The 69,077-nt window shown below is 35.8% G+C and overlaps 9 protein-coding genes across 14 annotated transcripts in view; 4 read left to right on the forward strand and 5 right to left on the reverse strand.

Annotated features, from left to right (window-relative positions):
- Window positions 1-977: 977 nt before the first annotated feature.
- On the reverse strand, window positions 978-3,659 carry LOC110429077 (uncharacterized). The gene is made up of 6 exons (XM_021444965.2): window positions 3,389-3,659; window positions 3,264-3,304; window positions 2,979-3,142; window positions 2,484-2,583; window positions 2,177-2,346; window positions 978-1,864 (listed from the first exon to the last, which is right to left on the reverse strand). The coding sequence occupies exons 1-6, from the start codon at window positions 3,430-3,432 to the stop codon at window positions 1,346-1,348; spliced, it is 1,038 nt and encodes a 345-aa protein (XP_021300640.1). The 5' UTR covers window positions 3,433-3,659; the 3' UTR covers window positions 978-1,345.
- Window positions 3,660-10,390: 6,731 nt separating this feature from the next.
- On the forward strand, window positions 10,391-20,374 carry LOC110409311 (flocculation protein (DUF1296)). 4 transcript variants are annotated; one of them, XM_089782478.1, is made up of 12 exons: window positions 10,391-10,926; window positions 12,257-12,300; window positions 12,873-12,978; window positions 13,389-13,518; window positions 13,642-14,036; window positions 14,122-14,307; window positions 15,168-15,558; window positions 15,738-16,020; window positions 16,295-16,456; window positions 18,028-18,528; window positions 19,475-19,757; window positions 19,855-20,374. In XM_089782478.1, the coding sequence occupies exons 1-12, from the start codon at window positions 10,761-10,763 to the stop codon at window positions 19,968-19,970; spliced, it is 2,763 nt and encodes a 920-aa protein (XP_089638604.1). In that variant the 5' UTR covers window positions 10,391-10,760; the 3' UTR covers window positions 19,971-20,374. The 4 variants fall into 4 exon arrangements, with proteins under 4 accessions (XP_089638604.1, XP_021274291.1, XP_021274289.1 ...); XM_021418616.2 differs by having other exon boundaries at window positions 10,392-10,926; window positions 16,295-16,420; window positions 19,475-20,374; XM_021418614.2 differs by having other exon boundaries at window positions 10,393-10,926; window positions 19,475-20,374.
- Window positions 20,375-22,997: 2,623 nt separating this feature from the next.
- On the forward strand, window positions 22,998-25,615 carry LOC110408947 (ARM repeat superfamily protein). The gene is made up of 2 exons (XM_021418109.2): window positions 22,998-23,482; window positions 24,424-25,615. Exons 1-2 carry the CDS (start codon window positions 23,145-23,147, stop codon window positions 25,247-25,249), a joined length of 1,164 nt encoding a protein of 387 aa, XP_021273784.1. The 5' UTR covers window positions 22,998-23,144; the 3' UTR covers window positions 25,250-25,615.
- Window positions 25,616-27,715: 2,100 nt separating this feature from the next.
- LOC110409845 (uncharacterized) lies at window positions 27,716-29,915 on the forward strand. Its single transcript, XM_021419328.2, has one exon. It carries the CDS (start codon window positions 28,024-28,026, stop codon window positions 29,731-29,733), a length of 1,710 nt encoding a protein of 569 aa, XP_021275003.1. The 5' UTR covers window positions 27,716-28,023; the 3' UTR covers window positions 29,734-29,915.
- Window positions 29,916-30,836: 921 nt separating this feature from the next.
- RNEE/G (RNAse E/G-like protein) lies at window positions 30,837-39,150 on the reverse strand. Its single transcript, XM_021419114.2, has 14 exons — window positions 38,901-39,150; window positions 37,902-38,005; window positions 37,269-37,450; window positions 36,444-36,696; window positions 35,251-36,356; window positions 34,823-35,140; window positions 34,649-34,690; window positions 34,230-34,354; window positions 33,434-33,581; window positions 32,774-32,846; window positions 32,352-32,464; window positions 32,026-32,145; window positions 31,736-31,891; window positions 30,837-31,260 (listed from the first exon to the last, which is right to left on the reverse strand). Exons 1-14 carry the CDS (start codon window positions 39,026-39,028, stop codon window positions 31,081-31,083), a joined length of 3,048 nt encoding a protein of 1,015 aa, XP_021274789.1. The 5' UTR covers window positions 39,029-39,150; the 3' UTR covers window positions 30,837-31,080.
- A 1,790-nt stretch (window positions 39,151-40,940) lies between these two features.
- Window positions 40,941-43,165, reverse strand: XERICO (RING/U-box superfamily protein). The gene is made up of 3 exons (XM_021417936.2): window positions 43,027-43,165; window positions 42,174-42,239; window positions 40,941-41,814 (listed from the first exon to the last, which is right to left on the reverse strand). The coding sequence occupies exon 3, from the start codon at window positions 41,767-41,769 to the stop codon at window positions 41,314-41,316; it is 456 nt and encodes a 151-aa protein (XP_021273611.1). The 5' UTR covers window positions 41,770-41,814; window positions 42,174-42,239; window positions 43,027-43,165; the 3' UTR covers window positions 40,941-41,313.
- Window positions 43,166-50,815: 7,650 nt separating this feature from the next.
- Window positions 50,816-54,394, forward strand: LOC110429237 (Rrp15p protein). The gene is made up of 8 exons (XM_021445170.2): window positions 50,816-51,313; window positions 51,416-51,517; window positions 51,605-51,686; window positions 51,785-51,804; window positions 51,941-52,001; window positions 52,870-52,949; window positions 53,210-53,317; window positions 53,465-54,394. The coding sequence occupies exons 1-8, from the start codon at window positions 50,936-50,938 to the stop codon at window positions 53,525-53,527; spliced, it is 894 nt and encodes a 297-aa protein (XP_021300845.1). The 5' UTR covers window positions 50,816-50,935; the 3' UTR covers window positions 53,528-54,394.
- Window positions 54,395-54,514: 120 nt separating this feature from the next.
- LOC110429235 (zinc finger protein CONSTANS-LIKE 9-like) lies at window positions 54,515-60,247 on the reverse strand. 3 transcript variants are annotated; one of them, XM_021445169.2, is made up of 6 exons: window positions 60,024-60,247; window positions 58,433-59,158; window positions 57,260-57,484; window positions 56,101-56,405; window positions 55,312-55,443; window positions 54,515-55,158 (listed from the first exon to the last, which is right to left on the reverse strand). In XM_021445169.2, exons 2-5 carry the CDS (start codon window positions 59,015-59,017, stop codon window positions 55,314-55,316), a joined length of 1,245 nt encoding a protein of 414 aa, XP_021300844.1. In that variant the 5' UTR covers window positions 59,018-59,158; window positions 60,024-60,247; the 3' UTR covers window positions 54,515-55,158; window positions 55,312-55,313. The 3 variants fall into 3 exon arrangements, with proteins under 3 accessions (XP_021300844.1, XP_021300842.1, XP_021300841.1); XM_021445167.2 differs by having other exon boundaries at window positions 55,265-55,443; window positions 60,024-60,246; XM_021445166.2 differs by having other exon boundaries at window positions 54,515-55,443; window positions 60,024-60,246.
- Window positions 60,248-63,850: 3,603 nt separating this feature from the next.
- Window positions 63,851-69,077, reverse strand: part of LOC110409074 (uncharacterized) — a 10,154-nt gene continuing 4,927 nt past the window's right edge. Inside the window, exons 6-16 of the mRNA XM_021418307.2 lie at window positions 69,060-69,077; window positions 68,910-68,944; window positions 68,702-68,789; window positions 68,460-68,603; window positions 67,328-67,519; window positions 67,161-67,240; window positions 67,001-67,073; window positions 66,800-66,901; window positions 66,382-66,487; window positions 65,412-65,499; window positions 63,851-64,734 (exon numbers count right to left, since the gene is read on the reverse strand). The exon at window positions 69,060-69,077 is cut by the window's right edge and continues 72 nt beyond it. Of these exons, the coding sequence (XP_021273982.1) occupies window positions 64,548-64,734; window positions 65,412-65,499; window positions 66,382-66,487; window positions 66,800-66,901; window positions 67,001-67,073; window positions 67,161-67,240; window positions 67,328-67,519; window positions 68,460-68,603; window positions 68,702-68,789; window positions 68,910-68,944; window positions 69,060-69,077 (1,113 nt within the window). The 3' untranslated portion in view covers window positions 63,851-64,547. The remainder of the gene's footprint in view (window positions 64,735-65,411; window positions 65,500-66,381; window positions 66,488-66,799; window positions 66,902-67,000; window positions 67,074-67,160; window positions 67,241-67,327; window positions 67,520-68,459; window positions 68,604-68,701; window positions 68,790-68,909; window positions 68,945-69,059) is intronic.

Below are 69,077 nucleotides of genomic sequence, written 5' to 3' on the forward strand. Positions count from 1 at the left end.
AAAAAAAAAGGACAAAACCTAAAATTATACACTTTGTAAACTCATATTTGGGAAGATTCAAAAAGATATACAATTTCATCAGTATGATAACAAGTTGATTACAGTTTAATGAAACCATATGCTTTGACAGGGAATTATTGTACAATTTTTATGTAGTGCACTGCACAGCGTTTCCCTACCTTCATTTAACCTCCCTCACCCACAACTGTATCATGCTTTAAAGAAAATGCAAATTCTAACAATAAACAAAATCACGATAACATTTGTCTGATTAAGATTAACATGCTTTAATCTAACAACCATTTGACTTCCTTTCTCATCCCAATGGCACTACCCTCGGTTAACTTGAGATAAAAACTCTGAGCACCACATCTTAGATAACACTTTTCCAAGAAATTGAAGCCTTGTTCGGGCCACATAATTTCAACTAGGCATCAAGGCCATACACAACTTGGTCAATCTTATATCCTCACTTATCATAAAAATAAAAAAACCATCAAATCTGCAAGAACAACATATCCTTGCAACAAAGCCAGAGTGGCAAAGCACATTTACCACCTCAGGTTAGCACAAGCAAACTGCATATGGCCACAACCATTCTGTTTCACCTCGCCCTGCTTTACAATTTATGGTTTAAAAAATTGTTGGAGCTGCTCAACAAACATTGCCAAACTCTTGACCTACACCATGCAAGTATCTTCCTCTAAAATTTTCAGATACACGATGGTTAAGCATCCACAAGATATATACCCACACTATTAAGAGCTATCCCCCTAATTGATATCTACAAGCATTTCAAGCCTCTTATGCTGATATGCTGTATAGTTCAACAGTACACTAGAAACTTAAATGCGTAGTTCTCTTACCTGTGTAGCTACAGAACCACATAACTGCATCTGCTACCTGTGAAAGTTACCTAGGCCTTCAGATTTGCATATCAAGAAAAACTAGAGAGTTAAAAAGCAACAAGCTCTCTGTGTCAACAACAATCTAGTGTGTAATTACTAATTACCTAAATGTTACATCCAAACCTCATAACTGGTTCTAACTAAGTTCGAAACAAAATAGAAGTCTTTAACTACAATAAACTGACAATAATAAACTTAAAGCACAAGATAGCAGCTCAACTAAAACTCTTTGCTCTTTTGATGAGAAGCTCTAGATTGATGCTGATCTAACTTGGGTTCTCTAAGCAATAGAGAGATGACGGGCAAATCTAATAGTTCCTCTGATCTTCTAGATAGTGCCCACTTGCAAAAGTGCACAGTGCCTAGCGAACCTGTGATGAGATATGCTGAAATATTGAAAACCTGGGGCAACTTCTATGGAAGATCTTAATCTCGTTCTACCGTGCATAAGGATGATAGCGACTACTGCCTCCATACCCCGTTCTACTACCATACATTCCACCTGGTCCACCAAAACCAGCACCCGGTCCTGAATCATAACTACCACTTGAGCCTGAACCACCATAACTTCCATAGCCTCCACCTCCACGTCCATATGCACCTAAACCACTCCCACTAAGCCCACCAGCATAGGAACCGAATCGGCTAGAATAACCAAATGATGACTCTCCGCGATAACCAGAAAAAGCACCAGCACCACCACCAAACCCCGCATAACTACCACCAAAATCAGCACCACCACCACCATATCCACCATAATCACCAAATCTACTGCCAAAACCTCCAAAAGACCTATAAGGAGCAGGACCAAAACCACCACCACCACCACCAAAACCACCATAATCACCAAATCCACCATAACCATCATTGTACGAACGTGGCCTAGATTCACTACCATATGCAGGTCCAGGTGCTGGGTTTGAGGCTTTCTTTGGTTCAGCTTTCTTGATTTCAACCTACAACAAAGAAGTAGGTTAACCTAGGTTTCTTTCACCAGTAAATTAACTTGACAGCCTGCCTTGAGAAGAAAAAAGTCATGATAATAACAATAAACCTGCAATGAGCTCAGCTAAATTGAAAGTTGAAAAATATTTAACTCTGAAAGCCAACAGAAATGCATGAGCATTTAACTCGAGAGAATAACAATAACAGTTACTTCCATCATCAGAGGAGTTTGACATGATACTTTGCACTGTTTCTGTACAAACATTATATACATATCTGTTTACATCAGATTGTATTGGGAACCATTGAACAAAAGCACTCACCTGAGTACCCTCCATATCTATCATGTTTCCATTGGCCAGCATATTGTCAACAACTTTTTCACTGTCAAACACGATAAACCCAAAACCCCGAGAGCGTTTGGTTGCATGGTCACGTATTATCTCATGTTCCACCACTTTTCCATACTTCGAGAAGAAATTCTTAAACTCATCTAAGGTTCAAACAGCAATATAAAAGAAAAATAATAAATAACAATATCCTCAAGTTAAAAGCATTAACAAGGACAATTAGCACAATAATATAACACTTGATGTTACAAACTATGTATATATATATCAAAGACCAGACCTTCAGTAACTGATGTTGGAATCCCACCAACAAATATTTTCTTTGTCTTGAAGTCATTTGACTGTGAAGAACCTTTTGGAATGGTTCTTTTAATCTCAACCTGTGCCAAAAAATCAATCCATAATGCAAAATTGTAAACACTTAATGTTCACAGCGAGATCAATCCAACTTTTCTATGAAATACAAAAATCATATTAGAGCTAAAATCCACCCCAACAATAACATGATGTTCTCTCGTTAAGGATCACATCACAAACACAAGATAAATTTCTTCTTTTTCCCCCATTAACTGCCACAATAACACTGAGAAGCTAGCTCTCCACAACTCAAATGCAATGACGTAACCAACTTTAAGAAAACCAGAAACCCAGTTTTAAAATTTATCCGACCCCAACAATGTTGAAAGTTGAGATTATTTAAAATTGTAATCAATAGCAGATCTTCAAATATAACAATAATAATACAAACATAAAAGAGGTTGAAGCTTAGGCTTACTTGTTTGCCATTAATAACATGATCTTCTTGCATAACAGTGTCCACGACAGAAGGATCCGCGAAGGTAATAAACCCGAAACCACGGGGCCGACCCGTATGCCGATCTTTCATTATCACAAAATCTGTTATCTCCCCATACTTTTCAAAGTACTTAGTAAATGTATCTAAAAAACCCCACCAATATACCCATAATCCCCCAAAAAAATTGTAAAAAAGTCAGTAATTTGAAGAATACCCATCAAAGGAAACATATAGAAACCTCAAAGAGATGGAAAAAAAAATCACCTAGAGTTGTGTCCTTAGCTAAGCCTCCAATAAAGATTTTCCTGCCCATTAAAAAAACCCCCAATTAAATATCGAGAATGTTTGCAAATAGAAACAGAGGGCAAAAGGGCATGAATTTGTATTACCCTGGGCTAGCGCCATCGTTGTCACTGCCCTTTCTGGAACCCATGAAAGCTAGGGTTATGAGATCTATGGAGATCAGAGAGACAGAGCGAGGCAGCGAGCGTGGGGGGGCTAGGGTTTGGAGACAAGCTGGACTGTGGGTACGGAGCCAGAAATAGATAGAAGTGGAAAATCAGATAAAAACTTGTAAAGTTTTCCTTTCGATAAAAGGGGTAAAGAAAACGAAGTTTCTGGATGCCTTGATTTCCTTTCCTTCAACGTGGGGAGGATTGAGGAGAGGCGAACCCTTTTAAAGGGAGGAAAATATCTAATAACGAGATTACCAATTTTTTGGTGGTAATTTAGAGATTATACAGATAAATTGTTTGGGTCAATGAGAACAAGCTCAGCCCGGCCCAATCCAATCAACTTTTGTTTTTAAGACAAAGCAATAATTTGTAATTTTTATTTTGTTCTTTGAATTGCTTAAGCTCATGTTGAAATATCAAAGTTCAAATTAATATTTTCTTCCACATATATAAGCTATACTACAACATTTTGTTTCCAAAAAAAAAGGCTATACAACGTTTATAGAATAAGTTTTATCAGAATTTAAGAGCTTGTTTGATTTATTTGTTTAGTATAAAAACTATTATGAAGTTTTTATGAAAAATAATAACTTTTAAAATTAAACTAAAATTGTTTGGTAAGTTGTTTAGTAAAATAAATTATATAAATTTTAATTTTAATTATTTACTATAAAAAGTGTTCATGGCATCTTCAACGCACCTCATAAATCAAAGTAGAACAAGTTGTATATACGATTTTTTATGTTAAACTAAAATAAATTCATATAGAAACGAAACATTTTTCAAGCTTTGTATAGTAGTAATAGTATTAAATTTTTATTAATTTAGCAAATAATTAGACCATGATACTTTCTTATTTTCTCTAAATCTTTGTAAGAGTAAAAAAATTTCAAATTTTACCATTCTATTATTGGTTCTTTTGTATTTTTTTTTTAATAGACTTTGTAAAGAGAGACAGAAGAGAGTTTTTAAAAATGATGATTTGTAAAAGAAGGGGGAGGAAAGAAAATAGATTAAGAGAGAGTGATGGATATTTCTTGAAAAGTAAATGTATTTTTAAAAGAAGATAAGAGAAAGCATCTTTTCTTTAAGGTTGTTTTTTTAATTTTGTTCTTTAAAAAAATTATTTTTTTAAGAATTTCTCAAAATCTTATTTGATTTGACTTTTGCTTTAAAGAGGTAAATAAATTGAAAAAAAAGTCGAGCCAAACAAACGTTAAAATAAACACTAATATACTAATATATTGATTTTATAATATTTCAATCTATCTATAATAATATACTAGAATAAGACTTGTGCTATGTAGTGGGTGTATAAAATTTAATAAAAATGCATAATGACACTAAGGCATTGTAAATAATATACTCTTGTATCAGATAATGTTCAATAAGCTCTTAAATTTTATAAAAAAATTTAAATAAGTTTTTATTATTTTTTTACGTTCAATCAAATCCTTATATTTGTATTTTATATCAAAGAAACTATTATGATTAATGATTAATTAATTGTCATTTATTAAAATACTTCTTATCATTTTATATTCACATAACACTGACATAACGTTAATATGAAGAGTAAAAAATATCACATAATCATATTATCATGTTAAATTAGTATATCACATCATCATCAATTGTGATATATCAACGTGTCATATCATTATTAAAAATTATATATTAATATGTCACGTCAATACCATGCGATATAGAATAATAAATAACTTTTTAATTAAATTAATAATTAATTATAAAAATTTATTTAATTTAAAATAAAAATACAAAAACTTATTTGATTCAAAATAAAAGTGAAAAGGCTTGATTAAGTGCAATAAAAATATAAATGCTTATTTGAATTTTTTTGAATAATTTAAGGGTTTTTTTAGATATTATACCTTTAATAAACAGTTGTATAAAAAATTGAATGAAAAATTGAAGCTAGTGAGTGATAATCTTTAATATCTTAATTGTTGTAAATTGTTTAAAGAAAAAAAATCAGGTTATTTGTTTATAAGGAAGTTATTATTTAATCTACAAAAATAAAGTCATTTGTAATAATTTAGAGAAATAAGATCTGTTTTATTTTTAACATCATGATTTTTCCATATTCAATAATAAATTCCTAAATTTGTTTATATTGAGAGGAACAAAGAAACTGAAACAATGAAGGACATGAAAATGTACAAAAGTACTACTTGTTACAAAATAAATAGAAATTTTATACAATATATAACAATTTTATCGATTGACTAATGAGCATAGTATTATCCAAAAAAATAGGATAACATTGTAGCAATTGTAAGTTCTTTGTTAAAGTAGCTAAAACCTGTCTATCAATAAATATATGTCAGATAGCACGAAATGTATAAAACAATTGTCACCTTCATATGAAAACAAAATAGAAGACATTTACATCAATAATTAATAAATTGAAAAATAACGAGAAAAACATGGATATATCGAACAATCATCAGTATTTCTTATCATGACATAAGTGCATAGATCATAAACAAAATAAAAATAAACTATTTGTAGCTGAATAAATAACAAATAAAGAAATGAAGAATGCATAGCTTTGATTTGAATAAGAAGAACAAACCAATAATTAATAAAACGATAAAATCATGAAGAATAAAATGCTAAAAAAAAGGTAAGCAAAAAAATGGCAAATAATATTGAAATAATTCTACGATGCATAAAATTAACAAAAAAAAAGGGATAAATTCAACAATCATCAACATTTCTCATCATGATATAAGCACACACATTGTGAATGCAATAAATAGGAAATATTTATATTTTGACAAATAAGCAGTGAAGAAAGGAATAATGGATAATAATTTACTATTCATTTTGGTAAGAAAAGTAATGAGGAAACACACAAAAATGTTTTTAATTAAACAAATTTATTGATGACATAACATAAGATAGCCTAACGTCAAATAATATAAATAAACAATCATATAAAAGATATAACATGACATAAGATGCTGTACGTCCAAATTACACAACAGTAAAAAGCAGAAAAAAATAGAGAAGGAAAAGAAAATTAATAGATTTAATGCATGAAAAAACAAAAAACAACACATCATTAACTAAATAATTAGATAATGGCAAACTCACAATGGCAAGATATCTAATGCTATAATTACTAACAACTAAAGAGATCAGCCGACACATTATACCTCTATCTCGGTTACCTTGAAATCCTCTTAAAGAACAAATTACAGAGCATAAATAGCATTTTGCAAAATAATCGCAATAAGAAGCATTAGAGAGATAGGGGCATCTCTTTGCTAAAGCGTCTTCCTCTTAAAAGACTTAATAAGAATTTTCACAAATGTTACCAAATGTCATTATAATGTTTGAAAAGGAAACATTTCCTTTAAAAGTATAAAAGACTTAAACTCTTAAGGAATTTTACATTGTCATGGCCCTATACAAGGTTGGCTCATGATAATAAGTGTCGCATTCTCAAAGCCTTTTGAAGGTTAAAATCATTGTACTTTAGATTGATTTTGAGGTTCAAAAATGATTTAAGGTTCTTAAAGTCTTTGTCGCATTTCCATTCTAAGTCATAACAAATGTCATACACCCATAAAATATAATTCTACAAAAATGTAAGGTTAAAACATATGAATTTCATAAAACTAAATACACATGTCAGAAATGTTTAAAACTATAATTGTCCACACTTTAAATTTTCAATGGAATTTAAAAAGATATATAATTCAAACAAGATTTAAAATAAAACTTTTAAAAATCTACGAAATCAAAACTTCAAGATTATGAAACGTTATTCTTTGAAATTCTGGCATGTTATATTAAAAAAATATCAATCTTGTAAAGCACTTGAGTGCCATTACATTGAATGAATAAATCATTTGTTAATGTTAAAGGATACTTATTTTTTATAGTCACCTTGTTCAATTGTCAATAACCGATGCACAATCTCTTATTGTCATCCTTCTTTTTTACAAACAATACTGGTATTTCCCATAAAGATATACTAAGTGCTTGTTTGGCTTAATTTTTTTCTAGCTTTCTACTTCTTAAAAGTAGAAGTTAGATCAAACAGAAATTTTGAAAGGTTCTTAAAAAAACTGTTTTTTCTTATTCTTTAAAAAAACTCGAGAGATGAGTTTTCTTTTTTTTTAAAAAAAAACATAATAAAATTTTTATATTTGTTTAAAAATATCCTTATCTGTTAAGGATAATTTCAACATTACCCTATCAAAAAAAGAAATATCTTTAATAATTTCAACTAAAATTAAAGCTTATGAAAAGGAGTTTATAAAAGTAAATTTATCAAATAATTTTAGTTTAATTTTAAAAGTTATTATTTTTCTTAAGTGCTTTATAATAGCTTTTAAGTTAAAAAAAATCAAACTAAATAGAGTCTAAATCTAATAAAACCCTTATCAAAAAGCTCTTGTAACCTCTTTGAACTCTTTCAATTCCACAAGAGTCAGACTATAAGAAGCCTTAGAAATAAAAATCTCTTCAATCATCAACTCTATCTTAATATCTATCACTGTATTTAAGTATCTTTTACAGCCACTTCGAACTAATCATTGAGCTTGTAAAGCAAAAATAACTCACAAAGGAATACATACACCACTAACACAAAAATAAAAAGTTGTTTCCCCATGAATTTCTACTCAACCATTTTCTCTAGACAATTAACTTTAGCAAAAATGAGAAGATAATGAATCCATTCGCAAAATTACATTAAAATCCTACATATGTTAAATATGTAAGTCTGCAAACAAATCTTTATTCTCAATTCATCCTACACGCATCTTACAAATCTGATTTAAAACAATTTCACCAATAATTGAAATGTCCACACATAATTCATAATCCAAAAACATACAAAGCAAAAATATATTTTTTAACCAAAGTGAATGAAACAAAAGTATGAGAAACACCTGTACCAAATAAAACATGTGCATCAATAGAGGCAAGTCAACTTATGCACGAACCTATATAATGGCACCAATAATTATGTTACCATATTTTATTTTATCATTATATAATAGGGTTTCATATGGTTGGGCTCGAATTTAGGAAAAAATTGATTAAATTGTCATATTTTTTGGTTTTCAAAGACTAAACTGACTTGAATCAAATTTCAAATTTAGATAAGTTTAATTTCTCAAAATTTATGATTTAAATGTTTTAATTTTTAAAAATGATTTCTATTTCATTTAATTAAATTTATAATATAATTATTTATCTATATTACATGAAAAAGAAAAAAGCAATGTAAAGATTAATAGAAAATAATTCGATTTGGTTTTAATAATTTTAAATTTTTATTTTATGAATCGAAAACCAATATATGTAATAAAAACTTGATCCAAACATAATTGAGTATTTAGTCACTTTTCCATTTTATTTTATGAATTGATTTTTTTGAATTTTTTTACTTCACATTTTTTAATGGTGTTAAACTCATAATTAAAGACCAAAAAGGTTAATGAACCCTATGATTTACAGAAATCATTGTGATTAACTTTTGCCATGTGTGTGATAATTATGATGAAAATGGGGCACACAATCACTATTAAGTCATTAAGCAAAGGACAAACTTTGGTCAACAACAAATGTCTAATACTCTCATTTAACTAATCATCTACGAGTAGTTTTTAAAAATCAATCTCAAAAGGTTTGGCATTATTACATCATTTCCACGTATTATAACAAAATCTACCTACAATAATTATATCTCTTCATTATTATTATTATTATTATGCGACTAAAAGAGGAAATCTCAAATCTCAATGCCATTTACTTTGCAAAGCAAGAATGTTCGGGTAGTTGCTTCTTTTAAATTTTTCCCAAATCTTTGCCCCATCATCACATGAAACATTTTGTCTAAAGGGCAAGTGCCTACTCTATTTAAGGAAATAGAGTTTGAATACTCATTTTTAAAATTTTTTAATAATTTATTGAAAATTTTCTCTTATAAAATAATTAATCGATTGTATTTAGAAAAATCTATGCATATATGTTGTCGAAAGATTTAATTTTGTGATTACGTTTTAAAAAAATATATATAAACTCATACAAATCAAGTGATCAAATAAGTTGCATTGCATATACATTGTCACAAAATTTAATGTTGTTCACACATTATGTGGGTAAATGATGGATAATAATATTAATAATAAACAATGTGGAAAGAAACACGAAGTATTCAATATGTTTGTTGTTGTTTTTATTCAAAATAGTAAGTACCAATATAAGAAAGAACAAATAGAATATTAAAACATTTTTTGAATTAATAAAAGTAGATTACATACCACTAAAATTTTTCCAAATAGTCTTAAATCCATTCCACAACTTAAAACCCTTGATTGAGTTCCAAAGAAGACGCCAAACAGAAACTTACACCTTTTTATAATTATCAATTATTCATTTGCAATAATAAATCGTACGTATTCATAATTAATAATACGGATTTGACATAAACTTTTAATGAATCTTAACACAATTTATAAGATTATATAGTATAATCATAAAAAAAAATTGTAATAATTCATAACATAATTTTCATTGGTACGCGTCTTTAAATTTTTTTTATAAAAAAATATAAATAAATAATTATTATGTTGAAATTGTAAAATGGGGAATTGAGAAGAAAAGTCATGGAGTTAGTGGATTTTGGAATGGAAAAAATGAAAACCCAAAACAGTAAGAAGGTGTACAGAGGAAGATGTGAAGCCAGGAATTGGACCACATGGCTTCTAGTCAGGTAAATAAAATGACCCACTCTAGCATCCCAATGAAAGTACGCTACGCTCTCCTCAACATGCAACAACAAAAAATAAAAAATAAAAATAAAAAAAAACTTACCAACATTAAACAAATAAAATAAAATAAAAATAAATTAAATAAAGCATACACTCCATAGGCAGCCTTCAGTTGCTCCCCTCCTACTCTCTCTCTTCTCAGATTTGGATCAATTCTAAAGAAAGACCCATAAAAGAATATTCTCAATATTTTTGTATTAAATTCTGATTTCCTTGTTTCTCTGTTGCTTTTTCTTGAGTTGCTTCTCTCTTCACTCTCCATTTCTCTCTCTTTGTCTGTCTGTATACACTCAAAATACATACATACAAATATATATATATAAAATATAAGTATTTTAATAAAAAAAAGTAGCTATACTAAATAATATAGAAATAGTTACCAGTGTTATACAAAGGGAAAGGAAACGAAAGGGAAGGAGACAGAGCTTTGTTTGAAGGGGGAGTGGGCAGAAAAAGGAAAAATCGATTTATTTATTTTTTTTTTGAAGAAGATGAGCGGTGGGGGGTTTAGGGTTTCATCAATCCCAAACAGCGTGAGGAAAACGATCCAAAATATAAAAGAGATCACGGGCAATCATAGTGAAGATGAGATTTATGCAATGCTTAAAGAATGTTCTATGGATCCCAATGAAACCGCTCAGAGGCTCCTCCTTCAGGGTACTCTTTCTCTTTCACTTCCCCTTTGAACTCCCTTTCTTTCTAAATTTTCCATTTTTTTGGGATTTTTTAATGGGGCAGCTTTTTTTTTTTTGGGTGTTTGCTAAAATGGGTTTGATCTTCTTTTCTTTTTGGGTTTTTGATGTTTTTTTGTGATCTGTGGTTTTTCGAGTTTATCTTCGATCTTAATATCATTTTTGGTGATTTGGGTGTTGATGTCGGGGACTGTAGTAGGTTATTTTTTAGTATTTATTTATTCTTTTGGGTGTGATGAGTTTGCACTGTTCATAAGATTAATTAGATTTTGATTTGATTTGTATGTTCGTTTTGTTTTTTTTTTCTCATTTTTTTATTCCTTTATACACTTGGAAATATCAAGCTTTGATTTTGATTTTTTCTTTTCAAATTACGTGATTGTTGGTTTTTGGATTTCTTTTCTGAGAGTTTGTTAAGGATTTAATGTGTTTGTGTGATCGTTACAAGTAAATGACTTAGCTCCAGAAATGGGGTTTTTGTTAAATTGATTGTTAAATGGTCACGTTTGCAGCAAATTTTATCTCTCTAGGCTCATTTTTTAGTTATTTGCGCTTTCGGTTCATATTTTAGGACATTATTAATCTTTTAGTTGTTTTATGAAGCTATCATTTTCTGTTCTTAGTGCAGAAAAGATTTCCAGTTTCAATATTCTAACTTTCTTGTACTTCCTTCACATTATCTTATTCTTAGGCATTTAGCTACTAAATATGGTGTTTACTGTTGTAATACTAATTCACATTCTAGCAAATTGTGAATTGGTATGCCTGCTTAACGAAGTTTTTCATTAGCATTCAATGCCACATCTAGTGCTTTGAGGAAGTTTAATGTGATGGTAGGCATCTGTGAAAGGCTGTGGCTTATTGACCCTGAGGAATTTATTGTTTTAGTTGTTGGTTTAACCACTGTATCAAGACTTGTTAGTTAGTTTTTCCAATGTTTTTGTTATTGTTGGACGATTATTTTGTCTGTTTTTGTTCCAAACTTATTCATATGTTGATGTTTGTTGTCGCTTCAATTTGGTATCAAGTTGAGCATTGATAGCATATTATGCCCTTTTATGTGCTGTAAGCTTATCAGTTTTCTCTATTTCATATCAGTTATGGCATGATTTTGAGCAAACAACTGTCAGATATATGTGGTTTTCAGCCTAGTTAATATCTACATGACTGCTTAATCCTGATATATTACCATTTTAATTGGTTCCAATCTTTGTAAAAGCTTTACAATCATGTGTTTAGTAGGGTTTCATTTTATTTTGCTTTCAAATAGATGATGAATTTTTATGTTCCCTCAGATCCTTTTCGTGAGGTCAAAAGAAAACGTGACAGGAAAAAAGAGGTAAGAGATTCTACTGCAAACTTTGCAGGTGTTTACTCTTTTTTTTTTCCTGAATTTCTGCAAGTTTTGCATTTTTCTATTTTGGCAATGTTGAACCCTCTTATTATCAATAATTGGTTAAGAAACGTTGCAATGGTATTATATGATGAGTAAGCAAGCTTATATTTGAGTAGGTGATGGAGGGTAAGAGGCTTAGATAACTAGCACCTACTTTTGTTTTACCAATAGCCAATTGCTTTTCCTTAAGGTTGCTCTGGCAGCTGGAGAGTTTGGGGTGTGAAGTGGTGGGGATGTATAGGGTTGGTTGATAACAGGAGGACAAAAGGACGAGGAGGGAGTACAAAAGTTACCATGGCCTATGATGTGAAAAAAGTTTGAGGTGCTATAATTTTATTTATTTACATGCTTGTTTGTTTGTTGTGAGATGAGGGTCTTGGGAGCAGAGATCACTTGGAAGTAGTTTGTTATATTTCACATAGAGAGTATGATAAAGAGTTTGTTTTCCTTTTTGATTGCTTCTGATTCAGATTTATCCTTTTCGGTTAATGTGTGTTTATTACTCATTGTTGCAGAGTTTGAACAACAAAGAGTCTGCAGAGCCTCGGTGGAGATCTGGTTCACAGGGAAGGGGAAGTAGGGCTGGCCGGGGGAACTTCTCTCCTCGTTACACAGCACCTGGTAAACAGAAATTTTGGAACAAAAATTTGTTAAGATTTTTGTTCTGTAAATACTGTCAGGCTTCTGAAATAATGAGTTGATTGTGCTGCATGAACTTGTGTTTGTTTTAGCCATGTACTAATTTAGTGCCAGATCAATGAACAAGTTGCCAATTTTTGTTTTGAACATGTTTTCTTATCCCCGTCCCTTGCATCTTGTTGAGTTTTGTATCAGATGAAGTTTCTATTACTAGCTTGTGCGGTGCTGATATGGTGGTTGTTGACTTGCTGTTGTCATTATATCTTTGCAATTCTCTAAGTTTGATATATGAAATGGCCATGATAGCAGTGCCTGATTTTAGTATTAATTTTTCTCTTGCATCATTGTCAGAAATTGTGCTTACTGTAATTGTCGCTTGTTTATCTTGGCAGAGGCTGGTGGCGCCAAGAGTTCTGGTTCTGGGAGAGATAATGGAACCAATCAAGTTGGAGAGAAAGGCAGTGGTCAATCCTTGTCAACCTCTCAGGAGACAAAACTTAAAGAATCTACTCTGGTAGCCAGGTGGCTACAATTTACAGATCTGCTATTGTTTTTAATTTTCAATTTTTTGTTAGTGTCTACTGATGAAAATATGGCTTAAATTCAGTCAGTTTGTTGATTGCATTTTTATATTATGTTTTATAGCCCTGTACCTGTGATGGCCAATGGTCCTACTGGTGTAGTGGCTGAAACCTCCTCTGCGCCTTCAAGAAATGCTGCAAAACAACTTGAAGCAAATTCTTCTTTCGGCAACAATGAGTTCGGGACTGCACCATCCCCTGTTGATGCAATAAACAAACCCACCATTGCATTTGGAAGTGGGGACATAAGCGGGCGGCCTACAGCAAGCTCTAGTGACTGCTCCATGTTGACTACTCCAGTGTCTTCATCAGCAATCTGCTTCTCGTCTTCAGACCCTGTACTAGTTCCATCTTGTGATTCTCGGCTCCCTGGCACTTTGGGCACAATCAAACGCGAAGTGGGAAGCCACCGGGCTTCCACTGAACCAAATGTCCCTACTGAAAGCAAATTAGCTTCTGGTCAGGATTTTGAAAAATTTGATCAGTTTTGGAGAACTTTTATTCTGTGTACTAATCAATCTGATTAGTTTTTTTTGACTTATAGCAGCTACGGAGATGAGTAGCTCTTTCATGCAAGGAAAGATGCCAGGCAAATCCTCAGGAGTAGTGAAAAATCTGCTGAGTGAGACTTCCCAACCGTCATCGACATCAACCTATGGTGGTTCTTCCGGGAGTCGGCCTTCATCCAACTATAATGCGCGCTCACAACAAATAGCTGGCCCTCAGAAAGGTATTGGAATAATATTCGATTCATCAATGCTATTTCTAAACTTTTTATGTATTGGTCATAGTTGATGAGGCTTGATATGGGTTTCTCTATGATTTTATGAAACTTAATCAGATAGAAACAGAGAAACATTGTGGAGTTTGTGCTATAATCCTTTCTCCCAATACATAGATAATGAGAGAAAGAAGATACTGATGTGCTTATGAGCTTTTACTGGATTCTACGTAGATGCTTAGGTTGTCTAGTTCTAACCTAGGTATGAAGGTCTATTGGTTTTGCCCTTGATGTGTTCCTTTGAAGACTGCCTCTAGACTTTGGAGAGGCATTTATGTAACCTTATATATACTAGGAAGATTAACTTCAATGTTGGGGCAAGTTTGCTTGACAACTAATGTTTTTCAGACTCAATATATTACCCCTTATTATAGTTGAAATCTATAGCTATCTTTGGTTTGTGGATGTTGGTAATCTTTTTCCTTTAAGCAAGACAGAATTCAGTAGTATGTTTGTCGTGAGTTTTGAATGAAAATAATCATTATAACTCAGAAGGATTGGTGAAGAGTCTTAAGTAAACAAAAAGTAGCCCCCTTAAATACCTGTGTAATTGTGAGAAAGGATAAAAAGGACAGTTTTTTAAGCTTAAGATGTAGGATCTTTAAAACAAGTTTGCTTGATTTTTGTTCTTTTCATGTTGCTTGCTAATGGTTGGATGACTTTTAAAGAAAATATTTGCTATTGGAACAGTTTTTGGCTGATACTGACAAATGCTTGGATCACTTAATATAATGTTCTTACCTAAAGATAGTTGAAAGGCTTGCTAAAGGTATGCAAATAAGTATTAATTCCCTCTATGTCATCAACAGTTGGTTCTAATAAGGAGTGGAAACCTAAGCCAATCAGCTCTAATGTTGGGCAAGGTTCTGGAACAGCTGGTGCATCTGAAGTTCCAACTATTTCAGTTGAAGCCAATGCTCAGTCACAGCCTGTTTCAAGTATTCTGGATTCAGAAGAAGCAACTTCAAAATTACAGAAGAAGCTGGAGGAGTTACATCTGCCACAACAGCAACATGTTATAATTCCAAACCATATCCATGTCCCTGAATCCGAAAGATCCAAGCTGAGTTTTGGAAGTTTTGATGCTAGTTTTGGAGTAACATCGAGCTATGTTGGTGTTCAGGAGAGCGATAAGAGTTCTACACCCTTGTCTGAAACTTCACAGGACGTTGATGAAACTGCAGAGGAACAGGCTTCAAGGTGTGTTATAATAAGATCACAGTGGAGTAGATTTTGACCTCTCTTCTAATCAATGTTGACTTTTTTTTTCTACAATAAGCAATGCTAACTTTTCTAGGGATCATAATCTTGCTATTATTTGGTGTGCTTTGTATGCTTGGCTTTTGTTTTTATTTACTTGTTGTGTTACTGATTCCCAGCAATCAAAATGCATTGGCAACTGCTGAAGAAGGAGATTACACTGATCATCCACCATCGCCTGCACATGCACCTGAAAATATGTCTGGTGAGGGTGATGTCTCTAGTTCCGTTCCAGAGTATAATGAAAACAAGCAGGAGAATGCATTGCTCTCTGGAGGGCAACAATACTCTGTGGTCCATACATCTCCTAACTACAGTTTTGGTATTGTGCCTCCAATATTATCACCATTTGAAAACTCTGAATCTCAAGCACGTGAAGTTTCTCGCCTTCCAAGCTTTGTTGTAAGCATCCAACCCCTGCTTTTCTTTAATAAATGCTTCTCTATTGATATGTCTATATCCTATTCAAACTTAATTTCTTTTAGCATAGTTTATATGTAAAATTAGTGGAAAAATTTATATGTTAAATAGTTTATGTTATAGTCTCAGTTTGAGTTTGGCTTTTGGTCATTGGGCTGATTGCTATATTCTAAAGTAGTGTTTCAATAAAGTCAATTTCAGTTGTGCCAGGTGTTGGCTCTAAAACTACTTCTGTTATTAAATGCTTTATGTTTAGGTTCAACAACCATTTGATCCAGCAACTTATTATGCCCAATTCTACCGTTCAAGTGTTGATAATGATGGTCGTGTTTCTCCCTTTCCTTCTCCTGGAATTGCCACAAAATACAATGGAAATGTTGCGGTACTGCCTCCACAGACTTCTCAGTCTCCTCAAGAGGTTTGCAGAGATTAGGCACCTCACATAATATTTTAGATTGAAAACTGACTATTTTATTAAAATATCTAGTTGTTGAATAAGTTATTGAATTTGTTATCATTTGAATGAGTGTATTGCTTCCTTTTCTAATCTACTAATTTATTTGAGCTATGCAAATCATATTATATAATATACCAAAGTTGCTGTTGTTGGCACTGTTCTTGTAACAGTGTCAACAAAGCTTATTTTACTTTGCTTTAGGCCTTTGGCTGTTTCAAATTGGGCATCTAGGTCTGTTGCCATAAACCTCCTAGGATACTTCTTGAAGCCAATGTTTTTAATGGATACAATTAGAGTTAGACTTTTTAAAGGGATAATTCAGGGGAAAAGACTCGGTAAAAGGATGAAACAACTGAACAAACCCCTGATTTTGTGTTGGGAAAAGTAGGATTGAGTGACAATAGCAACTAGAAGGGAATATAATGAGCAGAAATTGACCTTTTCCTTATTGTCGATTTTTATACTGAGTTTTATGGCTTATTTCCATGTACTTGATTATATTATATATTGTATGAGAAGAAATCAAATATATATAAATTTATTTTTCTTAAATCAAAATTAAAAATGCATCCAGATGCAGAAATTAAATACAAAGCTATTTATTCCAGTACACATTCATCTGTACTAATATCCATTAATCACTCACATTTAACCACATAAGCTAGGAGATTGCCTGCAGAATCTTGTGGGGGGAATAAAAGTTAAAATTGGTAACCTTGACCAAGAACAAACCCTTTCTTTACAATGATTCTCTTAGATTCTCAATTGGTAGAAAATACATGATTAATTATCTACCCCTTATTTTATATATATTTCAATTTTTAGAATTGATAAAAGTCTAAATTGTTTTCCATCAGACTGTCAGAGCAACATGTGGGGTAATACTGCTAGTGTTACTCTAATGTTGGAGAACATATTATATGGTCTAATTAACCGCTGCTTGAATTTTTAACCATTTTGCTGGCTGGACAAGGATTAAGCATGTCTGCTCACCATAGTGAGACCATAGATTGGCTGTTTTTCTTTCTCACGTTAAGTTTTTGATTTAAAACAGGTTCATTTCATTCAGACAAATTTTTCTTGAACTTTGTTCTATTGCTTGAACTTTTAGTTGCTGCAATTATTGGTATGGTGAAGTAGGTACTAAACTTTTGAACATTCTAGAGTGATGAATCTGTGCTCTCCTACTTGGCTACTAGATTTATAAGCATCACATGTATGGATGTTTGTTATTGATGAGGTAGGTGGTTTGTGTGTAGCAACAATAACCTGGTAATTCTTTGGAGCTTCCTCAGCAGAGCTGAAGTGGGACTTAGTGAAACCCATTTTGGTGTCCAGGAATGATTGTCAGCTGGGACAGTGGACTAGTTGTATACTTCATCCTGCTTTGTAGCATTACATGCGTTGCATGCTAACACTGATTTATCATCTGCTTTTTTCCACTGGACACATCCAAACTCAACACATGCATATTGCATATATATTAAATTAAGTACTGTTGGAATTTGGAGCTTATTTGCATCTGTTGACAGGGTGGAAACTCTTTGGTACTGACTACGGCAAGTCCAACTCCACTAGTGACTCAAGCTGCTGGGCTGATGCAAAGTTCTATAGCTGTGACTCAGCAACCAGTCCCTGTCTACCGCTCACCAGCTGGGGTGCATTTACCACATTATCCTCCAAACTACATTCAGTATGCACCCTTTTACTCCCCTTTCTATGTTCCTTCTCCTGCCATCCACCAATTTATAAACAATGGCGCATTTCCTCAACAACCTCAAGCTGGTACTGTTTACCCTTCTGCGCCAGCAGCGCCTACTACAGGAGTCAAATTTTCGCTTCCTCAATTTAAACCTGGAAGTAATACAGCAAATTCTACTCATATTGGAATGCCAAGTGCTTATGGGCCATATGGCTCTTCCCCAGCGGGTTATAATCCCAGTTCTACTGCAACAACTGGGAACTCAACCACAAATGAGGATCTTGGTGCATCTCAGTTCAAGGAAAGCAATGTCTACATCACCGGGCAGCAGGTTGGCAACATATCCCCATTTCTGTCTTTTACTACAATTGATTTATCATTTTATGTCTTACAAAAGTATTTATAACATAAGATGAGAATGTAAGAAACAATAATTTCGATAGCGGCTTGTAGGTTCATGTCCCAATTTCATCTAGTGTTTGGGGTTTCTTTTTCCTTTTTTATATACAGAATCTAGTTTTCTTTTTGTAGTAATAGTTATATGTATCTTAAAAATCTTTTCTATTATGCAAGTATTTACAGGCAAACTAGCCATAGATTGTGTGATGGCCTTTGTGGTAGTGTTGGGATTTTTTTTCTTTGGGGGGGGTGTTTGCAGCGGAGGGGTGCATTAGGTTTTTGCAACAGGGAAATTTGGGTGCTGGGGTGGTGTTTGAATCATGTATATGACATTGGATGATTTTTCTACTCTTTTTCCATCTCCTTACATTTCAGTTTTCAGAAGCCTGCAAAGGTCAATGTACTTCTCGTTTTTTCTATTTGTTCCAGTAGAGGGTCTCTGTGGCGAAGTTGATACTTAATTTTTGCTTCTTTATGACAATAAATCTATATTCTTGTTGGATCCAGGACACTGCTGCACTGATGCACTAAATTTGTGTTAACTTAATGCCTAATGATGATGGTCATGTTCCCAGCAGTTGATTTGATTGTTTGTTATTCTTCTACATAGTGCAGTTACCTGCTTCTTTCTATTCTAAGCATTCAGATATGTTGTTTGTTGCTCGTTAACAGTTCATATTGATATAGATGTTTAATTTTATCCATTTTAAATCTGAAGAAGCTTGCTGTCTGTTGTGATGTGAATAAACATAGGTTTGGGAAATAATGTCATTGGGCATTTACCATTCTTGACTAGTTTAGTAGTTTCTTTGTTTTGGTTTTTTTAATATTTTGTTTTCCTTCTAGGATGATTGTTTCACGTATTTGCATTCCTGCAGAGTGAAGGTTCTGCTGTATGGATTGGCCCTCCTGGTCGAGACATGTCCAGCCTGCCGGCAAGTTCATTCTATAACCTTCCCCCTCAGGGTCAGAATGTAACTTTTGCTCCAACACAGGTTGCTCCTGGCTCCTTTGCTGGTATCTATCATCCACAAGCAGTAACGGCAGCAGCTGTTCATCCTCTTCTACAACAGGCTCAGACTATGGCTGGAGCTGTTGATATGGTGGGACCTGCTGCCAGTGTTTATCAGCAGCCTCAACATGCACAGATGAACTGGCCTAGTAACTATTAAAGCAGGGATAAATGTTTTCGTTTTTGTAAACCAACCAAACAAGACATTCAATGTCCAATCTGGGGTATTTTTGGGAACTCCAACAGGTTTGAATGGAGAGGAGCACCAAGAAGATACAACATTGGCCAGAGTTGAGAGTGTAAATCTGTTTGAGGAGGCTGGGAAAAAATTGCCAAAAGGATCTTCTGTTTGCTTGGGTTGAGGGCATAAAGGATGCAGTTCGCCTGTAACTGATATTTGACCATTTAAAGTTAGTGAAGGTAGGCATGTGCAGGTCTTTCTCTTGCTATATGATGTTAGCAATTTTCCATTTCATAGTTTTAAGCTTATGCCCCTCATTTTTTCTTTTGAAGTTTTTGAACTCTTAGATCTGCTATCTTGAGTGCTGAGGATCTTTTCCATTCTTTTTCTATTTATTTGAGGTTTTTTTAGGAGTATTGGAAGGTAAGATTTAGGTTGGTGGAAAATTCTTTCCAATTCCTTTCTTCTTATCTTTCCTCTGTCTTACCTGTAAAGTGAATTTTGATAGCAGGAAAAGGATGTACTGAACTGTTGTAATTGGTATAAGCAATTAAGCAAAGGCGAACAGTTTCAATTGTTTCTGTTTCTCGCTTGAGACTTGACTAATTTGTCGTAAATGCTTTTCTTGGCTAGTGGGGTTGGGGTCATCTCTTCTCGTGGCTTGTACAATTCCAAACATATTTGCTGTCAAAATGTTACCCTTGGAGAGGGAGGGAATGTTCTTTAATCTCTTGCTTCCGTTGTACACAATGCTAAGTGCTAACTATAACCTGGTGGCTACTCATGATAATGATTATTTTATTTACATCCTGCTGTTTTTGTAGTACCCCGTTCCTTTTCTCGTCTTTTTTGAATTGATAATGTTTAAAACATTCGTCATACTCGATAAGCATTGGATAATAGATTAAACCATATCAGGACATTCTTCCTGCCATTTATGAGCAGCACCATTTTCTTCTCGCCTCTATGTATAAGCTGTATGGCCTGTAAATGCGAACATGAACGAAGTCGAACCTGGTCTTTACAAACGAATATAACCTGGCAAGGGGCTGTCATTTATTATCATTATTGATTTGAGGAAATGAATTTATAGACGAATGAAACCATATCCAATTAGCCATAGCTGGCAAGTTACAGTTTTCTTCTGTTGTGGGGTGATGCTACAAAGCAGATTTGCTCTTCTCCTAAGCTGGCGGCATATCTCAAGCATCTTGAAATATGCAACACAAGCTAAACAACAAAAGAATGGCCGGTCACGGACTCTCCATAGTGATTCTTCATAGATGGTATCTTTCCACTGTCAAAACCTTTTAACTTCTAGCCGGCAAATGTTCATATAGACCTGTAAAGAAATGAAATTTATATTCTTCTTGTTCTTATCGCTGCTTCAGAGATTAAAGGCTGTGTCTAAGTGGTTGTGTTACAAGCTATGCTTCAGCAAAAACTTGCAATTTGTCACTGGAATTATCGCTGGTATGCTTAAAAAGTTCCTGAATGTCCATAAACTTGCCCCTTTCTCTAGCCGTGCGCGGCCTAAACCCGTGGCGCAACCTCGGGAAGAGCCAGAGGAGGGTCGCCAGACCTCCTCGGTTCTGAAGATTGTCCAAGCTGGTGGAATTGTCGAGCGCTACTACATGGCAATGCCTGCAGTTAATATCATAAACAAGTACCCTTCTTCCATATTAGCTAGGCCAGAAGTTTTCAGGAGGCCATGGGATTCATTGGTCCGGTCGGATGAGATCCTCACTCCCGGTGAAAAGTTCTATGTGGTTCCCCGTCGAACTGTAAGAAAGCTTCGGAGAAGGATCAAAAAACCTAATGCAGAAGTTTCTGTCAGCTCTTTTGTGTCACAGTCTTCCATTGATGTCTCTAAGGGTGGTTTCACAAGCAAGTCCTTTCTCCAACGAAGTGAAGTTAGTGATTCACGTATGGTAAGTGGTTCCTTCAGTACCAGCAGAAAGAAAAATGGGACAAAGAAGCATGTACGTTTTGTAGGCATTGATACCAAGCAGACGGCTGCTTTGCCTGCCTCTAAAAAGAGCAAGGATGAAGGCATTGCCAAGAGTTCCAAGAAGAAATCCAATGAGGAGTACCATGGAGGGAAACTGAAGGCAAAACATGGTGTCCTATGGCAGCCAAGTCTTACAGCAATTAGTGAACGCCATGGGCCTGGTGAACCATATGATTATTCTGCTTCTAACAATAATATTTTATGAGCTATACATATTTATATTATCCCACACCAAAAAAATCCGTCTGTTGTTTTGTTTCAAGGGTATTTGGAGACTTTGAAGAATCTTGTTTTGGGGTGATTAATTTGATGATTAACCTAACCAAGGCCACCTTGTTTCTATGTCTTTGGCAGCATATGCTACTTTTATTCTTGATCTGTTCGAAGCAGCACATGATTCCTTGTTTATTATTGCTTCATTTGATTTATATCTTATATCTTATATGCTAGTCTTTTATTTTTCTCCCAAAAATAGATATATTTTTGGGTTAAATATAAAAGATATTCTAAACTAAGGAAAATTGGGGATTAGATTTTAAATCGTTTATAAGCCTATTTTCACTATAAGGTGGGGTAATTGTTACGGATTTGTACTTTTAGATATATTTATTAGGTAGAGAAACGATTTTATTACATTAACTCACTTTGAACTTGATATTTAATGACCCGATGAAGAAGAGTTAGATGTACTTTTATATCAATAGTAAAAAAGACTATATATTAGATAAATGAAACCCTCAACTTATAATAAGCTGAATTTGAGATAATTATTAAGCTAAAAACAAATGATTATTTTATTTTGCTAGTAATAGACAGAACAGAAAAGAAACCAAAAAGTTGACGAAAGGGGATTGTAATCACTCTTTTTTAAAAAAAATTAAATTAATTTTATTTTTGGGTCAATCAAGCATTAGGCAGAAAAATACAGTAATTTCCATTAATTGTTTTAGTGTTAGAAAAAAAAAGAAAAAAGACAAGATATTTTCGTATTTCCCTTTTTCTTTCCTTTAAAGGAAATAAAATTAAAATAAAACTTAAAAATCTCGTCTCCTAACTTTCTAACCCTTTCTCCCAAGTTAAGTAATGAAGTAATTATGATAAAGAAAAATAATCATACTTTAGCAGTAATAATTAAGACTTGAGTATATATGTTTTATCTTTTGATTTTTTGTATTTGGAGTTTTGCTTTTGTCTTTGTTGGGTTCTTCGGACAAAGAGACCCAAAAACGCAATCCAAAGATAAAAAGGGCAGGAAACCGAGACACCAAACCCTCTCTATACAGAACATCAGCTGCAGCTTCACAGCTTTGAGAAAGAACCCAAAAAGGAGGAAGGAAAAAAAAAATGGGTCATGACCAAGAGGAGGAGGAGACACCACCAGCAACCCCAACGACAACGGCCAGCACCGACAGCAAAGACCAAGAAGAAGAAACTTGGAACCACCAGAAACAAACGCTCATACTAGAGCTTTCGGAGAAGCTCATAAATGGAGATCTTCAGGCCAAGATTGAAGCTGCTAGAGATATAAGAAGAGTTGTCAGAAAATCATCTGTTAAGACACGTTCTAAGTTTGCTGCTGCTGGTGTTATTCAGCCTCTTGTTTTCATGCTTTTGTCTCCTAATCTTGATGCACGGGAAGCTTCTCTTCTTGCTCTCCTCAATCTTGCTGTTAGAAATGAAAGGTCTGTACTTTTCATCTGCTTTTGTGTTTTTTGAACATAGATCCATGTTGGGTTTATTTTAAAGTTTCAGTTCTTTTATGGGTTATCGTTTCTTTTTAGAATTTCTTGGTTGAGTTGTTTTTGTTTGGTTGCTGGAAAAATAGGGGAGGAAGGGGTTAGAGGGAAAACAGGATAAAAGTTAATCAGATGGGGTGGGCTGGGATTGTTTAGTTCTTTGAGTAAATTATCAACTCAATGAACTCAATTGGTTTCTATCGAGGTGGGAAATTTTCCATTGCCTTTTATTTGGGCGTTAAACGTTGAGAATATTGGACTATGGGGTGTTGTTTTGATGATTGTTTTCGGTTTTATGGAACTTGGTTTGATTTTTTTTTGGATTCTATTGTATCTCTATTTGGTCTTTGTCCGAACAAAGTAGTTAATTAAGTGGTTGATTTAGGTGTAGCTTAGCTCTTTGTATTTCTGATTGTTTTGATTCGAATGTCAAATGAATATTTTGGGTGAGAAGCTCTACTAAAGGTGGTTTCTTGATGCAATTTGAATCACTTTGTCTTCAGATGTGTAAATTTAGCATAAATGCATACCCCATCTGATGTATCTGAATGCTGTATTCTTCCAAGTTAATAGTCTGCAAAAACTCAAATATATGTTGGACAGACATTCTAGCTTCAGCAACGTGATTCCATTTGCTGTCCCCATGTTAATTAGTCTGTCTAGTCCAAGAAAGTTTATTTCAATTATGTGATGGATGGTTCACAATGATTAGAAATGTCATTTATAATTTTTTTGCTTGAATCATTTTCTTTCATGTAGTTACGCAATTCTGTACTTGTTACTCTCATCACCATCCTCTTATTTATTGGTTAATTAAAATATTAATGTACAATTTTGAATATGTAGTTAATATTTATCCATTTGTTATCTTTATTTTGTGTTATCAGAAACAAGGTCAATATAGTGACAGCAGGGGCTGTCCCTCCTCTTGTAGAGCTTCTCAAATTGCAAAACAGTGGTTTGCGAGAATTGGCCACAGCAGCAATATTAACACTCTCAGCTGCTGCACCTAACAAGCCCACAATTGCAGCCTCTGGGGCTGCACCCCTGCTGGTTCAAATCCTTAGCTCTGGAAGTGTTCAAGGAAAAGTTGATGCTGTTACTGCCTTACACAACCTGTCGACCTGCAAAGAGAATTCCATTCCTATTCTTGATGCTAAGGCAGTTTCCCCACTTATCAACCTCCTCAAAGAATGCAAGAAATATTCCAAGTTTGCTGAAAAAGCAACAGCCCTTCTTGAAATCCTTTCTAAATCTGAAGAAGGGCGAGTTGCAATCACTAATTCAGATGGTGGGATTTTAACCTTGGTAGAGACTGTTGAAGATGGCTCTCTTTTCAGCACACAGCATGCTGTTGGAGCTTTACTTTCTTTGTGCCAGAGCTGCCGAGAAAAATATAGGGAACTCATTCTTAAAGAAGGTGCAATCCCAGGGCTTCTGCGACTGACTGTAGAGGGCACGAGCATAGCTCAAGAAAGAGCTCGCACTCTCTTGGATTTGCTCAGAGATACTCCTCAGGAGAAGAAATTGGCTTCCTCTGTTCTGGAGAAAATTGTGTATGATATTGCTACCCGTGTAGATGGAGCAGATAAAGCTGCTGAAACTGCCAAGAGGTTACTGGAAGATATGGTTCAAAGAAGTATGGAACTCAGCATGAATCGTATCCAACATAGAGCTGCATCTTGCACACCTGCCAAAGTTCCATCTGCATGATGCGTGCTTTCTGCGCAGGAAGCAAGTACACCAGTTCAAATTTGTGTCCCATCTAAGAGAGTGGGAATCAATAGAGTAAAATATCTGGATTAGGTTTCACTAGGAGTTTTTACCTTTGGGAGGTGCTATTTACTACCTCATGGGTGTGTGTTGTACATCTTGGCCCTGATCCCTGTGTATATATAAAAAACCTCTCTGTTATAATACATGTACATTTCCACTGATGAAATCATAGGAGAGGCAGCACTGAATTAAGGTTGTGACCGAATACTTTCTCTGAACAAAGTTGTCTACAGCTCCCATTTTCATGATGTACAACTCTTCATTCTCCCTGACTATAAACTTATTCACTCTTTTTTATTTTCCTGTAGACCTCTTCATTGGTTGATAGTACTACCGGAGGCAAGTTCATCTGTTTTTTCCCCCGTTTTTAATACACAAAATTCGGGCAGATGGGGCTCTAAATTAGGCAACGATGTGCAGTATCCAGCATGAGTGTAGCGTTAAAAGATTATCACCAACAAAATCTTAATGTTAGTTGGAACCTTATTGTCAAGGTTTAACATCTTTTAACCATTGAGAAAATCCCTCCATGACATCCTTTTTGTTCAATGGAAAGGTTACATGGTTAGGTTAATGGAATTTGAATCTAAGATGAGTATGCTTCTATTGCCAAAAGGGTAGTGATTTCGAAACCATTGAAATGCAACAGTCACAGTGCTCAACTTGTGTTGGCAATATCAAATTAGGTAAGTTGATTGATCATGTGTTGAGACAGAGGATCTCGGGACTTTTGCAACCAAAATGTTGCGAGTGATGGTCCTGTCAGGGACAGACGGGGCACATGATTATGTGCTCCTCCACCCACATGTGGATCACATATACCACAAATCTGGGGTCCTCCCTCCCCTCTTCATAATATCAACACTTGTAATTGGAAAAAGTCGGGGGTGAAAAAAAACTATATAAAGCAAAGCGTTGGTACAGAAACTTACCCTGCCCCAGTTGGATTATGGTTTTGACGTAAAGAAAACCCTCCAACAATGGAATTTTGACAGGCTGCAAGAGGAAAGCAGCTTCCACGTCTTATCCCACAATGGCAGAGAGCTACTGGGAAAAGAAATCCCTTCTGAAAAAACAAAAACAAAAGCAAAAGCTGTTGATTTTGATGTTGATGGTGTTTGATTGTCTCGAGTAACCAATGTTAATTGACAAATGACAGTCCAACTTGAGTTATGTTTGGTACCAGGGAAAATATTGCAAATTTTCTTCCTACAATCTTATAATTATTCAATCCTAACAAAAAATTATATAGAAATTCACCACTTATAAATCTTATAAATAACTAATTATAGTACAATAATTATAAAAAAAATATGCCGTGGATAAAAGATTTCAGAATTAAGTTATAAACTATTTTTGAGTATCCAATTAACTTATAAAGTAATATATTGATTCGAAAAATAAAAAAAATAAATTCTTTTATCAAATTACTTAGTACTACTATTAATTTAGATTTTTTTCATTATTAAAATGCTTAATTTATAATTTAATCTCAATGAAAAAAAAATATGTTGATATTTCTAAATTTTAAATTCAAAGTCTCAATATGAGTATTGTCGATCTTATTGTTGGTTTGTTTGGTTTCTTTTTAAATGTAATAATTATTTTTTGTATGTTAATGCTTTATTATAAGCATAACACCTTAAAAAAGTCCTTAAATTATTTTTTATCACTTTTAATCAAATTTTTATATTTTTATTTTTAATCAAATACGTCTCTATAATTAATGGTTAATTAATTATTCTAAGTCAATCAAATAAGTTTCTGTAATTAATACTTAACTAATTATTTTAAGTTAATGTGAAATGCTGATGTAGTATAATAATATGGTTACATGACATTTTTATTCTTAATTATTAATCATATAAATTTATTTAATTTAAAATAAATTTTTTTAACTTTAACTTTTCAATCTTGAGTTAACAATTTTAAAGTGTAATTTAAATTTACTCTGATTTTGAAAACTACACTTTAATTTTATCTTATTAAAATCATGAGTCAAGTTAAGCAATGTTAAAAAAAAAAGAAATTATTAATAATATTATGTTAAAATATTTTTATTTTTGAAAAAAATCATGATAACTAATTTTACTTCTTAATGAGGGCATTTAAGTTTAAGTTTTAAGAGTAAATGTTGACCAAAAATTAGGACGTGTTTGACTCTGTCGGTGTGTTTGTCCCTCACGCCGTAAATGCAAAAGCAGTCCTTTCACAACAAAACAAATGAACAAGCAACATCACGCGCACCCACTGATCTTACCGTCCACGTCAGCCAAAATTCCACGTGTAATAATCAGAAGGAATGTGCGCATTGCGCATTCGGTTCACGCTATCACATCTCCTTGTAGTTTAATGAATCAAAAAATAGAAAATTAAAAATTAAAAGGAAAAGAGAAAGGAAATAAGGTCTCAGAGATTGAGAGAAAATCTTAGTAAGGCCCAGCTCACACTCTCTCTGGCATCCACTCTAGCTATAGAGAGAGAGAGAGAGAGAGGAACATTGGGTTTTCAACTTCTTCACTGTTTTTCCCTGTGCTTCAGCTTCATCTTCAAAAAGGTAAGTCAAAATTTTCAATTATTTGCCACATTTTTGGCTTCAAGATCTGTGAACCCAGATCTGTAAAGCCTTAATCTTTTTACTGAATTCTTGCATTTTAGTAATCTGGTAACTTTTGTTTTGGTCTTAACAAGTAGATTTAGTTCCTAAAAATATGTTGGGTCGTTCTGGGTTGTCTAGGACTGGAAGCTTTAGGCCAGAGAATCTAGGACAAAATGCTTTACATATGATTGGCAATCTTTGTTTCACTCTATTTGTAGTAGGTGTCCTAGTTTTCACTATTATAGCTGCTACTTATGAGCCGGAGGACCCTCTTTTCCACCCTTCTACAAAGATCACAACTTTCCTCACTTCCACATCTAATGCCACATTTCAATCTGATAACACGGTTGTTAGAACGGGAGAGGACTTTATGGCCTCCAACCAGACTGCATTTGCCACTTTTATCAATGTCACAGATGTAGTAGAAATCAAAGAGGCGACTACAGATGAAACTAGTTCATCTGGATGTGAAGGTGATTTGAAAGGACCACTTGATTGTAAGGACCCGGAAGTGTTCCATTTGATGATGAAAGTGGCAATCGAGCAATTTAAGGATATACATTTTTATCGGTTTGGGAAGCCGGCTTCTGGTCCCGAGGAGAATACTTGCGATATGGCATGGCGCTTTAGGCCTAAGGAAGGGAAGACAGCTGCTTTTTATAAGGATTATAGGCGGTTTGTGATTAATAGATCGGAGAATTGTACGCTTAGTGTGGTGAGCATTGGAGATTATCATTCAGGTGTGAATGCAAGGAAGAAGAAAAATAAGAATCAAAAGCCTGGATTTGAGAAGACGACTGGTAGGCAGGACCAAGCTGCGGTGTCTTTGCCTGTTGTTGGGGAAACAGTGAATGATTCACTTCCGGTGGTTGAGTCTGAGAATGCATTTAGCCATGGGAAGTACTTGATTTATGTGGGTGGCGGAGATAGGTGCAAGAGCATGAACCATTATTTGTGGAGTTTCTTATGTGCATTGGGTGAGGCGCAGTATTTGAATCGAACTCTGGTTATGGATTTGACCCTTTGTTTGTCTTCAATTTACACTTCGTCAAATCAGGATGAGGAAGGGAAAGACTTTAGGTTTTACTTTGATTTTGAGCATCTGAAGGAGGCAGCATCCGTGTTGGATCAGGAGCAGTTTTGGCAAGATTGGAATAAATGGCAAAAGAAAGATGGGTTGGTTCTTCATCTTGTTGAAGATTTTAGGGTGACTCCAATGAAGCTTTCTGAGGTGAAGGATTCTTTGATTATGAGAAAGTTTGGATCTGTGGAGCCAGATAATTACTGGTACAGGGTTTGTGAAGGAGAGACAGAATCTGTTGTTCAAAGGCCATGGCATCTGGTATGGAAATCAAGAAGGTTGATGGATATAGTGTCAGCTATTGCATCAAGGTTGAACTGGGATTATGATTCTGTTCACATTGTAAGAGGGGAGAAGGTGAGGAACAGGGATCTGTGGCCTAATCTCGCGCAAGATACCTCACCTGATGCACTTATCTCAACCTTGCACGATAAGATTGAAGGTGGGAGGAATGTGTATATTGCAACCAATGAACCTGATACATCCTTCTTTGAACCTTTGAAAGACAAATATTCCACTCATTTTCTTAATGACTATAAGGATCTTTGGGATGAGAACAGTGAGTGGTATTCAGAGACAACGAAGCTTAACAATGGAGTTCCAGTTGAATTTGATGGGTACATGAGGGTCTCTGTTGATACAGAAGTTTTCTTGAGAGGGAAGAAGCAGATTGAGACTTTCAATGATCTGACTAACGATTGCAAAGATGGTGTTAACACCTGCAATAGGGCAGCCAGTTAATCCCCTATACATGAGGTTGGAGACTTCGCTGTGACATTTGGGTATTTTTAGCTATTGTCTTTGTTACCTTTAATAAACTGTATGCCTTATTTACTAGTTTTGTCATTAAGTGGCATTTCGTGAATTTTGTACTTGTAGAATATTGATTATCAATGTTATCAATGTTTCATGACTTGGCATCATATGAGGTTCTAGACTAGTTCAACTTTCTTTGTTAACCGCGTTCATCTACCCTGTGCCATGATATAGTCTTGTGATGGAATTTACATTTTGGTCAATTGCCTTTTTAAATAGGTCCTTGCTTTTTAAGGGACACTAAACCTTGCTCTGCAGATATTATGCTTTTGTCCATTTAGCCTAGAGTAATCTAAAAGATGTAAAATCTAAAGAAGAGCTCTGTGATAAAGACTGAAAGGAAGATATCATTTGCACTTTGCTAATTTCTATGGAAAGAATGCTGAAATATGCCATTTCCTGAATCTTAAGGTTGTCATCATCATATCTGCACAAGGTAAACTGTTAATCAATGTAGTAGATGTAATGGCGTTGGAGTGACTAGGAGCTGCAGATCTCGGAGCTCAGTTCTGATGTTTTATTATATTCTTTAACCCAGCATGCAATGATACCACAGCTTCATGTTCAAAAGTTTACGAGGGCGTAATACATGTGCCACTTTAAAGACAAACTTTCCTTTAATAACCCTTTGAGATAAATTTTTTGCTCAAATAAAATTTGATCATCCTATTTTCTTTTCTTGCGTCGCGTGGCAATGCCAATGCACGAAGCATAGCCTCAATGTTGAATGACAAAAGTAGAGAACTTGGTACTGGCTACAACCTAGGGTGATGGCACTTAGTAGAGTGTTCATCTCAAGCAAGATGAAGACGCTGCCTTGCAGACAGACACCCCCAAGATTTTGATTGGATGCACATGCTCTATGCTGCCCCCCCTCCCCTTCCAAAACGGTTGATTTTGTGGAAAACTCTAAACTCATTTTGAGCTTTCTAAATTTTTTAAACCAACTTTTAGCTTCAGCAAATGATATATAGGGGTAGAGTGAGGGTGAAAATTGGAACCATTGAACATTGCTGTGAAGATAGATGTTCTCAGAATCAAAATTGGCTTGCCAATCAATATGAACCAAACAATTCAAAAAGCAAAAGAATGTAGTAGTGCTATCCTGGCTTGACTCGCACCGTACTAAAAGCTAGAAGGCAGACCTGGAAACAACTTTGTTACTAAACCACCTCTTCCTCCTGGTACCCTCTTTGTTACCCTGATCCTGCTCTTCTGAATGTACGACCCAGAGGAAGAAGCCCCATCATGTAGAATACCAAAATCTCTTTATTATTTCCTATTAGCCTTAGCCCTTTTAACTGGAACCAGAGTCAGTTTCTTGCCAGATTTGCCAGTTCCAGCTTCTGCAGATCGTAACATTGAAATTGCAACTTGATGCTGATTTTTGTCTGCTTTCTCATCTGTAAATGGTTTCAATTCAAATGCTCCACGGGTGAAACCTCTAGCAACCTGTGGGATTAAAATTCTGGTGATCAGTGAAAACATACCAGTGTAGAATATAAACTATCCTCCTGACAATTCTAGTTTGAGGCAATGTCGACATACAAAAATAACATTGTTTTCAGCCAACTTTTGCAGAAGCACAAATGATATTAGTGATCAAGGATGTCAAGGTTGAAGATGGATAAATTGTTCAAATGAAGCATGATCCAGAACTGGATATATTACAGCCAAAATAGATTTCCAGAATGTTCAAGGAAATTGACCAAAATAGATTTCAAGAATGTTCAGGGAAATTGAGGGATGATGAGAAGATGAACACAGTTTTATAGGCAAATAATGCTAAGCACCCAGCAAACAGCAAGTGAATATTTGAATGCTAAGTCAAAGGGCAATAAAATGGAATTGTGGTATTTATATTATACTAAATTGTTTTAACACTACAGAAATGAAACAAGAATATAACTCAACGAACATGGTGTACCTTCAAAAGAATCCAAACCTTCAGGGAACTGCTCAAGATTGCAAGTCTTGTCCTTTTCCCGGAAGTTAAGTAATTGCACATGTGCTGGTCAACCCTCAGTACAAATCTTGGCCAAGATTTTGGATTTTCAGGGTCAGCCTTCTGTTTCATCACAGCCTGATGCCAAAAAAGAAAAAAAGTATCAACAGATCATCTTCTTTTTATAATCATTAATTAGAGCAAAACTTCATCCAACTCTTATCCTGCCATTTGACAAAGTCAGTAATGTTTTGAAAATATATATAACTTACAAGTGATCTACAAATTTCTTGTTCAATTTTTGAGAAGGAGGTCTCTAAAGCTTCCACCCTCCCAGTACCATGACAACAAGTGCATGGTTCGCTAATCATAAATGTCACGCTAGGCCGAACCTATTCAAGATTACCACCGGTTGTAAGTTAAAAGAAGTAATTCACTTGAAAAATTGAAAAGCAAATATTGTAATCTGAAAATATGGTTTTATCATAAGTTCGAACTTAGATATATATTGGGAACTAGATTAGATTGCATCATCCATTGTTACCCTGTGAAAGTTCTCCAAAACTTAAACAAAGAAAATATTCAGGAACCAGCATACCCTCTTTCTTGTTATTTCCATGAGTCCATGTTTCGATAATTCAGAGACTTTCACCATTGATCGGTCTCTCTCAACTGCTTTCTTAACTTCTTCATATACTAGTCTCTTATTTGCTGAAAGTTAAGAGAGCCAAGTAAAGATCAGTGAGATATTTCCTTACTCCTTAGAAGTTAGAACACAACTTGTTTTACTAGTTCAAGCATATAGCATTTACAAGGTGCACTCGAGTAGTTCTACTAGAGACAATAGGAAAAAGAAGTGGGTGAGAGACAGTATGTTGTCTAGCATCATCAAGGTGCACTGGAGCAGTTCCACTAATGAGATGGATAGAAAATATTCATACAAACTGAAATATATGTGTGATGGTTTAAGCAAAATATATAGCATTTCAAAGGTGTGATTGAGTAGTTTTAGATACTCACAGTCATCTTCCATATCAATGAAATCAACTACAATAATGCCACCAATATCCCTAAGCCGTAACTCCCTAGCAATCTGAAAAGTAATATCATTTAATAAGTAATAAATCCTTCAGTGTAATGGTAAGCATGGTCAGATAATTTATTGAAAACAATATATGAAAAGAACAAGAGACTGCAAGTAAGATTAATTATGCACATAAATGAAGTACTTAGTTAAAGATATTCACACCTATACCGTTCCCTTTTACCTCCTCCCTCTAACACATACTGAACGCAAAACTTCTTAATTTGAATGTTAATTAGCATGATTGTGTTCATATCAAAGGGAACAAGAGTCCAACTTTTCACATCTTAATATAAATGTTTATATCAGGCAGATTAATTATTGGCATACACAAGGCTCCAGTTTAGAGCTGCAACCGCCAGCCACTAAAAGAAAAAATGATTACCCATCTCAGATGCAATAAAAAATAGTTATAGATGGAGTAGAAAGAAACTGAGTAACAGAAACTAATTATATTTTGATCAAAGTAAAGAAAAAATTTAGGATCCATGATCTAGTGGCATATTTCCTCTCTGGGATTGACAGACCCCAACTTATTATACACCGATTATGGCATGTGCATACAAAGTTAAAAAAGAAGAAAAACAGTGTCATACTTGTTTTGCAGCTGCAAGGTTGACATCTAAAGTAGCTTTTTCCTGTGATGTTCCATGACCAAACATCCCATGTCCTCCATTCACATCAATAGAGACTAAGGCCTCTGTTTGTTCAATCACCAGGGAACCTCCATTAGGGAGGGGAACCCTGTTGCAAGAGTTGTAGTTGACATCAGACAGGAAACAAAAAGGTACAAAAATTTTGCCCAATAACACAGAGTCAACCTTACATTAATAATTAAGAATTTGAGGAAAAATATTTGTCACCCCACTTAATTCTAAAACAGCAATGATCAGTTTGGCTCATTTGATAGGAATGGACTACGACTATTCACCTTATTCATTTATATACTTTTTCATATCATTTCTGAAATCATAGCTTGTTCTTGAACATTTAAGTTCAAGAAATGGACCAAACAGTCCAAGAGAAGCCTGCAAAAGTCTGACACCAACTAAGGGAACTGATATTTGACTGTCAGTTTTTGGGTCTGTGCACCCCAATTCAGGTACGGGCTTTAAAGATAGCTAAAATCCCCTCTTCCAGACCCAAAAGATAGAATGACAACCATCTCTTAAGCCTCTTGTCATGGTTCTGGTGTTTGAAACTTTATCTAGTTAACTCCCAAATGCTGCTAATTTTTAAAACTTTAACCCAGGAAAGCCAGATCAGCTGATTATAAGGAATAAAATCTATCTGGAGATATTATAAGAATTAACAAATAGCTCAAGATCCCATCCTCTCAGCTACAAATAATGCCAAAAATTAAAAGCATTTGCAGAACAAAGTGATCCTCACCTTTTGCTAAGGATATTGTTGATCTCTTCCTCAACATTGAATTCATCAAAAAGGGGAATTCCTTTATCATGTAACTCTACTTGATCACAAAGATCAGGAGCTATATCCTGAAGATAGTTGGTAACCTGACACCAAAAAGAGAAGTTGAGATCTTCCTACTTCATAGCAATAATTAATAAAAAGAGAGTGAGATGTATGAATAGAACTAATAAAGTAAAATCAGAAATTCTGGGTAAAAAGATATAAGCCAATTTTTGCTTTATAAGTAAAACCAATTCAGATTTAACTATGAGTTAAAATTTCATTAAATAGAAAACACAAAAGTGAGCATACACCATCAATGGAAACAAAAATGCACATGCGTGCCTGCATGCAGAAAGAGATGCAATCATTGCCTTTCAGTCCCAATAATGCAATACCTCATGATATGTTCTTGGCGAATCAACTACCATTTTGTTAACCTGAAGGTAGATAAAAAAAGAAGTGATATTAGGGAATGAGCGACTATGATGTAAGCTTATGATGTAAAATAAAGCATTGAAAAGGTATAGGTGAATCGAAGATGGGAGACAAAATAAATGATAGAGACTTGCCTTATCATTAAAGTAATCCTGGACAACTGAGAGTGTTTGACCCATTGCTCTATGCAGCAAAACAGGTGTTGCTCCTTCTACACCTTCATCTGCAGCAAGAGCTGCAGATTTAGCATGTTCTACTATATTTTTCCAAGTTGAAAGCAAACCTTCCAAGTCCTTCTGCAGCTCCTCCAAAGAATGGCCAGCAGCAACAGTCCTTACAGTTAGACCAAAGCCCTGAGGCTGCAAAGTTTTTGCTATGACTTTCAGACGCGTACGCTCAACACCAGTGACCTTTTTTGAGACTCCAATTCTGTCACAGCAAGTGAGTAATATCTGCAACCCAGGAGAAATAGTTCATAAAAACAAGCAACTTAATGGACCATGATTAAAGAAAGAGCAGAGAGGGGATTAAAGGAGGGGAAATAAGGTAAAAGGGAAAATACCCAGAATCTGCTTCTTAATTTTGGATAAGCAGTCAATGTGGGACCTTTTGTACCCAATCCTTCTTTGACAACTTGCACAATTATTTTGGTTCCCTTTCGGACAAGGTCCCACTTGTTTTCATCAGCATCCTTTACATATTGGAAATGTGATACTGTAGAGCCATTAGATATTCCTAAAGAAGAGGAACCAAGAAGACTTCCTTCTACTAGGTGATGCTCTCCATCTAACAAGCCCTCAAAATCAGCATCCGCTTCAGCATAGTCAACTACACTACCAGTAACACTCTCGTTAATGACTTCTGAAACATCAAAATCGTCATCAACATCATTATCCTCATAGTCATTATGCACAAATTGCACCTCCTCATCCTCAGAGTCATCTTCTGTTGCATCTTCAATGAAAACATCTTCTTGGGGAGGTTCAATATTATTAGTAGCTAAATGCTGACTAGGGGCTTCAGAAACTAAACCTTTGACTCGTTTCTTTGTCATCCGACGAAATGGAGGGAATATGAATGGTCCCCTGTTGTGCTTTATGTCCATAAGAGAATGTCTAGAGCTTCCGATATTTACAAATGCACCACCCATATGGGGAACAAGATTTGTAACTACTCCTAAATATACACTATCGCATTGCACATGGCTTTTAACTGGTTCAAGTAGCAACTCAACCAATTTACTATCTTCCAGTACAGCAATCCTTTGCATGGTACATATTGAAGAGTTAATCAATATAACAGTAGATACAGAGTCCTTCTTGGAAATTATAGGACTGCTTTCTTCGGGCAAGAATTTTTCTGTAATTTGGTATTGCTGATTATTTGCTTCCAACCTTATAATCTCATCTTTGACACTGCTGCTGTATTTTAACACATCAGCCTCCATATCATCCCCATATGTGAAAAAGAATGGAGGTGAATGTAAAAACCAAGGTTCCTCGACAGGCTGGTCTCTTTCAGAAAGAAGTGTATAAGAATATAATCCCTCCTCTGAATCACTAATTGCAACCACATCACTTGGTTCTATTTCATCCCTGACTGTAAGGTCATTCAAGAATGGCTCTGACTCGTTTGGATCACTTTTGAGGTGTTTCATAATCTCTTCATCTGTCAAAGCACTGGAAGCATTTGAGTGTTCAGAAACATTTTAAAGAAGTAAGCTGCATATAAAAAGTCCCATAATAGAGATATTACCTTCAACTTGAACTGAGACTGAAGGTTTTATAGGAATATCAGTTTCATCAATCCATGACCCCCATACATGAGGTGGACAGCATTCAGTTCTAGACCTCATCCATGAATCTCTCACCATAATCCTTCTTTCTTGCTTCTTACATGGAGGAACTGACAAAGAAAATTGTGGTCCAGGTCTCCAAGTGATGTCAGATAAAGGCTGCATTTCTCCTTTTATAAAATAATTATACTTGAAACTTACACCACATGTTATCTGCCAAATATAAAAAGGTAATTAGGTGGAATATGCAGTAAATATAGGTTAGGTAAATGGTCAGGTTAATTTTTGCATGAATTGGTAACAATTATTATCCAGCTACTTTTTTTAATTAAAAGAAAGACCCTACAGATTAAAATTCCTTTCTAAACAATAGAGACAGCTAAAGGATATTGTTATTCATTATTATTTCTCAGAATAAATTTCATTATCTCCTAGGAGGGAAGTGAATAAAAAGGAGGCTTATGTACAGAAAGGCATCCTCGAGACTTTAGACTAACTTGATAATAAAGAATTTGTCTTCTGATGGACCTTCTCCGAAACTCTGCCTTGGTGAAGTGAACCAAGAAAGAATTAACTAGTCTCAGTAATCCTTCTATCCAAAATGTATAATCTCATATGCAAGAAGTGCAAAGAAGACAAATTTTGGATAGAATGACTACTATTTGACATGTCGTTAAATACAAACCATAGATATAGATTTATTTGCTGCAATTTTGATATTGTTTTACATTTCAAAGTTTGTCAACAGAAAAATCTTGCCACTTATCAGAGTTGGATGACACTACCTTCACTTCAGCCCTCCATATGTTAGCATGTACAGTAGGAGACATAAGGATTGCCATCTCTGGTTCCCAGCAGCCTAAGGCAACAGATTCCCCACTAATGTAGAGAAGTTGACCTTCTGCCAGATCTGCTTCTACAGTCCAAACTACCTCACATAGTCCTTCAAAAGTGGCAGTCGAAAGGCCTGAGAAATTTAGTCCAGTTCATCAGCCATTCTGAACTATAGGAAAGTATTTCCTGAAAGGGTTACATGAGATGTGGATGCTATAAAGATAAACATGTCAGCTTTACAAATGAAGTTAGAAAAGAGAAATCTGAAAGCTAGTGGACGGCTTTTCCTATTAATTTAAAGGATACATTTTTGAGCAATTGTAATAATCTTCAAAGGGTTTATATTTCTAGGAACAACATAAAAAGTCTATATTTCTGTCATTCCCATTGTTACCCGTCAGATGGTAGACCAAGATGCCATACTCTGCAACTAGAAAATTCTAAAAAATATATTTGGTCGTGTATAAATATAACAACAGTAAGTGTTTTCCGTCAGATTAAGAAATCTTATCACATCTACAGCATGATAAAGGCAACTTATGGTATAAGTCAATAAAAAATTGCAAAATAGGACAGTCATTTACCTTTCTTCATGGACATTATTGGGGATCTTGTCAGAGAATTATGATTTCCGGCACAAAGTGTAAATCTGAACACACTCCCAAGGGCAATGTGATGGTCTGTAAACCTGCTTCAACAGTACAATCAATACTGGTTTGGACAGAGAGAGTGGAAGCAAAGGTGATGAGAATTTTAAATACAAACATCATTTCGATCCAATTTTTATGTTTGCTTTCTGAACAAGTAGATTTCCCAGTTAACCAAACAGACTCCAGAAGTTAAAAAAGTATAATTCAACAAAAAGCACAAACATGATTTTCACAGCTTGAGTTCATTAGGTGCTGTTTTCCCTTATGAATGTGTCTGAAAATTTCAATTATAGGTCACAGCCAAGAAGATTGATAAACATGTTTATCAAAGCATCATTACTATTGCAAAATACAACTTGATTGGCTTTGGAATTACGTTAAAACATCATTGCCAAATAGAGGTTGATAATACAGTGATAACCAACAGAATGTGCGTAACAACAAGTAAAAACAATTCTTTCCTCGACAAGGTCTTGTCCTTATAGTTGCATTTAGCATGAAATGCAAATTATCCATTCAAAAACTTCCATAACAAAGGAATGCTAAAGGTCCTGTTAGTGCATACTACTCCCACCCAACTAACCCCATTTAAGCATCCAAGCATTTGACTCATTGATTGGTCCATGATCCCCTGCCTAAAAAGCAGGTCCCCCTTCCCCCAATTATATATATAAAAAGAAAAAAATAACCCCATTTAAAGTTTTAATTCAATAATAAAACCAAACCGTTAAGACGGCTATCGAATCAATGCAAGAAATGACTTTCTGAATTAAACACTATTTAAACACTAAAGAAAATCAAAAGAACCATAGTAATTGAATAAAAGCTCCCGCCTTTTACAACTTTATAAAAAACCCATTCATCCGTAATCCTTAAAGAAAGCGATGAACATTGTGAAAAATGGAAACCTAGTTGGAGAAAAGCGGAACTTACGGTGTTAAGAACTTAAAGGAGCGAAGCAAACAAGACGGTGTTCGAGGAGAGAAGAGACCCCCAGGCCGAGGCCAAGCTTCTACGATAGCCATGAAAGTGGGGTGCTGCAGCTCAGTGAAGCAGCTCATGGCCAGGTAGGTAACTTTTGGGAGATAGTACGGGCAGTTTCGTCATTTGAGAGAGAGAGTGAAGGTTCACTGCCAGGAGCGTAAAGGATTGGAGAGTTTAGAGGATAAATGGATAAATGGGGTTTTTCGCTTGCGTCAACGGCAGATAATGCGGCGATTTTTTCCTTTTGTCTTGGCGCCTTCTATGACACGTTTGTACATTTGTCACACGTGTGCTCTATGATATTGTCAAATTTTTTAAAGATTTTTGTTTTTTCTTTTTTTTGTTAATATTTATTGTCACCTGAACTTGTTTTTCAATTATTTGTAAATAATAATTACATAAAAATATAAAATTAATTTGTGTAAAGTTAATTGTTTATAAATAAAAAAAAATTATAATTGAAAAATAATAATATACAACAGATAATTACTGTTTCGATTATACGTAATTAAATTTTTATAATATTTATCTATAAATCATTTAATATTATTGTATTTAAGAAAAATATTTTTTAATGAAAGTCATTGGATGTTATTAAAATTTTTATATATTTATAAATTAAATAAATATAAATACTAATAATGAAAAAAATTTAAAATCATAATAATAAATATGATTATTTTCATCAATCAAATTCTTTTTTCAACTTTACTTTTATATAAATTATTAAAAACATATATAATTTATAAATATTTGAAATTTGAATTGATTGATAGTTTCTTCAATTTAATTACCAAGTTTACATATTATTGACAAAGAAATTTAAATTTCGCTCTTTAAATAAAGATAGATATTTTTTAAAAATTAAAAATGATTAAAGTGTATGTGTGTGCGTATACATATTTTTTTTATTTTTTTTAGAAGAAAGTAAAAGAAATAGTCAAGTAGCCATGGATAAGAAATTGGACGCCAAGCAAAGAAATAGAGTGATCATCAAAGAGCAAGGACCACATAAAGAACACATTCAATATGTGGTGTCTTCCGAGTTAACAAATCAATTTTGTATTCCCCTTCCGCCTCTGTCCTCTTTGGTTTAAGTACTGTCAAAGCTTGTAAAACTCTGGGTGCAGTGGTGAAGCTAAAAATCCCAGGGAGATTTGCCCTTTTGTCATCAACTCAATATGTCTAGCACCTCCTTGACGTAACTTGGCTTGAATGAGTTGAAATGTTTTCTTCCATTAAAATCAAAAACGTGACTCCATGCCCAAAACTGCATGTCGTCACCATGGAAGTTACAAACAGATGCTTGATAAGCTATCTACGTGTTGAATATAGAGACAAAACCATGCTTCAGCTTCTGTACTACATGCGGAGAGGTGCATGGCTGTTGTTTTTGTAAATGATATTGGAGAATATTCGCGGACTAAGACTAGTAAACTAAGGGATATTTGCTCCTGTTTGAAGATGATGCAATTCAAACTTTTTGATTGATTCCAAACTCGAAATCTGCTGAGATGGTCATTCTCCTTTGAGAAGAGCTAGCAAAAGGAACAGGATCATCTCAGTTCCCAATATATAACATCATTCATTAAATTAAATCTTGTTGCTGTTTGGCCAAAAACCCAAACCTTGGTGGTTTTGTTGAACACCCCAGGCAAATGTAGTAGACTACAAATCTTCAAACTCTTTCCCAGACCTAGGCATGAAAGTTGGATGTTGGTAAATAAGTGACATAACTCTATCTTCTACGTGTTCATTACAGAAAAATGGTTGATGCCTTGTCCAGGTTTCCACTTCAAGGTTTCCAATATGCATAGGACAAAGGACTTGGGTACTTTTGAGTAAAAAAATGAAGAGCTATGGTAGCAGGTAAAATAAAATGATGGCATCATTTCAATGTATTCAAAGGCATTAGAGTGGGACAAAAAGATATAAATCCTAACACAAACTTGAAAGTTGAAACATGATCTGAGATAGAAGCCAGATAGATACCATAAAAACATTAGAAACCGGACATCAACATATCATTCGAAAACACATCCTGTCAGCAGATTTTAGTTACACTAACCTAGTTTTCTGTTCAATCTATCTCATTCCACTAAACAGCGAAGCAAAAAAGAAAACAAAATCTCCATGAACTATAGAAGCTAAAGACTGAAGTGAGATGCATATAACATCAGAAACCCTCACAATATGCACATTAAATTCTGATATCCAATAACACATCACCACATCAAGGTAAACTTGAGGGTAACAACACACACCTAACTCTAAGCCAAGGCTGATAACATTTATGTAAATACCTGTACACTAAACACGCTGTACAAGGAAATTTACTCATCTCTGCACACTCGTAAAATTCTCACCAAAAGCAAGAAGCCTCCTCTTCAGGCAGCAGGGGAGTCCTGCAAAGAGGGCATGTAACGTTCCAATACTTCAACCATTTTTCCAAGCACACCTTGTGAAATAGATGGCCACAGGACAAACGGTTAATCTCTGATTCAGGCTCAAATTGAGTCAGACAAACTGAACAGTCATGCTCAGGCAGCTTGCAGCTACATACAGCATCAAACCGAATTGCCGGGGTCCTACTCCGGAACTCCTCAATGTAACTATCAGAAGTACTAAGGTGGAAGTCAAATGATTCTGAGGGGTTTTCAACGGAGTCTGAAGCTGATGAGGATGACGAAAGATGGATACCAACAATGTGAAGGATTGATCGGATTATGCCTTTAACAATAGATATGGATAAAGCTGTGTTTACCAAGAGTACACATAGCACTCCTTCTGATGGAGCTGGAAGACTTGAGAGACCCATTTTTGTACCAAGGTCGAATCTTTATAAGGGATTCAGAAAAGGGATCTGCAATTTGAGAAATTCAAGATTAAGCTAAGTTTAGCTGAACAAATGATTATATAAGGGAAAAGGTCGTTGCAAGAAGATAATATTAATCAGTTGCCAAGGAACTAATTAAGGATAAGCAACGATGCTACTCTCTTGTTGATATATATGACCTGGAAAACATCAAACAGCCATTTGAATACCATACAAAGAATAGAACAATGCAAAATTTATCAAATTATGCATAGGAAGAGCAGATCATAAAGTTTTTAGTTCCAAAACTCACATGCAGATAACCTCAAAGATAAACAAATCAGTGACCAACACAAACACCAATGAAAAACAGAAGTAAGATCATTATAATTGATTTTGAAAATTACCTTAAAAGCAGAGGGGGAAAACCTTCAGATGACAAGTGATGACTGATGAGTGCAAACCCTGGAAACCTGCAAGAGAACCAGTATTCAATTGGGAAAGCGATGTTACTGAACATTAGAGGAGAAAAATCACCAAAGAATTCTGATATTTTTAATGAATAAAACAGAACAAGTACAACATTGATGAGGATGAGTTAAAAATGGCTTCTTATTACAGGCCACATGGCCCAGAGGGTGATAAGATGGACATCTGGTGGAGAGGTTGGGGTAAGCTTATAGCCCATAGGATAGGATAGAATAGGCTTTAAATAAAGATTTTGATTCCACTATTCCATAAAGTAAAAGACTGAACGGAATCGAAAGATTATTTCCAAGGCAAATAATTACTTTATATGATTACAAATGAAGAATCCAGCAACAGGTGAATTGAGAGCACTCAAAACTTTCTATATCTAACATCCCTGCAAAGATCAATGCTAAATGGAACACCTTTCATAGGCTTTTCTCTTCTAAAGATCTAGCCATGCTCAAACCTTGATGTAATAAACATGGTCAAAATAGAAAATTAACGTTATCACAAAAGGGGAAAGGAAATGATATCAAATCCAATTTGGAAAAACCAATTAAATAAACAACAAACCACACCCCAATTGAAAAAACAAAAAATGCATCACCAAGGTAATAGGAGATCTAACATTTTCATACACAATCAAAAAAGCCCCATAAAGTTACCCATAACATTTTTCATTTGCTCATTATAAAAAACCAACATTTCTTTAAAGACCCTGGAAGAACACAAGAGCAAGCTTCACAAAATAAATAAATAAACAAACTTTTTTTTAGCAAAGAAACTTACACAAAAATGGTGAACTTTGCGCTGTAAAGGTATCAAGAACAAGAAATAAGCACGATTTTTTTTGCATGGGATTAATGAAGCATAGAGAAAGGAAACTTGGGCTGTAAGAGAAATGAAATATGTAAGCTTTTTGAAGGCTGGCAATGGCTGCTGTGCCATCGTTCTCTCCTTTTATAGCAACCCCCACCCTAACTCGAAAACTTAAACTATGGTTAGTCTTCCGGGTTTTCCGGACCCTATGTCCCTTTAACCATGGTTACTTTATATCATCAATGCGTCTTTTACTTCAGTTTAGCGTCGTTGTGTCTTTAAGCTTAAGTTAACTTAATTTTTACATTGGATTAGATAAGATTCTCTCAGCAGTTATAGCAGCAAAAAGAGGAAAAGTGAAAAGAAACTGTCTTTCTCTGGTTTAGCTAGAAGTTCCCGCTTCCTACTTATAGTATCTAAATTATTGTGAAAAGTTTTCGAGTTTGAACTAGTAATTCCAAGTCAAATATTTTGACTAAAGGATAATTATTATTTTTACTTTCTTTTTTATTTAATGAAAAACCATTTTCACTCTCGCTTTTTTTTTTTTGGCGAAAACAAATATTTTCATTTCTTATCAACAAAATATTATACACCTTTGTACCCTCTCACTCGCTTTGTATATAGTTAACCAAAGCTTTTATTTTTTAGTTATAAAAATTATGACCTTAATTATCAACTACTACATTTAATATAAAAATATTATTGTAAATCATATCTTAATTAACTTTACAAAGAACCTTTGAGCCCTAGTCAGCACAAAATTTTTATTTTATGCAACATTAATTCTTGAATTCGGGGAAATTCTTATATTAAATGTATTGAAAAATGTATAACTTTATGAATTGTTAATGAATTTCAACTTATTAGCTATTTAAAATTGTAAAAGGGTTTAAAAGATTTTGAATAATTTTATTAATAATATATGAAAGATTTTTAAAAGATTTACAAATAATAATTCATTAATATATATAAGTACAACGTCGATCAATTATAAATATTCTAATAAATTTTACTTACTACATCATTATATTTAAATGAATAATGCTAATGACTACATTTATTATATTGCAGCTTATCCTAATTTGCAAAAAACATTATAAAGGTTTCGATAAAATTAGTGTTTTTTGAATTATATGATGCCGGTAAGTAAACAGTAAATCATAGGTATTGAACTTGAATGTTCAGAAAAAAGCAGAATATTTGATGGAAGAATAGAGAAATTTTTTGAAAAACCTATTATAATAGAAAAACCTTATATTTTGAAATTAATTCATCAAGTTGATGATAAAATACATGAACGTTCTAGTAGACATTATGTACTTGTTACACATCAATCTATATATATATATATATGTTAGATTGAAAATTCAAGTTGCATTCATCAATCTTCCTTCTTATTAGTACAAATTTCTTTCACAGTTACCAACTTGGCCACCTTACTTCCCAAAGGTCAAAACCTGAACATGTTGGCAAGTTGGGTTTTCTAGAACTACCCCCAGCTATTCTATTTATGCCCAATTTCAAGCTTCTGTTTTTAATGGTGCTAAATCTCAAAGCATCTAATACCAATGTTGGAGGAAAGACCAAATTAAAATCCTGACAATAGGGCATTCACTTCTGCATATATCATTTACATTGGTGGTACTAGTGTTTCTTGGAGGTGAAAGAAACAAAAGATTGTTGCTCCTTCATCCTCCAAGGCATAATTCAGGTCTATTCTTCTAATAGTTTCTTAACTCACATAAATTTAGTCTTTCCCTGTTGAACCTTAAAGCTCAGCACTCTTCTATTCTTTCCAACCCTATTTTGTGACAATATAAGTGCTACATACCAGCGTCCCTTTGTAACAGGGGTATGGTCTCTTCAAAATTTTTAAAATTTTAAATATATTATATTTTTTATTATTTTTTAGAATAATTTTTTATTAAATAATTAATATAATCAATTTTACTCAAATTTTTAAAATTTTTTTATTTTTAAAGTTTCTCCACCCATAATTTTCCTCTTTTCTTTTTTATCCTTATATTATGAAATTATAAATAGGTAAAGTTTTTATTTTTTTATATTATTATTATTTATTTTTTTCAATTATATTCTATTTGCTCATATATTTTAAGTTTCTATAGATTTTTTTTAAAAATTTCTACGAATCATCAATCATATTTTTTTTTGTTATATAGGTTATATTTCCTACTTGTCATGATTTTTTTTTGCTATGTAAATTTTATTTTTAATGAATTTAATTTTTAAAAATTAAAAAATTATTGTATATGTAATTCTCAAATATAAATTCTAATGTTGTATTATTGGTTGTTGTTTAAAATTTTACTAATATATTATTTTTTATTAATCCTAATTATATAAGAAAAATTATCTTGAGTATATATTTTTAATATGCTTTACATTTTATATTTAGTTGAAAGAAAATTATTTTGAGTATAAGAAAAAATTATTAATTCTGTATATCGTATTTAGCTATTTATATTTTATGCATTATAATTTAATATTTAGTATCATAAACTTAAATATAATAAAATAAAAATATTAGATATTGATTATATTAATTTTTTAGTCATTTATATTGAGAAAGATAATATTTCGAGATAAAATGGATGATAAGTTTCTTATAAATAATTTAATTGTTTATATTAAAAAAGATATTACCATCGTCAAACAAAACTTTTCTATAACATTATTATAAGTTTTTATCTTTTTGTTTCTTTTGATTTACATGTTATATAAAATTATTATTTATTATAAATATTTTTATTGTTAATGATTAAGTTCAATATATTAACTTTAAAAATTTTTAATTTTTATTTTTCTTAACCTTTAACATTCTAATAAAAATTTAGTAGTTCCGACTCTGCTACATACACATGTTTGTCTCACACTTTGTTAACGAAACAGTTGATCCAGGTTTGCTTCATGATATATATATATATATATATATATATATATATATATTGCGTCAAACAATCAGATGGCAGATTTATTGACCAAACATTTGTTTGCGGTCAAACTTCAATTCTTTCAATTAAGATTGGTATAATAAATGGTTCCAACTTGCGAGGCATGATGTTGAAGCCAAAATCATACTCAAATCCAAGACTAGTTCTATCAACATCAATAGTTACCTTGTAATTGGGTATTATGCATTATTTGACTTGATTTAATAAGATTATGGTATTCCATAATTGAGTTGGGATAGTAAAATTATTACGTTTGGGTAGGGTACAAGTAGTAATAATAGAATATTTAATACTCGAACTCGATTATAAATATGATTTTTAATTTTTAATATTAGTTATATATATATTATTTTTTATTTGTAAAATTTTTATAATTAATATAATACTTACTAAAATACATTAAATGTTTTAAAAATGATTTTAAATTTATAATTTTTTTATATGAATTAACTTTAATTTATTAATTTAATATTCACTAATAATATACATAAAATTTTATTTTAATTATTTTAATCAAATATTTAACCAATAGTATTTAAGATATTTAAGCATGGATTCAAGTAACAATTCAAAAATTAAATCGAATATTTATAAAATTCGAATATTATATCAAATAGTATAATTCTGATTAAAATATTTTAAAAGTAATTAATGCCTACCCGTTGACATCTCTAACTAAATTGGTATTGATAATACGTTGCCGGTAAATCCTAATTAGTTTAGCTTCTTAGAGTCTATTGAGTTGCTCTGTGTATTTCAAACTCTTATACTTATCCAAACAATGTAAATCTTGCACTAAAAATATACGTGAATTAAAAATCAAATGGCTGTAGCCTTTTCTCGTCAATCATTCATATTTGAAGTCTGATAAGCAAGAGATTAGCATGAAATGTCCAGCTTTGTCTTGTTGTAGGCACACCATAAATGAGCAATTAACTCTGTCGAAATTGAAGGATGGAGCCTTGAAGCAAAAATGACAAAGCAGTTTTGGCCCTATTTTCTGTTTGTCACAATGAAGGGGCTAGACCGCTTCCTCCCTTCCTTCCCTTCATCATATCTTACCTGCACATGGACAAGTGGCATTTATTCTCTGATTACTTGCCCCCAACTTGAGGCAATGCCCTTTTTTCTTTTCCTTAGTCATTTTCTCAGCACTACAAATGTGTCTCAGTTTCTGCTAGATGGTGAGCCATATTTATCTTGGCAGGGTGGGGGGACCTAAGTATATTTATCTCCACTGTCTTGATTCTAAATATTTCTTTTCTACGTGGCACATTCTAAATGGGGCATTCGCAAAATGTCAGCTGATCAATGGGGGCTGGGACAGAATCCCAAGTCCCCCAGCTTTGACGTCCATGTGTCAAGCAGTCGGATGTGCTTTGAATCTGTGACAGCGTTATTGCATTATTCCTATAACAAGTCTTGTCTCTATCGATTTGGAGGAGAGGTGGGATTCTCTCTTCAATCCTTGGACGTTCATATCCGTTGGATTTTTATCTTTCCACTTGTAACAACAAAACAAGACGAAGAAATGGCAGCTTTCCTTGCTGCTTGCATCCATGGAGTTTGTTTGGTGCACGAACAGTGCTCTAGAAAGACCCAATTTGATTGTGAAGTGTTGTTGACTCTAGTCTTTGGGAGGGTGGCAAAGGCAAATTACGCAAAAGATGATAGTGCAAGAAACATCCGACAGTCATCTTTTGTCTGGACGTAGTACCGTTCCATGAACCTATGACTCGTCACCATCAATGCTGTAGAAAGTAGTTTTGCTTGGAAAAGGAAAGACGAACGAGACAAGAAATTGGGTGGAAACGAGTTATATTTATTTTTTTAAAAGTAATACGGGATTTGGTCCAGATTTTAATGTATAATTAACACAAGAATTAGGTGGCATTTTGGTTCAAGTGAAAGATACGGCTGGGCTACTGATTTATATGTTCTTTATTTATATTTTTCCTCATTTGTTAGTGCCGTGGCGGACGCCGAGTGCTAAATTGAGGGATAATTTGCACCTTGTTGCCTAACAAACTTAAAAAATGAACCTAAAAACGTAAAAAGTTCCTCCCCCTTAGACTATTTTAGATTATTTCTCTCCCATTATAGCTTTCTGGCTAGCCACAAATATTGCTGTGAACCATAGATTTGATAAAGTAAGGTGTGATATGTAATTAATGTTTATAGCATGACGTATATGGATTCCCATAATAAAATAATTTTTACTCTTAAAATGGTTACAAACACAGTCAACTCATTGGGACCAACCCTTCTAATCATTTTACGTATAATTTAATTATGAAAATGTAACATTATTTGTAGCAACTGTTTCGGGATGACGAGAACCTTGTAAGGAGAAAGTCTCGTAATGAAGATTGGTGTGACAAAACCAACATTTGGCTATGAATGAATGCACCATTCTTTCTCTTTTGCTTTTTGGGCTAATCTCTGATCGTTCCTTTGTCCAATAGAAAGAGAATTCAGTGGGTTAGTTCGTGGAGTACCATGAACTAATTAAAATCAGGTCAAATATTTCAAAAGTGTTGGTATTTGGAAAATGACTCGTGAATTAAAGAAGCTAGGGCAAGTAACCCCGAATATTTCACTCTTGACCATAGGAGAGAGCATTTTTTCAGTCAGTTTCAAACAGAAATACTGCTAATTGACATTGAAATCTTGGAAAGTTAAAAGGAAGAATGAGCGAAGAATCTCAGAGGCAAATGGCTAGAAAAGAAAACTCTGAAGTAAAAGGATGATAAACTGGCTATTATAGAAACAGCAAAAGTGCTGGTCCACTTTTATTTCATCAAAGTTTCAAGCAATGTATGATTATTGATAGACCAACAGGACACGTGTCACGAACCCATAAGCACTAATTGGCTTGATTGGTTTACGTGGAGAAGTGGTTAAAGAATGTTGATTATCTTTCCCAATTTGACAATCAAAATCAGAAAAATAATATAAAAAAGACAGCATTTCCCTGCACACACACACATATATATATATATATATATATATATATATATATATAGTCCAATATCAATGATTGAGAGTGAAATGGAACCTACGGTATTTAGCTTAGTTAAAGTGACATTGAACGGGCTCAACTTTAATCTTAGAAGAATCTGGACGTTTGTAGATGTAGAGGTGGCAAGCGGTAGGATGATGCCATAACTATCAGTCAAAGTATGAAGAGGTAGTAGCAAGTAAGATACAGTGGACTTAAGTGTAAATTAGTGAAGCTGATTTGGGAACATTTGAAGTCTGGACGATCTAGTTTAAACTCAAGTTTGAGTGGTAGATCTAGTCACCTTCATGTATACTTGTAATCTTCAAAGATTTTACGAAAATAATAAATATTTTCATTTTGAACTTCATTGTAATCTATTTATTTATTGAGTTATAATCTTCGTTCACACAGGACGTGGATAATTTTTATATTAAAATTTTATTTTTAATAAAATGATAAGTTGAAGGTTAAAAAATGAAAATTGATTGAATAAAATCATGTAGAAAATGTGCAACAAAACGGAGGTTGGTCCACGTCTGACTCCAAGGGCAACATACGATGAGCCTAGACACTGGGAGGATAGCACAGCATTAGCATTAGCATATACTAAAAACAAAAAAAAATGGTTAAATTGTGAAACACGTGTTAGACTTAGACATGTTTTTAGGAACATGTAACATTGCTAGGCAGGTTCTTTGTACCGCCTGAACATCACGTGGGCTACCCATCTTTTTTGGCTAAGTAAGAAAGGGCTGTGTTTCTGAATTTGTGTCACTTCCTTCCTTTTCTTTGTCCTGGAGTTGAGGAATGCTCGATCCTCTCCACCTCCTTCCTTTCCCCGCTCATCTTCAACCAACCCTCTTTCCAATTACATAATACATACCAGTTAATCTTGAGAGTTGCCCAGGGGCCAAAGCTTGTGTTTGCTTCTGAGTTGAGACTCTTATGAGATTTTTTCAATATATTTTTTATGAGATTTTGTTTTTAAAAATAAATTAATGTAAGATTTTAACTTCATGCCTGGAAGACCAAACTAATTACATAAACATTTTCCATTGTTATAATACTTAATTAGTTGTAATTTTAATATAATTAAGAGCTCTAATTAATCTAATTAATATGGTAGTATTAAAACAAATGCTTAATAGAGTGTGCCTATATATATATATATATATATATATCCTTTCCAAGCTTATATATTAATACAAAACATGTTTTAACCAAAACAAAATATTATTTGATAAAACATGAATCAAGTAATTTTTACGAGTTTATATTAAAAAAAAAGAAAATTGAAGTTCTAAAATAAAATCATTAAGCATGATTTTTGCTTGTGTCTATTTATAATCTTATATAAAAGGAAGCCCCTATAGCTTTTTCGAATGGGACTCTCATATAGTGTCATATGTGCACATTAGCAAGGGAGTAGTGCAAGTCTTAAGAAGTTGTCAAGTTTTTTTTACGTATAATCATTAAAAGAGATTTGTTAAGGGTTTAGTTTTTGACTGGTGATTTATAGGCAAAATTCGTTAGATTAAAATGACTGATTTTCTTTAATTACCTCAAATAAAAAAATAAATGAAAATAAAGACATAAAAAGGCCTGCTTCTTGTTGGGCTGGTTCAATTGCTACCGCCAATCCCACTCTCTGCTTCTCATCGACAATGAGGCCCAATAGCAAAAAATTGACGAAGAGCCGTAAGGCTCATAACGAAAGAAAAGGGCCCAAACAAAGAATTCAAAAACAACAAAGAAAGGTCATTTGGGGAAAAAGAGGAAGTCCCTCCTCCCGAGTTTCGGACAGTTACCCCCCTCGCCCTCTGTATTATTAGGGTTTAAAAAGGGTTTTGCAATTCTCTCTCGTTCTTCTGTTTGGGTCTTTTTCTGTTGAAAGCAGAACATGATGACGATGGAGGAAGGCATCGTTCCTGGGAAAAGGAAAAGAAATTTGGGTAAAAAGAAAGGTAACAAACCCAAGAATAAGAAACTTAAGATGTTGGAGGGTCAAGGGAAAAAGCTTAGAGTGAGTAAAAAGATGAGAAATCTATTTGAGAAACGCGCCCGTGACTACAATTCCGATGATGATGAGGAGGAGGAGGCAGCCCTCGATGATATCCGGATGGGCGGCGGCGGAGATGATTCCTCTGACAAAAACGAAGGAGAAGAAGCTGAAGATGATGAAATTCAACCTGGGATTATGAGGTTTACAGAAGGTGTTACAGCATTCAGGTTGGCATTTAAGAACATTATAAAAAGGAGTGTAGCTGATGATTCATTGGTAAAGCTTGTTTCCAAACTTGGTTCTTTTGTTTTTTTTTTTTGATTTTTTTTTTCAAAGAGTGACCTTTGGAACCTTTTTATTTTTATTTTTCTAAAATAGGGTCCAGTATTATCAGGGCATAAGCAGCTTGTTGCAAAGAAGTTAGCAGAAGAGGAAGCTGAAAGAAAAGTTAAGGGAGAAGCTAAGAAAGAAAAACATTTGGTATTTTCCCAAAAATTATACTACTAAATTTTTTTTCATGACTTTTCTGTTGCTATGCTATTTATATATGTGCTATTAATGTTACAGGTTGCTGAAAAGGGCCATGTGAAGCCTGCTAATTACTTGGATTCCCATGAGAAGTTTCTAATTGGTATTGCTACAAAAGGAGGTAATGTATTTTACACCTTTGTTTTTGTTTAATTTATTGCATATTTTTTTTCTCATTCTAATTAAGTTTTGTTGTTTATGTGTTGCTGGGATTTTCAGTGGTCAAGTTGTTTAATGCTGTAAGTTGTTTTATGAAATCTCAACCATCCCTTTTTTACTGTCGAAAGTTAATAGTCTTTTGAGTTTGTTTTGTTAGATTGTTAGTTATTACTATCAGTTGTGGGGTCTAAATTTGTTGTTTGATATGTTGTGTAGGTGAACAAAGCACAAAAGGCTCAGAAAGGATTGGACCCTTCAAGGTCTAAAGATGCAAAAAGTATGCTGCTAATCTCTTCAGCTATAAGTTGTATATATTGTTGATCATTTGAAAGCAAATTTGCTGATTTTGTGAAATGTGCATTATCTAATATCCTGGCTGCCAAGAAAACCCTTCTCTGGATCCCAAATTTGAGGCCCTGTTTTTGGCATTTGGCATTTTTGAATAACTTGAAATGCTTATTCCTGGCTTTTTGCTTATCTAAAGCTTTAACTTCTTTCACAGCTGTGTTGAGTGTTTTTTATGATCAGATTAGCTAGAAAGACATGATATACTATTATCACCAGACAATCATATGATATGTTTTTCATTCTATAATTGACCTCACCTAGGACTGTGAGCCTATTGGTATATATACATGTAGACATACAGTATTGTCAGTTTTCCATAATTAAATGGTGAACACTTTATGCTTTCAAAAGCATAACATTGAAGGTTGAAGCATAATCATTACTTCTATGCATTGGAGTAAGCATGCATCTTTGTCCTGTATCTGCAGCAAGATCTGATCACTGGTTTTTTAGATGTTGAAGCTTATAGAAACTATATTTGCATGCATGACATACAAATGAAAAGATTAATTGGATTTTGTCATAATTGAGTCACATATGTATGCTTTTGAAACCTTAGTTGTAGAGGCTGAAACTGAAAGATGTTATTATCATCACTATTACTAATAGAGATGCCTTGCAAAAAATATTATTGACCATACATTTTCTTTTTAGGCGAATATGAATGCTCATGGTACTTAATTTTTGCTGCTATTAAACGATTACTAGAAAATTTTGTTTAGCCATGAATAACCCTAATAAGGTGATTACTACCCTAGTTCCAGGTTTCTGACTTTATGTTACATGCATCGTGCTAGTGATAAGGAAGCGAAGGAAAGAAGCCTTCTTTTCAGAGCTAGGCAAGCCATCATTGACAGCACATGACTCTTCTAGTAAGGTTGGTTATTTTCTTAACTATTTTATAAGTTTTTTGCATCCTGCTATATTATTCCACTATGCACTTTTGGATATTATTGCTGTTGATCTACTAAAATTTAGAAAATATGATCGTTTTGTCTGTGCGAAGCTAAGTTAAAACTATATAATTGTGCCCATACTTGGGTGGGAACTACACATTAAATGCATTTAGTTTTTTTTTTTGTTTGGATTCTGCAGAAGTTTTTACTGTAATTGCTCGCTCCATTTTATGACATGCAGGGTAATAAATCATCTGATCCTAGGAATGATGAAGGACCTGCTTGGGCCCCATTGCGTGATAATTACATGTTAACAAATCCTAAGTTGAAGAACTGGGATAAAATGGCGGTAAGAATGTTCATTCTTCTGAATAATACACAAGTCATGCCTCTCTCTCTCTCTCTCTCACAGACACAGACATCAAATGCAGGCAGAGAGTGCATGCATTTACCTATTCTTTTTGGTTAACAAGGTTTGTCTGCTACTTGCACACAGGACTCAGCAGTAGCTGATGATGTTGGAAGGATGTCTGAGGATAGTGGTTCAGATTATGAGTGATATCCTTTGAACTTAAGGAACTTAAATGTTATCTCTTACAATTGGTGATAGTGTTTTTGCCAACCACGAGGTGCCCTGTTATAACCACAGAAATGACCCTTTCTTTCTTTTACTTGTTTCCAGTGCTGTGCAATAGTCAGTTATCATTATAAATGAATTCAACCCAGAGGAATGATTGTTCTCTCTTCCTATCTTCACCCATCCTTGATGGAATGAAAGGAAAATTTTGGAGCATGGTTATTAGCCTATGAATCAAATGGTCTTTAGAAGCAAGTGCAATCAAACGAATATAATATTTTTGCTTTAAAAAATTTGTTTGTGAAACACAACTATCGGGGTATCAATGCAAAATTTGCGTCGATCTGTAAAATGAATTGTATTGGGAACATATCTTAAGCCATGGTTACTCTCTGTAGGAAGAATCAAGGACGAGATCATGCACCTCAAATGCCGTTATCATTTTGACGGAGAGGAGGAGCCCTTCGTTGGGTCCTCTTCATCGGTCGGCTAGCAGTTGACAATTCTCTTCATGTTGAACTTCAAATCTTTCAAACTGAATTCACTCTCCCTTAGGAGATGCTATTAAGATGGCATTGTTCACTCCTCACCATGAGGAAAGTTTGTGTACAAAAGGATGGTGGGTGCTCAGCTAAAAGCCCCGTTGATTCTTGATTCTTGTTGGTTTGAACAGATATACCAAATTCCCAGCAAGCAGTGCCATGTTTCAATGGCAAACGTTTCAACTAAGCTGCATCTGTCAGAGGTTAGTACTAAAGGTTCAAGATACACAACAAAACATGCTGGATCATTTTTGCTTTGCTATTTATTTGCTAGTAAAGAAAGAAACTAGAAAACCTGAAGCAGGCATGGCAAGCCGAGGGCTCGCACTCCCATTGCCATTGAAGGTGACAGTCAAGAACGATAAAACACTGCATATTAAAGTGACAAACCCAGCCCTTCGAAAAATTCCAGCATAGGCAGAGTGGATATCCTTGAAATCTTTTCACATTCAGTGTAGGGGGGTAAAAGAATATAGAGAATGTATTTTGTATAAGTTATTACACACAATTTCATCCTAAGTGCATATGCTTACCCTGTGCTGTACACGTCCACCGCAAGAGGAAGGAAATATTACAACCGCATGTTTCTTGCCTGACCTAGCAACTGTTACTCGGGCAGGGCAGACATGTAACTCTCTCAACTGCACATATAGATCTATGCTATACATGTCAACATAAAAAAACTAAGACCAAAGTTACAGCTGCATGTTTTTGCTGGCGTCTTTGACAATTGTTAGCTGGGCTTCTTCGCATGTCATTACAGCAGCAGCTTTTATAGAAGAGCTGAAGATACATAATTGTCAACATAACCAACACTGAGCATAAATATGGCTGGACGACCAATAAGCATTCTCCTTTCCCTAGTTAAAAACGAATTGAGCAGGTGAGCTTTTGCTCAAAAGTAATGGCAAGTGGAAACCAAAGTCTCAGCAGCAACGGCAGGCAATCGAAGGCAGATCTTGCCAAATGATGTCCTGATCCATCAATCTTTTATGGTAATGGAGAACCAGGCCTTGGTGATTTATTCATGGCATTTTTATATCCAGCTTCTCCTCATAAAAACCTGGAGCCCTGTGATTCAACCATACAGACTGTCATTTAACTAGTTAAAAAAACACATAAGAGCATCAACAATTTCACCATTTTAGGTAACAATAACCAATTCTTTCCAACTAACATCTTGTGATTCTTTCCTTTTTTCTAAGCATGGTTAAAAAATTGTACTCTCAGCAGCTTCTGGTTTGGTTCAATGGATCATAATCATAGGCATCACCAGCTTTAACAAAGCGCCCCTTCACACGCTTTCTCACATCAGCCCTTGCTTTCCGAGAGGCATATCTCACTCGCTTCTCAAACCTATCACCATGCAACAAGGACGAATTTTAAACATATAAATTCCTCCAACAGGTGGCATAAACTTTTTTCTTTTAAAAAAAAAATGAGGATTGCAAACAAGACTTGCAGTGAAATCAAGTGTTAAAGAGTTGAGGCAAGGATTGTTGATAACTACAGGAATGCAAATCCACATTTCCTTACTTAGAAGAGTGCACCACAGTGAAAATGAACTCCTTCAATGTAACTAAAATGCACAGCTTACAGATTATGATACTGAGATACAGGTAAGAACTCAAATGTTAAAATAATCTAGACATGATATTTTTATTTAGAGGCATGTGAGTTCTTTTGCCACGACTGTACTGAAAGCACACAACTAAATTGACACTTAAAAGACAAATAGAGAAGGTCCACACGAAGGAAAACTGAAAAGAGCAAGAGAGGAACAAGAACTTGAGGCATGATATTGTCTACTTGGTAAACCATATAATAAATCCATACCCATAGAACTAGAAATTCAGAGCCAGAAGTGGAATAAAAAGGAAGAACATCTAAATTCCAGAAATTTGTAAAGCAAGAAGCACTAAAACCACAAAGTCATCAACTTAGTAACTACATGTCAAGGTGGTCTAAGTAGAACATATGTACATTTTATATAAGCTATGGGCATATACTTACTTCCGTGTCTTCTTCTTTTCCTTGTAACGCATGACAGCATCACTTCGAGTTGCTGATGAGAAGGAGTTCTCAGTACATGGAGGACACCACGGAGGCTCTCCCATGAGAAGCATTGATGAAGCCCCACAATCTTGGTAATCTCCTGCACTACTGTCTCCAGTAAGGCCCGAAAATGAGAGGCTTGAATGGGCCTGCCTTGCCGTAAAACAAAGAATTGAATCGGTTTTATTGCTCATCATGGAATCAGCAGATGCTGCATTGCTGCATGCTGGCTGGATGGCATTGACCAATCCAACAGATGATCCCTGGACAAGCATATTTAGTTCTGACCATAAGAACATTTGCCAAGTACGAACTTAAACTACTCAGGGGCTTGAATTATACAATGATTCGTTACAGAGTGACTCCTAAGGGAGATATAACATGCACGTAATATCCAAGCACATTAAACTGCCAATGTTGGTATGTAAACTGTTGACACATACAAAATTTACAAGAAAGTTGAATTACCAATAATCTGGATGACACTAAAAATTCAGATATTAGTACGTCTGGAAACTGTCAAAAGAGTCATCACAATTCCAAATGAAGACCCAGAAAATGGACAGAAGGAAGCTTCCTTTTTGGTACATTGGTCAAGTCTGAAAATCAGGGTTATTGTTTTCCTATAGATAATACTAAGCCAAGTAAAAAGGGAATTTTGCCTCTGATCACTTACACAAAATGAAGACCCAGCACATGGAAGGTTATTAAACTTCCTTTTTGGTACATTAGTCATGTCTGAAAATCAAGGTTATCAATGCTAGTGATACCGCACTAAAATTAATAATTGCCTTTGAGTAACAGCATGGAAAATTTAGTTGAAAAAGAACAATTACAACCATACTGAACTTGTACTTTACCAACAATTAGAACCAACAACCCATTCATCCAATTAAAGCTTCTCAGTGCTGTATCAATTTGTTTTCTCTATTTTAATTTGGCAAGGAATGCTTCCATTTTTGCGTTAACTGATAGCTGAAATATAGTATAGGCTAATGTCATAACTACAATTTAAGAACACCAGAAAAAAGCATAGCATCTAAAAAAATGAGAATACAATCATCAGAAAAAAGATAATACAGACACCATAAAGCAAGATCAAAAGAGATGAAAGAACCTCAGCAGCCACTGCATCCTGACAATTGGAATCAGCAGCAGACATATCCTTCGTCCCAAATAAGCTATCGATTCCACCATTCTCAAAAAGTTCTTCTGAATGATTGAGTGTAACCCCAAAGAGTTCTTCATAGTTTTCAAGGTTCAAATCAACTTCATCCATGTTGAAGTCATCATAGAGATCATCTTCACAAAGTCCAGGACACTTTGTTTGAGGGCAACATAACTGCACATTAATAAAGTGAAAATTTGCAACGGTTCCAAAAAAGAAAAATATTATCTCTATTAATAATTAAAGGAAACCCGTAGAAATTTTCAACAATGAAGTTTTTGCAAATATGTCAAAAATGAACTTGGGCCATCTAATGCTAAAATCCAAGAGATTCACTATAACAAAAGGTTATTCTGATCACAGTTTTTATGATTAAATTTTTTTTTTGATGACTTCCAACAATAACCTCAACCAACTTTCCCCATTTTTTTCAATCCATTACTTTCAGATCCCCCTTCTCCCTCTAGATTAAAAGATAAAACTTCACCCACATAGATGTGGCATTAGCCTAGAGTCCAGAAAGTCATTCATGTGCATAAATGAGGGGAGATCTGGATTCCACATATAAAAACCCATGGCAAAAATAGGCATTATGTTTTTGCAGAATAAGCGACCAGGTTACAGATTTCTATAATCATACCATAAAGGCCTAATAGTTCTGTATAATATCACCCTAAAACTTAAGTTGCTTTTGGGCCAAGAAATAAAAATATCTAAAGAGACCACTATAAGAACAAGCTTACTACAAATTCATGGTACACTGTAGTTTTAGTCAAAAACTGATATCTTTTACGTTAGCACACACACAGAAGCCAAGCCCAATTAAGTCAAGCTAAAAGTTTGGAATGAAATTCTTCTGCAGAAGGAAATTAATATGAAAAGGAAGTTGTGACCTTAACGTCTACACTTGTTCCTGACCAAAAAGTGCAGTTATCACTAAAAACTCACAGTTAATTTGTTTTTCAGCATTTCACGCAGATTGCAGGATACATTTGAAAAAACCAGCCAACTCTCTTGAAATGCTTATCATAGTTCTTTACCCCATTAAACTGAGATACAAAGGGCCTCAAAGCATCGCAAGAACAGTATATCTAAAATAAATATTCTGAATTCATCATTTACCTTGGGCAATAAATCTGTTGATCCAGCTGGCTGATCCAGAAGTTGTGGTGCAGATCTGAGTTCAGGAACTGATGAAGATCCACCCCAACTACTCCCCTTATCTGCATCGAGGTCATCATTCACCTCTGCAACACCAGTACCATTCTGGCTAATGTTGTTTTCTGTAAGGCCCCAGGAAGTCTTCTCTGTGTTCCCAGTGATGCTCATCAGACCCAATTTCTGCTCACAAGCAGATTCGCCTGCTGAAGGGGATTCCAAAACAAATGACCATATTGAAGAAAGTTCTGCAGCTGATGGGCAACCAGAGTAACAATTAATCGTTTGCCTCTTATGCGTCGAATTCGAGGTAGAGGTACTGTGACCCATCCAATCACAGTTCTGACATAGGGAAATCCTTTCTTCTGCACATCTAACAAATGCAGGTTGCGAATTGCATCTTTCACATAACAATGTTCTTGAATGGCGTTTTGACAGTGCATTAGCAGAATGAACATTTCGATCACATGACAAACATAAACAAGCAGCATCAGACCGGCAATATACCATTGACCTTTGATCCCCACAGAAATCACAAATATAACCCATGTTTCCAATCACACTACACCTAATCAAAACCTAAAACTTTTCTCCAAAATTTACAGACTTCCACGCAAATTATATATCAACCAGGGCAAGTAGCTTCTCATATGATCCAAGATTCTGCTACTTCTTCTTGTACTTCAATAGCTATCATAAAGACGGAAACAAAAGATTGCTGTTACAAGAGAATTCAGTTCATGCTTGATACAAAAGCAAGCTAATCAATGGGAAAATTGGAATATCGACTGAAAAACTATGTGGGGTAGCCTAATTTACTTCAAATTTGCTCATTACAATAATGATACAGCAACAGGGTCAAATTCTAGAAGACACCGTAATCATGGAAGAATTCACGTGATCAGCACTGTTTAAAGGTAAAAGTTTCTATATATCTTTCACAATCACAGCCAAAAAGTAAACAGTTTTAAACACGAAGAAGCGAACAGAAAACAAGATATTACTGTGAACAAGTGAATTTCTAATCGTACAGAAGAAGAACAGAATAAGTAGAAGAGAAAAATAGCTCATCAAATTTAAGAGAGTCATCCATGACGATTACAACCGTCAAAATAAAATAAGAATAAAAGAAATGGAAGAAAAAAAAATAGAAAAAGGAATTAACTATTTCTTTTAACAGTAAAAACCACAAAGCAGGGGACTAAGCACAGAATTATAATCAAAATTAATTACATTTGAAAACATGAAAAATAAAAGAATAAATCATCCAAACAGAAAACAAGAAAAAAAATTTTTTTGCCATAAATTAAAGAAAAAATATTTAGAACTTCAATCCAAGAATTAAACTACATAATCAAAACGAAGTTACACGCAAAAAAACAGATTAAGCAAAAAAAGCAGAGGATCAATAAATAAACCAATACATCCAGGAATATTAACAAAAAAAAAGTAAATCTAAAAGCCAGAAATAGAATCAAAATTTAGAGAAGGAAACAATAAACCGAGAAAGGGAAATCAAATTAAGAACCAAAACAAAAGAGAATGATAAATTTACCGTGAGAGAAAAGAAAAAACAAATAACAGGACAAGATCGGGTACTAGCTGTAATATTAAGATTGAATAATTATTGAAAAACATTACAAATACGAATCCCTAGAACAAGCGCTTTCCAGAATTTCTCTCTCTTTTTTTTTTTTTTGCTCTGTTTTTTCTTTTTCTTTCTCTTTTTTCTTCTGCTTTGAGTTTATGCAAGAGATAGAAATTGGTGGGTGTATGTGGGAAATGTGATGACATAAGCTGATAAAAAGTGCAAAGAGAGAGAGAGAGAACAGAAATAAATAAATTAAAATTGGATTAAAAAAAAAAAGGGGCAAAATGGGAGAGTAAGGAAAGTGGGGCCCCGTACTTTTCCATCGTGAAAGGAAAAGTTCGGCCCCTCCTTTTTCTTGGTCCCTCCTAAACAAAGCTTCCAATTCCACACTTCCCCAATTAATTTTTATTTATTTTTTCCGTTTTCCAATTGTGTTTGTTGTTTTTTTTTTTAATGTTATCTAAATGCTACGAAATATAGATATTTATTTTAATTATAAAATAAAATTAAAAATTATTGTTATGTAGAAAAAAAAATAGATAAAAATAATAAATGAATTTGTTGCTAGATGGGTTAAAAGGGTATATACAGCTTAATTTGTGAATTATATTTATATTTTGATTTGTGTAGAAAGGTCTTGTTCTACTTGTGGATTAGGCAATTTCCGCTTCCAATCCATTTCCAAAACAAACTAAAAAGTGAAGCCAATCATATGCTCCAAATAGTATATATTATTATTGTTATTATTATGCCAGTTGAGGGGAGGATTTTTGCTTTTAAATATTGTGTTCTTTTCTCTCTTCATCACTTCACTCATTGTGTGTGGGGAGCAAGCATTTTCAATTATTATTATTATGATAAAAGCTTTTATTCCTAGGTTCGCCTCCCATGGCGCTTTTAGTTTCTTTGCCTATTTTTTTTTATTATTGTTTTAAAAATTGAAAAATTCAATGATTGGCAGTCAACGCGGGATCAGTTCCTATGAATTTATTTAGGAGTTTCCGTCCAGGTGTGTCAGTGTCTTACATAATTTAATATTTATAAATTATAGCTATAAATATAAATATAAATATATTCTTGACTTAAAAAAAAATCCCATCAATCTCAATAAATTAGAGCAAAATGGAAATTGAGGAGTTCAAAGCCAAAAGATGAAGAAACATGGGAGTCCGAAAGCCCGGCGGGGGGCGCGTTCGGCGCGGAGGGGGGGGCGGGCGCGGGGGGCCCGGGCGGGCCCGGCGCGCGGCGGGGTCCGCGGGGGGGGGCTGGGGGGGCGGCCCCGGGGGGGCCAGCGTGGGGGCGGCCGCGCGCGCGGGCGGCGCGGGCGCCGCGGGGCGGGGGCCCGCGCTGGCGCCGGGCGGGGCGGGGCGCGGCGCCGCGCGGGGGGCGGGGCGGGGCCCGGCGCCGGGTGGGAGTCGCCGCGGGTCGCCGGCGGCCGGGGGGGGCGGCGGCCCCGGCGCGGGCCCGACGGCGCGCGGGCGCGGCGCGGGTGCGCCGCGGGCGGCCGCGCGGGCCGCCGGGCGGCGGGCGGGTGGGCGGGCGCGGCCGCGGGGTCGTGCTGGCGCGCGGTGCCGGCGCGGGCGCGGCGGCGCGGGGCCGCGGGGGCGCGCCGGCGCCGGCGTGGGTGGCGGCGCGGCGCCGGGCGCGCGCGGGACGCGGGGCGGGCGGGGGGGGTGCGGGGGGGCGCCCTGGCCGGGGGCGGGCCGGGCGCGTCCGGCCGGGCGCGCACCGCGCGCGCCGGCGCGCGGCGCCCATATAAGAAGTTGCCATGGAAAGGAACAACGTGAACAAAGAAGAAGAGGAAGGAAAAACACAGTGGCAAAAAGGGTTGGGAGAGTAGAAAATATAGTTATATGGAGAGAGTAGGGAAGAGTCGGCAGCAATAACTATTTATTCAGATAAGGCATTAGTAGGTGGCGAGCAACTTGATGGACAAGGAAAAGACATGTGAGATTCAACCCCACAAAAGTGCTTCGCTTTTGCCATTTTTTAATACCAAATACCAAAACTGCCCTTGTCCCTCTCACTGATTGACGACGGCCTTTTTCCTGCAAAAAATATTAAATTAAATTAAATAAATCCAACGTGTCCCTACCAAACCCAATGTCCCTATCCCACTCCTATATTCCCATGATAATATCTGTGCGCTTTTTGAGCAGGAAATAGGAAAATGTTGACTCCGCCGCCCCCGGGTTTCACACCTAACCAAAACCAACCGCCGTGCGCAACCTGGAGCTGAGAGGGGAATAAAGCGAAACCATAACTTTGTCCTGGAGAATCAAGTTATACCCGGGACTCAGCTTAGCTTTTGATTCAAGCAGCATGCTAATGTGAAGCAGACTAGGAATAGCACAAGCTAATCTTTGGTCGAGAAAGCGGCGCCCCCGCCCGCGGGGGGACGGGCGCCGACGGCCTCGCGCGCCTGCGGGCCGGCCGGCCCGCTCCGCGGGGCGACGGCTCGCCGCGCTCCGGCCGCGGCGCCGTGGCCGGCGCTGGCCGCGCCCGCGGCGCGGCGGTCGCTGGCGGGCTGCGCGGGCCCGGTCGCGGCCGGCGGCGGCCGACGCGGGCCGCGGGCGGCGGGCTCTCCGCCCGGGCGCGCCGCGCCGCGGGCGCGGGGCGGCGGGCGCGCGTCTTGCTCGCCGGGACGCGCTGCCGCCCGCCCGTGCCCCCGGGGCGGCGCCGCGCAGGCGAGCTGCCTTGCCCGCGCGCTCCGCCCGGCGGGGCCGGGGCGGCCCGCCCCGCGCGTGCCGGGGGGGCCCGCGGCCCGGCCTGCCGTGTCGCGCCCGACGCGGCCTGCCCGCGGGGGCCGCGGCGCGGCCGCGGGCGCACTGCGCCGGCGCCGCGCCGCGCCCCGCGCCCCGGGGCGCGCGGCGGGCGCCCGCCCGCCGGCGGCCGGCGCCGCGGCGGGGGCGCCGCCCGCGGGTGGCCGCGCGGTGTCGGGCGCCCGGCGGGCCCCGGGCCGTGCGTCCGCGCGGCGGCCCGGCGGTCATCCGCCGCCCGGCGCTCGGTGCCGGGGGCCGGGCCGGCGGGCCCGGTACCCGGCGCTGCGGGCGCCCGCGTCCGCGGCGGCCGCCGCGGCTGGCGGCCGTCGCGGCGGGGCCGCCGCCGGGTCGGCTGCTCCCTGCGCGCATCCGCCGGGCGGCCCGTGCGCGCGCCCGCCCGGCGGCCTGGCGCGCCCTCGCCCGGGGGCCGGGGCCGGGGCGCCCGGCGCCGGACGGCCGGGCGCCGGGCGCCCCGGGCCCCCGCGGCCGGCGCGCGCGGCGCGCCCGCCGGGGCCCCGTGGGCGGGGCGTCGCGGGCGCCGCGGCCGCGCGCCGGCCGCCGTCGGCGTCGCCGGCGCTGCCGCGCGCCCCCCGCGGGCCTGCGGGCCGCGTCGGCCCTGCGCGGGCGCGCCCGGTGCGCCGGCGCGCACCGCTCGGTGGGCGCCCGGCGGGGCGGGCGCCGCGCGCGGCCGCCGGCGCCCCGTCGGGCCCACTGGCGCGCGCGGGCCCGCTCCGGCCCGGCGCCAGGTTCTCCTCTGTGTCTCGTGTAAATGTTTTACACAAAGTGAAAACGGGAGAAGAGTTCTTATATGAAAGAACAGCTTAGCTCCTCTGCATCAAACCTAAGAACAGATCAGAGAAAGAGAACCCTTCTTTTTTCCTTGGGGGGGGGGAAGTAGATTTGTCTGGCTCCCTTTTTCTTTTTCTTTTCTTCTCTTCAATTTTTTAATCTTCTTCTGTTTGAAGACAGGAAAAAGTGTTGGGGGAGTATCTGGTTTATCAAACTTTTTGGTCCCTGAAACCCGGCAGCCAAAACAACATAGCTGCTGCACGTGGCCTTTCAAATAATAATCCACGTCTGTGAATAGCGACCCAGTTTTGTATATACTCTGAAACAAAGTTCGACTGGATCCCAAGTATGGACAAAAGCTATATTCACATTCAAAAGAGATTTTCGAGGGAACACATTCATTCAACATCATACGCTGGCCTTCAATGGTCCACGCCACATATAAATCTGGCGGCCCTAGTGTTTAGAATTTCAAAAAAGAATGATGTAGACACTTCAACCAGTCAGATTTTATTCCTCACTACAAGCTTACCTCGTTTCAAAGGTCGATAAGCTAACCTCGTTAGCAGGGCTCTCCCTTTATTTGGGAAAATACACTGCCCTAACTGTTCAGGAGGCTGCGCCTTTGATCCACAACGTTACACTCCTGTTCCCAACAATTTCTTTCATACAGCCTTTTAAGTATTTATAGAGTGCATTTCACCTCCATGTCACTGCGCTCAGGTGAACTGGCTACTTTAAGGTGCTCCATACATTTACGGAACCACAAAAAATTGTTCTTACATTTACCAGTGACTAAAGATGTCAGCAAGTCATCACTTTTGTACTACTATTTACAAAGAAACAGAACACGATGCTCGAACGAGCAACAGGGAGAACAACAACAACAACTTCTTGGTGTTCCTACTGTCTTCTTGACGGATGTCAAAAACACTCATCACCTGCCCCAAGATCGCATCACCTGGGAAACACACCTACAGAGCCTTATAATCCTCGAGTGTCCAGCTCTAAGGTTACCAACTGCAGCTTTTATTTCAGCTGAGAGTGGTCGAAGCTGTGAGTTTTCTGTCCCAGCGGTGGGAGTCTGTAACTTATAAGGTAGGACCTCTGAAGGATAAACTCCACTGTTAAGAAACCACGAGATAAGAGAAGTCAGTTGATTACTTGACAAATTACTAGTAAACTTATCTTCCGTGGAGCCCATCGATACATAGTGTAATGCTTTACAATGATCAGAGCACATACAACAATGAGCAGTCACCTAAGAGTCTCCAGAATTCAATATTTTTATATTTAGACAATTACAGATCTACTTGAATTTGTTAAGAATTGTTATCCAAAGTTCACTCATAATTACAATCTGAACCACAACTGAAGAAAATGTTACCTAAATAAAACAGACTACCAATGGCACTTTTATAACAAGATTAATAATGTAACACTGAAGAAACAGTAACCAGTTAATCCAAAGTTAGGCAAGCTGAACTCACATTCTAAAAAACATCAGACTGCTTGAACTGCTAACATTTTTTGTTGGATAAGAAAAAAAAGAGACTAATTGGAAGTCTAAAATAATTGATGAACTGAACCAATCCATAGAAACTAATATAAAAATCAACATAATGCACAAAACAGTTACAAACACTTTGGCAAAGATCAATGCTCCATCTGTTATAAATTTCTCAACCACATGAAAAGATCATAAATCCAATTCAGGCAATTCAGCTGTACGATGAAGCATCAGATTAGCAAAATGCTTATTAAAGAAAAAGTAGAAAATACAATCTATGCAGGACTTTACCAGTTCAAACATGTCACGTCAAGAGTCATCATCACCTTTACACCACTGTCAAAATCGATGAAAGCAAGCTGCAAATCCAGCTGCTCAGCTGCAAACCAGGAGTGCTATCAAGTTTCAATTTGACCATATATGTTCTTTGGGAAGTTAAGGCTTAAAACCGGACAGAAGAAAGAGGACTGGGGGTCGATTTTGCACATACATATAGAGAATGGAAAAATGGTAACTAAGTCAAGCCAACAGAGCATTCTAACCAAAACAGGTTTTTGGCAAATTGATATTACAATGATTTAGAATTTAGGACAGCAAAAAAACCAAGTAATAAACACAGTTAATAAAAAAAACTAACTGCATAAATGATAAGAGTCATAACTGTTCTGGAAATCAAGAGGCAGAAGGCAACTAGGAAGCCATGATAGCAAAGTTACTGTTGTCTCTTTGGGAACATGAGTGCAAAAAAACTTACACAACATAGATTGAACTTTGGTTAGCCATTTACGGGCTATGCCCAAACCTCTTTACAATTATACTGTTAACAAAGTAATCAAATAGGACAGAAGCATTAAAACTTTGAATGGTCTTGCACACTTATCATTAAGAGACTTTACCTTGAAAATGTTAAACTGACTGAAGAAAGAGCCAAGGAAATAAACATCTTACCATTATTAGTTGTAGGATTGTATATCTCATTCTACTACTAGTAAATAAAAGCAACATCTAGAAAGGCCAAATTGATCAGCTCCACACAATCAGTAAAAAAAAAAAAGAATAAATAAGACAGTTTCATGCAGGATAAACATGCATAGGCTTCTAATAGAATTACATCCAACAAGAAATGCAATCCGGTCACCCATCTCTACTTTGATTGCCCGAATATAAGAATAAAATGTCAAATTCTCCTAAGCCATTGATTCAAGAATTTACGCCATGTCATCACAACTTCAGAGAACATGATAAAGAGACAAATGAGTACCAGACGGAGAATGAAAGCTTGTTAGTGTCAGATTTCTAATCTCTAACTGCGCTATCTGTACTTCCTCAACCACATCTAGCAGATTTGTCAAAAGTAAACTCGTTCTCTGCATAATCAGGCCAAAACAAAGTGAATAGTTTCAAACATTGCAATTGTCCAGAAATACTCTGAAATTTCTGAGATACACCGGGAACAAGTATTGAGTAAAGTTCAACAGGTTAGAGCAAATATAACTGCAAGAAACCACAGAATCACTTGCTCGAAACTTGAAAGAATGTACTATAGCTTCATTCCAGGGCAAACATAAGCAAAGCATAAGCATGGTGTACTTTTCTTATAGAAATTAAACTAAAATAATTTGTTTACATCAGAAGTGAAAAGCAGGAGACACAAGACATTACGAGACAGAAGTACTTACTTGTGTTTCTTGTGCTAGACTTTTGGCCCCAACATGCTTCTTAGTGGATTCATGTTTAAAGACAAATGCAAATGCCGAGCAAGCATCCATGTTTGGGAAGTTCTAATGAACAAGATCAAACTTTAAAGATAAGCATGACAAAATGAAACAGAAAAGAAAAAGCAAAAAGGTGGACTTCAGTTACATCGTTGACTTTGGTACCTTAGTGATGTTTATATCATTCAATTTGTTTGCAACAATAATACTTGAAATTGGACCAGTATTTAACTTGAGACTGCAGATCATCAAAATATAAGAAAAAATGTAAAACTTTGCTGACATAAACAAGTTATGGTCAAAGATAAATACATCGAAAAGCAACCTCTGACAGATGAACCCATGGTAGTTGAGAACAAGATTGTGAAGGCCATTCCTATTCTCCAAATCATCAACCTCCCACAACTGATGAAATAACAGACAGGTTATGTCTCATTCATAAAATAATCTCCAGTGTGTTTTGAGAAGAATAAAAGCAAGAGTTAAAAAGACCTGCATATCCTGGCGTATAAATCTGCAACAAGTTCTCTTCTTCATATGATCATTAACCAAATCAACAGTGTCAGAACAACTTGGTTCTCCTTTCATCTTGCAATAAATGTGAAAAGATTTGGTTAAATTTTTTATTTTCTTTTCCAGAGCTTCAGCCTCATGCTTCATTGTGGTAACTTTATCGCTGGATCCCTGGCATGACACAAAGAAAACGTAGCAAAAGAACAAAAAAATAAACCAAAATTAATGATCTAGATCCTTTAAAACATTATAAGAGGCATGAGCAAAACTCAACTGTAATACACGACATATGAAGAGATAGGATGAATCATATTAATTTTTAAACAGCTGGTTTTGATTATAGCTGATAGATGCTACTGATATTTAGCATCATTCATAGCAACAGTATATGGTGGAGTCCTCCACTGCCTCTGGTACGCTTTATGCTGAAAGTTAGTAGTATTTCATAATATATAGAGGACAATACCCAAAATATGTAAAGATTATCTTTTTATTTTTTTCTGAACAATCACATGACATATAAATCATGCAGATATTGTCATCAAACAGAAATAGATCATGTAATCATCCAAGAAACTATAATATCATACTCCAAATAAAGTTAATGAAACTTTTAAGCAAAAATGAGCCATAATCTTCCAAGATACTAACTCTAATTTTCTTCTTTACTGAGATATCTTAAAATGTCAAAGAGGGAAATAAATATAATTCTACATCCAGCTTAGGTTGCTATATGTTTGAGACCATACATATAGCTTATACCAGCTGCAAAAACAACAAAATATGATCGATACACAAAAAAGAATTAGTCAAAGGAAATTCTTTGCCACTCAAATGGGCTTTGCTCAAAATTAAAACACATTATTACAATGAAAATTGGGAGCCATACGAACCCAGCGAGGATTTCATTTAAAATAAAACATGGTTTCCCATTCGCATGACATAATATTAGTCTCTCGAGCAGTACCTTTTTTCCTTTTTAATCATTTAAGCATATAAATTAAAAAGAATGAGATAAAAAATTAATTAAAGCAGCAACATGGCCATATCAACCTTTATAGTGCTAAAAAACATGCAGAATAGATCCACATCTTATAACAGATAAGTATACCTCAACATTGCCTCCAATTCTAACTGAACGTAAATTATCATCAAGTTGAGTGTCTTTTTCAGCAGACACAGGTGGAAGTTTGACACAATTTAACTTCAACATTTGAGACTCCTGAACTCTGGTTCTCAGTAACTGTACCTGTTTCTGTATTGAGGATTATAGGCAACAAAACCATACACATTTGAGCAGAATGAATATTAGTAACCAAAAAGATAAAGAAAAACAGAAAGGAAAGCAAATACCAGCAATCTTTCGCGCTGAACATGCATCAACTGCAATTTAGCCTTTTCATAGACTATTCTATAGAGCAATGGTCTTGTCCCAGCAACTCTGCAAGGGCATCATTTTCAGCAACCTTACCACTTGTAATGCAGAACCATTTGCATGGTAATTACAGACACCAATATCAGTCACATTCATAATAAAGACATGTGGATAAAGTGGAACCACCTCTTATGCCAAATATTGCTGGATTGATCATATGCCTACCAACAGCAATATATAGGAGCAGTGTCAGCAATATGTTAGTCTAGTTTGGTTATTAGGGTCGGAATAGCAAGCAGCAGCCCTGCATACAAAAAGGCTGGAAGTGTTGCTTACCGAGCATAGCTGGGATTG

Source organism: Theobroma umbraticum, unplaced genomic scaffold, assembly GCF_002168275.2.
Source record: "Theobroma umbraticum cultivar Fairchild unplaced genomic scaffold, ASM216827v3 scaffold_44.0, whole genome shotgun sequence".
NCBI classification, from domain to species: Eukaryota; Viridiplantae; Streptophyta; class Magnoliopsida; order Malvales; family Malvaceae; genus Theobroma; species Theobroma umbraticum.

Coding starts and splice junctions, on each gene's coding strand:
- LOC110429077 (XM_021444965.2), bottom strand. CDS start 3,432: ATGGGTTCCAGAAAGGGCAGTGACAACGATGGCGCTAGCCCAGG. Junction 3,143..3,263: donor AGCTAAGGACACAACTCTAG/GTGATTTTTTTT, acceptor GGGGTTTTTTAG/ATACATTTACTAAGTACTTT. Junction 1,865..2,176: donor TAGATATGGAGGGTACTCAG/GTGAGTGCTTTT, acceptor TCTTTGTTGTAG/GTTGAAATCAAGAAAGCTGA.
- LOC110409311 (XM_089782478.1), top strand. CDS start 10,761: ATGAGCGGTGGGGGGTTTAGGGTTTCATCAATCCCAAACAGCGTGAGG. Junction 10,927..12,256: donor TCAGAGGCTCCTCCTTCAGG/GTACTCTTTCTC, acceptor ATGTTCCCTCAG/ATCCTTTTCGTGAGGTCAAA. Junction 12,979..13,388: donor TCCTCGTTACACAGCACCTG/GTAAACAGAAAT, acceptor TTATCTTGGCAG/AGGCTGGTGGCGCCAAGAGT.
- LOC110408947 (XM_021418109.2), top strand. CDS start 23,145: ATGGGTCATGACCAAGAGGAGGAGGAGACACCACCAGCAACCCCAACG. Junction 23,483..24,423: donor CTTGCTGTTAGAAATGAAAG/GTCTGTACTTTT, acceptor TTGTGTTATCAG/AAACAAGGTCAATATAGTGA.
- LOC110409845 (XM_021419328.2), top strand. CDS start 28,024: ATGTTGGGTCGTTCTGGGTTGTCTAGGACTGGAAGCTTTAGGCCAGAG.
- RNEE/G (XM_021419114.2), bottom strand. CDS start 39,028: ATGAGCTGCTTCACTGAGCTGCAGCACCCCACTTTCATGGCTATCGTA. Junction 36,697..37,268: donor TATGGAGGGCTGAAGTGAAG/GTAGTGTCATCC, acceptor TATATTTGGCAG/ATAACATGTGGTGTAAGTTT. Junction 36,357..36,443: donor AGTCTCAGTTCAAGTTGAAG/GTAATATCTCTA, acceptor GTGCTTTGACAG/ATGAAGAGATTATGAAACAC.
- XERICO (XM_021417936.2), bottom strand. CDS start 41,769: ATGGGTCTCTCAAGTCTTCCAGCTCCATCAGAAGGAGTGCTATGTGTA.
- LOC110429237 (XM_021445170.2), top strand. CDS start 50,936: ATGATGACGATGGAGGAAGGCATCGTTCCTGGGAAAAGGAAAAGAAAT. Junction 51,687..51,784: donor TGGTATTGCTACAAAAGGAG/GTAATGTATTTT, acceptor TGGGATTTTCAG/TGGTCAAGTTGTTTAATGCT. Junction 52,950..53,209: donor CACATGACTCTTCTAGTAAG/GTTGGTTATTTT, acceptor TATGACATGCAG/GGTAATAAATCATCTGATCC.
- LOC110429235 (XM_021445169.2), bottom strand. CDS start 59,017: ATGGGTTATATTTGTGATTTCTGTGGGGATCAAAGGTCAATGGTATAT. Junction 57,485..58,432: donor CAACAGATTTATTGCCCAAG/GTAAATGATGAA, acceptor ATTAATGTGCAG/TTATGTTGCCCTCAAACAAA. Junction 55,444..56,100: donor GAAAAGAAGAAGACACGGAA/GTAAGTATATGC, acceptor GCATGGTGATAG/GTTTGAGAAGCGAGTGAGAT.